Source organism: Odontesthes bonariensis, chromosome 2 (assembly GCF_027942865.1).
Source record: "Odontesthes bonariensis isolate fOdoBon6 chromosome 2, fOdoBon6.hap1, whole genome shotgun sequence".
Taxonomy (NCBI): Eukaryota; Metazoa; Chordata; class Actinopteri; order Atheriniformes; family Atherinopsidae; genus Odontesthes; species Odontesthes bonariensis.
Window position 1 is genome coordinate 25,561,479 of NC_134507.1, and position 72,089 is coordinate 25,633,567.

The window sequence follows — 72,089 nt, forward strand, 5'->3', positions numbered from 1 at the left end:
TTCAGATATTTTTTCTTTCTTTTTTAAATGTTTTTTTTATTATTACTATTATTATAACAAATATCCAGAAATGAAGATGGCTGGTTTAAGGAGTTTTAAACAACATCCTCCTCAGTACTATGCATTTTTCCAGATAAATTCATTAGACCGAGCCAGCCCTCTGGCAAAAAAAACTGAAATATTTCCACATGATGCAGCTGAAAGAGCTGTGATGTGATGTCATTGTTACGGAAACCTGAAGAAAAACCTGTTAAATTACAGACTCTTGGATGATACAATTTAATTTGATGCACTTTAGTAGAAAAAAAGCTTCTTCTGAGTTTTAAAGGCATTCTACCAACAGGATGATATCTACTGTAAACTGCCTCCCATGTTTGTTCTGTCATATCTGTGGAATGAGGCTATGAGTCAAAGAAGAAAGACTAAATCAAATGCTATAGCTGATCATTTAGAATTCAGATTAGTAAAATATTCCTTATGTGTCTGACACAGACTGCAGAAAGCTTTGTAGGGTCTGCTTTTAGGAGTGTTGCATCAGAAGATGGTCGTTCTCTGAGGCAAAGTTATTGTTTGGTGTTTCATTCAACAGAGGAGAGGGTAAGTGTAAAAACTGTTCATTTTTATTGATTCCAGCACCAAAGCAGCATGTAAAATGTAAATGCAAACATTTTTTTAAACACATCATTTACGAATAATGTCTTTAAAGAACAACACTGTCCCACTGGTTGTCTTTCAGTCCCAATTGTCTGCGTCTTGTCTGGACTGTGTTATTTCTGCAGGTGTAGGTGAGCAGATCTTCTTCTCTGTGTGTCTGTGAGGAGCTTCACACACGGAGACGGCTTCATCTGTACGGCTCGGTGTGGGATGCTTTTCATCGTGTCAGCTGGGGCCGATCAACAGTCCGGTGTCTGGGAGCAGATTTGGTGCTGGAGTGTGTTCAGGGGACGGCTGTGCTGCTGGAGCTTCCTGGGACTGGTCCATGTCCACTGTGAGGTGCTACAAGGAAGACCGAAAGAAAGTCCTGATTTAAGCTTAAGCATAACTTTGTGACATTTTGTCATCTTTTGTTTTTAAAATAGCAGCTTGTTTCTTTACTTTTTTCTATAATATCAGCTAATATCCTCTAACTGCAGTATATAATGTGCCTTTTAACTAATCACGACTTTGTGACACTAAAAAGGACCTACCCCAAGTCCTCCTTTATTTCTTTTTTTTTTAACATCAGCTTCTCTCATCCGGCTGGGAGCTCCTCGTCGTCACGGAAACCCTGGGTGCATAACGGCAATGTCGGGTCCACAGTCTCTCTCCTTCGGACCTGCGCTGGAGTCTTCTCTCATCCATGATCACCTCGGTAAAACACAGCAGGAAAAGGAAGGAAAAACTGCACAAGTACTCAACATGTGTGAGCTAGCACACAGTGATTTCTGTAGATTTCGTTCATTAGTCAGACGGAATCATGCACTCACCTGTTTTGCACAATATGTTACCTGCGGTAGCTCAGGTGTTCCAGTTTGTCCTCCGTTGGTGTCAGAGTTGTTGTTTCTTTGTCACCCGCTGGTCCTTCCATCAGCAGGAAGCCCACAGAGGCTCAGGCCAGCGTGACATGTGTTCACACAAAAGAGGAACATCAGAGGTGGACGCTTTATTAATCCTGCGAGGGGAAATCCTTTAACTTCCCCTCGCAGGATTAATAAAGTACTTTGATTTGAATCAGGCCTGGATCAGAAGGAGGGACCCCCTCCTGAAACTTAGCCTGTGAAGACAGTTCCAGCTTCCTGTACTTATATGACTGTGACATGACACAGGTAGCAGTGAAGAGAATGCTTACGATTATATCTAGTTTGCAAATGAATTACAAAGCCATGTCCTGCAGATAAACCGGTTTGTAACACTCCACAACACACTCGCTCACAGTGCTATCTTTGGCCTGAAAAAATTCCAAAGGTGAGTTCAGTGCGTCCCCCTCTTTCTCTCTGACATGCAGCAACCACTCAGTCAAAGCGATAACTACCAGGTGACCACGACACCGTTACGTATTATGATGATTCCACCTTATAACAGAACACAAGTTTTATAAACCATACGTAATCTTTTACATCCCTCAATATTTCCACTCGTCCCCTGACGCGTTGTCTGACTCTAACCCAACATCAACACCAGAGTTTGGGTGCCTTGCCCAAGGACACTTCAACATCTGAACTTGAGGATGTGGGGATCAAACTACCAACCCTTTGATTAGTGGATGACCCGCTGTTTCTCCTGACACAGTGCCACCCCGTCTCTCACTCTCTCGCAAGCTGTCAACGTAACATTTGATAACCGATCCACGGGTCAAATAAATCTAAAGCTATCAGTAAATGGTCAATATGTATCAGAAATTCTACATTTTTGAATAAATACACATTAGGTTAGCCCCTGAATAACAACCTACACATGATATTTCTTATCAGTTTTGGGTCTTCTTCTTTTGTCTTCACCTGTCCTTTTGTGCTTTGCTACTCTGTCCATTCATCTTCCTGCCATGTTACTTATTTGGAATGCCACTCTTTGACTCTCTCCTGTGGTTTTTATATATTCCTGTTCTTCATTAGCTCAGACCAGTTATAGTTAAAGCTCACTTTGTTTGCCATGCCTGCCTTCTGTGCCCTGCATTTGAGTCCTCTTCCTACTACACACACGACATTCTCATAACATTTAGTATTACAGCATTACATCGGCCTGGTGCAAGACGCTACCGCAGGCTGTGCCAGCCCTGCCCAATGTAAAACACCGCTCTAAAATATTGTCTTCCAAAATCTAGCGACCGGATAAAGAAAGACCCTGGTGCAAGACGCTACCTAAGGCATTACCAGTCCAGCTAGACTCCAGTTACCTCCTAAAGTTTAAAAGAACAAAATCTAGCGACCGGATAAAGAAAGACCCTGGTGCAATACGCTACCTAAGGCATTACCAGTCCAGCTAGACTCAAATGTTACCTACTAAAGTTTAAGAAAACAAAATTTAGCAAGCGGTAAAGAAAGGCGCTGGATGACAACTTTAGTCTGAGTCGCTGCTCTCATCCCATCTGGCCCTCTTAACATCCCAGCCTAGACTCTGTGGGAAGCTGAGGCCAGAGGTTGAGGGAGGTGGCTTTGGAGAGAACTGCTCCTCTCCAAAGCTCTCCTCACAACTCTTCCTCGGCCTCTTAGTATCGGGCTGCGATTCTTGGCTTTCCTCCCTGCTCCTCTTTCTGGAGGTGCCAGGGCGAGAAGCGGAACAATCGGAGTCCTCTGCATCGCTTTCCTCAGGATCAGACCAATAAAATTTTCCCTCAGAGGACGAGTACACCGATTCCTCACTGGTACAGCTATCTGTATCCTCTACATCGCTTTCCTCTAGATCAAACCAAGCTTCTCCCTCAGAGTACAAGTACAGTGTGCCCTCACTGGTACAGCTATCTGTATCAGAGTCCTCTACATCATCAACATCATCAACATAATCCCAAACCTGATAATACTCGGCATAATAATCGGCATAATAATCCAACCAAAAAGGGAAGTCAGTGACGTCATCATCATCAGAAACTAAACCAATAACACCTCTCGCCAGCACAGTCTCATCATCATTATAAATTACACCAACAGGACCTCTCAGCACACTCTCATCATCTGAGGACACATGGCTAGCGATACTGTTACCGTCATCTTCATCGATGATGCGGGGCAGCTCGGGGTATTCCTCAGCTGCAGGACGCTCTCCGATGTAGCCACGACCTGCGAAAAAGAAAGTTGAATTGCAAACATTTTAGTACTTCTCTTTAAAGGATGTGCTGACACAACACATGTAAATAGTGGTTTATCAGAAGTGTGTGTGTGCGTATGTTTATGTGGTTGAAGCAGATTAAATTGAGAACTGCATCTCTCTAGGATATACGCTTAAAAAAACCCACCAACAACGCAGATTCTTAGGATTTGAAACGTTTTTCTAGCACAACCACGAAACATGGAGAACAGCGAAGAAAAAAAACACACACATAAACAAGTACACCAGCCAGTGACCTTCACATTCTGACAGGCAACAACTCATGCAGGAAGCTCACATAAGACTCGACTTTGCAACCGGTTTGATACACACACACACACACACACACACACACGCCCACACGCCCACGCACACACACACACACACGCACACACACACACACACACACAGACGAGAACGCCAGTACCAGACATGCAGCATGCACCATCACCTCAGAGTTAAAACACTTAAATTTGCCTTACCTTAGAAATGAAACGTATTTGGTTCAACACAAACAGAATACATGGTGCATAGGTATAGGGGACTTCATTTTGAACAACCCAAAGGATTTTTTTTTTTGGAGGGAAAAACAACATAATGCCCAGATGAAACAAGTTTTAAGGAAGGCAGAAGTTAAAAAAAAACAAAAAACACGGCAACCGGGTGAATGTAAAAAAAATATAATGACTTTCATCAGTACAAAAATGAGTAGAGGAGGCACAAAAAGCTGTTTGCTCACTTATAACAGATCCAATTATTGTGTATTTTGATAAAAACAGACCACAAAGTGAAATTTAATGTATCACATAAACTCAGCTGGTTGACACCGGGACGTTCTGAAGTCTGTTCAGAAAGCTTATTTTAATAGTTCCACAGTTTCCATAGTGACCAACAACAACAAAAAAATGCATTCAGAGCATTTTATGAAAAAACTCTAAGTCGCCATTTTGTTTTCTAAAATTGCAAGACAAAATTGGACAAAACAGATGCTTTCGACCAAAAAATAACATTCTTTTTAAATCACTAAACCGCCATTAGGCTATAACATTCTTCACTTTTCCCGGGAATTCAAATAAAGGCGGACCAACTTTATGCTACATCCAGAAACTTTACAGTGTAAACCAATGATGTTGCCAAACTCTGGGGAATTTACGACCTTTATATCCACAAAAGTGATGGCTCCTTTAAGTGCCATAACAGACAATATTCCTATTTTTGGGTAATTAGTTATTTCTAATGAAATAAATCATTGATATGAAGGAAAAACATTAATTTAATTTTACTCACCGGTTGGACGTGGCAGTCTTGCGACCAGGTCTTCCTCTCCCGGTGCTTGCATCATTTCAGGTTGAGGTTTTTCTTCTTCCTTCGGTGATTCACCAACTTTTTCAGCAATAAAAGGCCGACCAGTTTTTTTTTTACCAAAGCTTTGTGGATGTTCAGTCCAAGTTCAGGTAAAAAGGAAGGAAGTAAAGAACGCAGCGGCCTTTTATAGGAGATCGAACGCGATCCGTTCTGTTTCCATGACTTTTCCATACGCAGGCACGCAAGTGTGCGTGAGACAGATTTTCATGATAACTTGCCAATTTATTTGCGCTTAAAAAGTGATATCGAAATCGTTCAGGAGATATTAACCTGCAGCAGCTGATGTGTCCACACATATAGAGACACCATGACATGACAGGCCACATCATGTTGAGCCAAAGAACAGCCGATATAAAGCCATGGTATCATAATTATAAACCATAACCTGATAACAGCCGATATAAAGCCATGGTATCATAATTATAAACCATAACCTGATCAACTAACAAGCTCTCGATGTTTCAATGGTCTAAAAGCCTGACATCTGGCAGCAAACAGCGCACATCTCTCTGATAGGCCTATTCATAGATACCAAAAATGGTCAGCTGTCAACTGTCCAGGTTACCGTTAGTCACATAATAATTTAGCCAGCAGATAATAAAACAGAGTGTATTGTGAAGGAAGACGGTGACAAATGTAGCCAAAAAGTAGGCGGAAAAAATACGACCAACCTTAAGCGACACTTTAAGGCTCGCCACAAGGATATTTTTTCGAAGGTAAGTTACAAATGCTGTTAACAAAATCGATCAATTTCATAGTAAGCTAATACATTAGTACGTTTTCCACATACTCCTGGCGCAAATGGGCTGCTAACTTCAGGCTAAAGTTAGCTTTTGTTACGCTAACGTCAATTCATTATGTGTGTGTTACTTTAGCAGCATGTTTAGCCATGTTTACATTCAGTGACGGTGTGGTTATCTCTTTGTGTGTACGTTCTGTCAGCACGTAACTTGATATGTTAAACAGGTCGAGTTACTGTTATACGTAGAGTCTGCTAGCTTTTGCCTAAAAGCCACAAGTGACGTTGTGCAGCCCTAACCAGGACCTGTGCGTTTAGTGCGCTTACAGTAAAGTTGGGACATACGCACAGTACAGAATGAAAAATCAGAAAGCTTTAGTACAGGGTCAGTTAATAAGCTATGTATTTTTGTTCTGCTTGTTTGATAGTTAAGACCATACTATTTTCTTAACACGGTAGTATTTTGAGTATTTTTATGGTATACATTTGATTGTTTTGTATTCACCTGTAAATCTTTACAGGAGGTGTACGTTGTATACAGAGATAGAGTAATTGTATCCCTTCTTTGTTTTTTCCTCAACCAGATCCCAGAGACCAAAACTATTAAAGAGAAACCTGGTGGTCCAAATAACAACAGCGCACAGTCATCTATCCCAGCATATTTACATCTATCCTCATATTTTGGGCATGTGTATGTTCATTGTACTTTAACAAATTCTGAGAAATAAAGCCACAATTGCTGAAGTAGAATGTTTTTGTTTTTTGGCTTTTTTGGAGTAATGAACATTGATTCCACTGTTACCACTTTATCTGTGTGTAATACACAATCCTTAGATCAGAAATTTGCTGTTGGGTGGAAACCTTATATGTCTAAAACCATTCCTTTATTATTGTTATTATTTGTGAAAATAGTAGATCTGCAAGCTTACAACGTGTTGAACTTATAGATCTGCTGCTATTTTCACAACTTATGTGTGACACTGCCCAACAGCAATCTCCAATACTTATTGACCTACATTAATTTGTTAAAAGACTATACTTATTTTTTCTTTTTTTTTACTAAAACTAGACTAAAACCTTTTTGACTTTTCGAGGAGAAATTCATCAGGGATAAAGAGTAGACCTCTTGTGATATGAAATGGTTGTGCAAAAGATGCAATTTTTGGTCATCAAAACGTTTAGACGTTTTAGAGAAGCAATATTTTGAACATCTTGGGACTGATTGTGACTACAGTACGAATATATATTCCTGACCCTCTCTCAAAAGTTGTTTTGAGCATGTTTGTGTGTGTTAAATGTTCTTGAATATCTAAGTATTATATTTCTGTAATGAATGTTGAAACTCTGTTTCAGAGGGTTTTCACTGCATTTTTGAAAAGCACTATTCCAGATCTGTACTACAAAGTATTGGGACACCTGCACAATCTAATGCAATTATTTCCAGTCCACAGCTCTGCCAGCTTCTGCTTTTGTTAAGCTTCTACATGCTCAGTTTTTATTTACATTGTCAGAAAGGTGATAATTTAACTTTATGTTTATTACTGAAGTTGTGGTGGATGGTGCTGGTCTAATAAACAGTTTAATTGCATCATAATTTAGTTGTGTGATATGTGATACATATATATATTAAATGCATAGAGTATTGGTTAAATATATTTGGTAAATTCATCAAAAGAATAATGGCAATGATTACCTAATTTTAGTGAGTAATGTAACGTATGCAACCAAGTAAATTAAAATGTCAAGCACAAGAAAATAATTCAAATCTACTAAATTAGAGGTCTTCAACAGGGGGTCCGCGGAGGTACTGCAGGGGGGTCACATTATCTTTGGTTGATTAGACGATTTTTAACATTCAAACAGTGTTTTCTCACAAATTGTGTTCAAACGTGTGCCATCCACAGATGGTTTGAGGATTCATTGTCCCATCTACATGCATGTTTAAAGTTAAAATCTGAGGATTATTTGAATAGCTCAGTGTTGTATGCAAGATGTTTGTTTATAAATGGCAGTGGCACGGCCACCCTGCACCTTGCACATGTTTAAAATAAAAACATGAATATATTAACCTGTGTATTATTTGAATAGCTTAGTATTGAATGTACAATAACAGAGTAGCTATGTTTATACACGGCACTAGGCCCCGTTAAATATAAAACACAATTGTATGCCATATAAATAGTGGGGTCCCTGCTCCAACTCTCCATCAGTTTGGGGGTCCCTGGCCTGAAAAACGCTGAAGACCCCTGTACTAAATTACTTCATAACAGAAAATACTACAGATATATAAAATTTACTTAAAATTTGGAGTAAAATGATGTTCCTGCCTATGAAAAACAAGTAGACTTTACTTAATTTGTTTATATAAATATTACTTAAAACTTAGATGTAATTAAGTAAATGTTACTTAACACCTTCACAACTGTAATGTTTTATGGTAAGTAAAATTTACTTGATACTGGCAAGTGAGTGTTACTTGATATTGCAGCATTAAATATTACTTAAGCCACTTGAGTGCAAATACTTACAATGGGTTTTCTAAGTAAATCTTATGAGTTGTTTTTTTCAGTGTGTGTGTGTGTGTGTGTCTGCGCGTTTCTGTCACAGAGATCATTCAGTCTTTATTTTCAACTAATGCTATTAGTAGATTTACTTTATTTGAAGGTGTAAAAGTGACATGCGCCTGTCATTAGCATTACAGTACTTAAACCATCATTAATGCAAGGCTATAACGTATCTAGTGCCCTTCGATTTTGTAGGCTTATGTAAAGTTGACTGGTGTGCAGATATTGCAAATACCCAATGACATCAGTCATAGATATCAAGTGTGTCATTAATGTTTATGACACTCTCATGTAGACACCAAAGTGTTCAGTGTTGTTTTAGCTTGTTATAACTATATTGTTTGCAGGTGTTACAGGTTACAGTTGCCCATGTAATATTAGTGAAACATTGCTTTGCTGAAATGGATTGGTAGATAACCGGAGAAATACGAAATTCATATTCCTGCCTCTGTCAATTTTTGGTCATTTTCAACCCTCCGCTACATCAAACACAGACTGAGGAGTTGCCTTTCTGCCAGCAAACTGGAAGTCTTTATGTTGATGGCCACCGAGAAAGATGTTCTTGTGTCCCTTGATACTGACACAATGATTGACAGAGTGGCAGAGAAGAGCGATTTAATGAAAAAACTGCTTTAGTAAGGTGAGGAGATTTATTTAAATGAATACATTTGTGTTAGGATTTAATTGCATTTTTCACAGAAAGTGATGAGATTACTTGTGTGATCGTATAAATATTCATGGTGGGCCGCCATGGCCATTTTTTGGTCCCAGTCCAGCCCTGACAAGACAGGTGTGAGCAAAAGAAAATGAGCAGGAAAAAGACAAAGACAGGAAGTAAATATGGAACAGAACACAAGAAGACAACCACTACAAAAATAAAGCAGGAACTAAATAACAGAACCAAGACAGGAAATAACAGAAGCATGATCACAGATAACACAGCTATTGAACAGAACTGGAAACTGGAAAACAAAATAAAATACCACTTAACACATAACTGGAGCACAAATTGCTTTTCAATATTTACATCCCTTGCAGATGACCACTAAATGTTTGTGCTCCTTGCACACAGGCGCACTGGGAACACCAGCTGACTAAAATAGAATATATCAACAGCTAGTTAATAATAATTACTTGTAACTTTCTGACAAGTAATGTACTCACTCTCAAGGTAACCTAAACCTAATCATCATAGTAATGTAATGTTATCTTTCACTACTGTCATCAAATAATCTCTAAAGTAATATTAGAACAATTGAAAAACAATACTTACTGTACTTAGATGTGTGATGGGAGCTGAACTGAGCTGTGAAATGGTAAATGCATGTGGGTCCTGTCTGACCCATGTGTGTAAACTAGATGTAGAAATACAAAAGCTGTGCTTCTTCATAAAGTGAGGAAAATAAAAATAAAGATTTGTGCTGAATAAAAACAAGATATTTACTGAATACTTGGAATAGAAAATGATTAATGATTGATTTATTTCAGAGATATATCGTAGAAACACTCAGCCACACATGAAGTAACATAGAAAATGAATGCAGGTCATTTTTTAACCATGTTGTGCATTAGAGGGGAAGTGATACCAAAAGGGGTTTTATTCAAAAAGTAAGAAAGGAAAAAATAAAATAAGCATGCATGATGATGCATGATAAAAACAAGTTAATTGAGGAATACCTTGAATATTGAATGATTAAGTTAATTTATTGCAAAGATATGGAAAATTAAAACTCACTTTTGACCCATGTTGCGCATCAAAGAGTTAAGCAAATTCGACGACCAAAGTATCATTGAAAAACTGTTTTGACTGGAACTCACAGTTGGAACAGGTATTTCCACATCAAACTTTGTTTGACTTTTGGCCGCACCTATGTTCAAAAACAACTACGCCTAAAATACTTTGATCATAAGAGAATTTAATCATGACTCAGTGTTTGATCACTAATTCATTGTGTCACTGTGTGTTTGATTTGAGTAAAAACTGGAATATTACAAACAGTAGTAGATTTGACTTGACAGAAATTAGTATTCGCTGTGGTTCCCAATTTTGGTTGTTCCACTAACCTTTACATTAAAATGAAATCTTTGTAATGCAGTATTACAACATCACAGGTTGGTTCTTTGAATGCTAAAGGGATAGTTCGCCTCTTTTGACATGAAGCTGTATGACATCCCATATTAGCAATATTATTTATGAACATTTTCTTACCCCCCACTCCGTCCTTTGAGCAGAGTTCCAGCCTCGTTTTGGCGTTGAGGAAGTTAGTTAGTTGGCTGGGGCCACAAAAATAAAGCGTTTTGCTTCTCAAAATAATATGCGTTCAAAAGAGTAATACATTTGCATCACAGAATCGTTCATCCAGAAAAAGTCAGACCTCACATTCGCTTGGCACTATTTTCTCTCCCTTCGTATCACTGCCTGCTGCCACCTGCCGACAGCCGCACCTGTTACGGTGTTTACTGCTCGGCAGCAGGGGACTGCTCGGTCTGCACTTCGGTCTGCATGGTCTACACAGCCCGTAGTGATAAAAAAGGGAGAGAAAATAGCGCCAAGCGATTGTGAGGTCTGACTTTTTCCTGTAGAACGATTTTGTGATGCAAATGTATTACTCTTTTGAACGCATATTGTTTTGAAGGGTAAAACGCTTTATTTTTTTAAGCCCCAGCCATCTAGCCGGACTAATAAATGATATTGCTAATATGGGATGTCATACAGCTTCATGTCAAAAGAGGCGAACTATCCCTTTAAGAGCATTTTATAGCATTTATCCACAAGGCGACATTGTTTCTTGACGTCTAATTAAATGACGAAGACATACTTTGGTCAAAATAACACTGAGATACAGCAGCTCCTTTTTATGCCATCAATTTACACCTCCTTTGAGGTGGATCCTTTTTAGGCTCGAGTCACAGTAACTACATGTCAGTGTCACGCCATTGTAAGAGGGGCCAAGCTGGTAGGCCAGGATTTCCGCCGTGCATGCCGCCACAGGAGAGGAGTTCCAGAAGACTTGCTGCTGCCAGAGAGGTGCGTTCCTGCACGTGGACACACGGCTTTTGATGGACTGTGAGTATGGTGGTTATCTCCAGAAATCCTGTTATCTCCTATCTAACTTTGTCAGACTTTTTGGAATACAAATGAAAATCCTGTTTCGCAGCTTCATTATATCTTACTGATGTAGCTGTACTGTGAAAATGAATTTAATATACTTCAAAGACAGCAGCAAAACCAAAGAGTTTTAACGTTTAGCATACGAGGACGATCACAAACCTTCCTGATATTTGCTTACACTGTTAAATTGAGTGGAATAAAGTAAAATAGCCTCAAGGGCTCATAAGCAGCCCACATAACTATTGGTGTCCATTCATCATTCACCATTTGACTCTTAAAACTATTCATATCCTTTCTAAGAACAGAAGTCTAAGTCCTAAGTCCTAAATCTAAGTAAGGTTGTTGAACCCAAAAAAATTTACATTTACTACTTTAAATTTCCTCTTGAGGATTTCCCAAATCAATTAGGCTTTACTCCACGAGCGTTTTAGTGCTTTGTTTCCAGCAAGAGTCCATCATTTATATCCTCCATTTATTTGTAGGCAACATCATACTCATTTTGCTCCTTTGTGCTCTCCAGATTGCTCTTTTTGAAATTATGATTACATTAACTTGTAATTTAAATTCATGAATTGTGATTTAATGTCTCTCTCTATATACTTTTAAAGGCTATGTACACGTCATCATACACAGCTCTTGAGACCAGGTATTGTAGGATGACTTTAATGATTCACAGTGTTCTTATTCATTTTTACGGTGTACATGATACACTTTGGTTGCATCAGATCAATTCATAATCATAACTGTTTCCCAATTCATCAATAAGTTTAACAAACTGCTGCGAAATGGCAAAAAAAATAAAAACAAGGGTAAGTAACGTTTAACTACAAATTCTAACAGAGAGGAACAGAAAAAAACTACACCGCAAAGGCCTATGGGAAACAGCATTCCCTTTGCTACGTTTCTTTACGCCGCGCCAAACTCTCGTCTGGTTGGCCGTTAGACCATGGTTAAGACATCCGTTCAGGTGTGCGAGTTCGAGCGAGCTTTCTGCCTTATTTCTGCGCCCTTTTGACTGAAAGAACGAAGAACAGAAACGCCGCATAATGTACGTATTATTAGACAAGAATCTGAAAATACTCTTTAAGATGACTAACTATAAGGTAGCGCGCCTGCTAGTGATGATTGCACGAGGCTGTTACATTAGCTAGCTTGGTAAATCAGATAACATACTTTCTTGTTATGATTTCATTTTGCTCCCATTAAAGGTATTAAACAATAATTTTGTGCCTGTCTCTGTAATGGCTATCTAACGGCACTGTAGTTTACTAGCAGCGGTGTTAAATTGTCCTTGTTTTAATGAAAAAAGGTAACGTCAGCCCGAACTCCATTACGTTAGCTGGTTGTGTTGAATTGTATCACTGCTGTTGGAATAACACTATTCAAAGGGAAAGCATCCTACTTATCGAGAAGCATCTCTTCGTTATAAATGAAGCGTTTGTACTCGGGGACTACCGTGACCTTTTCCATCTTGGCATACAAAGAAAATGTTGTTGCAAAGAGCACAGACCTCAAATGATTCACGCGAATAGAAACAGAAAGTTGTATCGTCAGACTTTCTGACTGTAAGTTTTCTAAACATGAAAAGATCCTACTGTGCGTTAAAGCTGCGCACGGTGTGTTCTGCTGTCTCCTTTTCTACCGTTGTGGTTATGAACAGACTCCTAATAAAATATACTGTACTGGACTTTTCTCTCTGGGTTTACTGCTGGGATGACAGCAGTGATATCACTTGTGAACTTAGGTCCTTGATGCCACCGCAACATCATATCCAGAGAGCTGTTGCACTGCAAGAATGCAGAAAATGAAGTCTTGATAAGCAGCAAAGATTTCTTATTCAATACGAACTACATCAGAAATAATCTTAGCAAAAATCCTAGCATATTTTTCAACACTGTGGAGCCTCATTTGAGCTGTATTTAGTATATAAGAAGCTATAGCAGAAGGTTGCACAAGTTAATCCACATCAACAACCGTAACCATTGTGTGTGATTCTGTAGGCAGCCTTATAAATCCTGTGACGATGTGAGCAAGTAAAAAGCGTTGGCAGGGTTAACTGTGCTGTTTACCATCAGCTGCATGCATGAGTTAAGAGTAGTGTGTGCCTGAAGCCTGTTGTTCACCTTTCTGTTTCACAGTGAACCCAAGAAATCAAAGAGGAGGATAACGTAGCATACAGATATGGGGGCGTTGTTTTCCAGATGGAAGGTGAGTGAATTATAGAAGATGTGACGAAACAAATGGTTAGATATAAGACTGTAAAACGGGGGAAATCTCAGGGATTCCAGTGTGTTTATAACTAGAACCAAATCATTCATTGTCAAGCATATCTTCTGCAGGGCATACATACAACCCAATTCTGACAGACAAGAATCAATGAGGTTGATTGTCTGCTTGGCCTCAGATTTTTGTTATCTTTTAGTGTTTTCTCCGTTTCATACGTTCATATGAATATATAAGGAGGCATATTTTCCTGCAGTGACTTTATTTCTATGCATTATTATTATTATTATTATCATCTTATTATTTTTGCCTACTTGGTTATTTCACCTCACAAGTCGGTAGATTTTTGTCTCGTTCCTCTTCTGTGAGACAGTCGGGGTCTGAAAGCTACGAACACACTGACCTGTACACTCCAGCTCGATGAAATTCGGGGTACTATTTTTAGACATACCTCATATATGTCAGAGGGGCAGCGCGTGACATTTAGCAACACTTCAACTTTGATTTCCTATTTTCAGAATTGTGAAGTTAAATATCGTGTTTACTTCTGTGTACATCTGGCCAAGATATTCAGTGAGGCAGGAACTGACCTATCGATAAGTCAATCAATCAGTCAAATCAATCATTTCAGTCGATTATAAATCTGTTTGCTGTGATTTGGACAGAGAAGCCCAGCGGGGGTAATGCTGATTAAGATGGTGGTGATTTTCTCATTTTTATCCTCAATGCAGACAAAGCCAACAACAGTTGAGCAGCTGGAGAACCTGGATAAGGTACTGACTTATTTTATGATCTGACAAAAGAAAACGTTTGCCTATCAGTCCATATTGGCTTTTCACATCAGGGAATACAGTCAGCAGGGTCCTGTTTTCAGAACAGGATTATTGAATTAGAGATTGACCAGAACTGAACACGAGGTAGAAATTCCCATTTCCACTCAGCATAGTTATCCAGCTAATTTAATAAATCCTGCATCATGGGAAAGGTCACTAGTTTATTCAAATATAAAATATAACTCATACCCTGCTGAATGTCAATCCAAGGAATTCAGAAACGGTGAATTTATCTTTTTATCTGTTTTGTTTGCCGTTTGACCTGTTTTTAACTTTTAATCTGCACTTTTCCCTCGTAGGAGATTAAAGAGTTGGAGGAGTTCAGAGCCAAAAACCAGCGTCTGCAAAAGGTAAAGTCAGGAAAACGCATGCACAGCATCCCTCCGCTGTGTTCCTTATCCTCATCGTCCTGTTTGTGTCCGTCTGCAGCTGTGGGTCGGCCGGTTGCTTCTCTACTCATCCGTCCTTTACCTGTTGACCTGTCTGACCGTCTACTGTCTCTACCTACCTGAGGAATGGCTGCAGAGACTAGCCATGGCCCTGCCTTTCTTTATATACCCTGTGCTGTGAGTGTTGTTTTCCCTGGTCATTCACAAGTTGTTGCTAAATATAGATGTCACTTTATATTCTATATATTTGATATTGCTAAATATATTTTCCATTCCTGAATTCCTCTTTGTTGGGTGTTTTTAGCATTTATTTGATTTAATTTTTTTAAATATTTAATAAGGTTTACGTTGACCAAGGTTTGAACCTGGAGTTAATGATGAAGCCCACTTACTTCTGTCTGTCTTTGTGCCTTTTCTTCAGTGTGTGGTTCATCAGGAAGCTGTTGATTTTCCTCTTTTCCAAACGCACTGAGCGAAACAGTAAGTTTTCAGTCAGTCTTCCTCCACCTGTCCATTAAGCTGAACCCTCACATGTTCAGGATTATGTTGGTGACATGAATTAAGGAAAAGCACAGTTCTTGGAAAAAAATGCTACCTGATAATTAAACATATGACCTATTAACCTATGAAAATACAGTATTTTATCATAACCTGCTCAACTATAAACATGAATGTAATTTAATGATCTTAATACAAACTCTTTATCTTCATGATGTTTCATGTGCAGCATTGTTAAACAAATGTCCAACATGGTGGATTTTTTTGGATTATTTATTGTTGTTTATATTTCTTTTTTTAGGTGATAAACTTGAAGATTTAAAAGCTGCCAAGAAAAAGACTGTAAGTCTGCAGTCTTTCACAGTAATTCATTAAAGCATGCTGAACCATATATATGTGTGTAGATTAGATGATATTAGGTTTCTTTCTTTTTTGGTACCTTTCAGAAACTTTGTTGGTCTACATTATACCTCCATTCTTTTGCCTATGTAATTTATTTTCTCACAAACTCTGTCGACTCTGCATGATATAATTGAAGCGTTTCCTGCTTTTTGTTTCCAGCTGGAGGAGGTGATGGAAACGGAGACGTACAAAAATGCCAAACTCATCCTCGAACGCTTCGATCCTGAATCTAAGAGGAAAGCTGTGAGTGTTGTTGTCTTGACTTTTATTTCGTCCGTTTATATAGTTTAATCGTTTTTCTAATCTTTGTTTTTATGCGTTGTCTGTTGCTTCGTAGGAGCTGGAGTCGACGCCAGTGCGCTCTCAGATAACTCCCAGGCCAGGTCAAGGTACTGAGCGTTAGCCTAAAGCTGCAGCTGAGGATAACTCTGTGAAAAAGAACAGGAGAAAGTATGTAATGAATTCCTCTTTCCTTTCCAGAGATTCGCCAGAGAGGGGTAGCAATGAGACCCATGCCGATGGGCACCCCAGCTCTAATGGTAATGACTCCTCCCCCGGGAGTGCGGCCCCTGCTGGGACCAGGGGGTACACCTGTGGGTAAGGGGACAAACCGAGATACTGATGATTAACTACAATGTCGAGTCCAGTTTCTCTCGCTTTTAAAATCTCCATCTTTGTTGGTGAGTCTCCAGGTGACGGACAAAGTACAAAGTACAAAGAAACTGGAATGAACAGCAAGCTCTGTTGCTTGGATTATTTTTTTTTTTTGGTTTTTAGACAGTAGGCTGTGTTTTTACCTGATGTTACTCTTCCGACAGAACATGTTCCTCTCTCAGCTCCAGGAGGACCACCAGAGAAATCTACCTCTTCTGCCTCATTCCTCCAGGGAGCTGTACCAAGGACCCCCTGCTCCCCGATACCAGGTGTTGGTAGGTTTTAATGCCTTTAAGGGCTTCTATTTGCATAAATGCTTGTATTTTTGCTATTTATCCTTGAGAGTAATTACACTAATGTAGGTAGCGCCTGTTTCTATTGTCTTGAGAATGGCAGACTAAAGATTTAGTCTTAGAGTTTTAGGTTTTTCTGTGTGGACGTTTTTGCAGGTATGCATCCCCCAGGTCCTCCATTAGCAAGACCTATTCTGCCCAAAGACAGGGGAGCCATGGACAGAGTCATCGAGTACCTGGTTGGAGATGGACCACAGAACAGGTGAAGACCCTTTGTTGTCTCGTGATTAAAGCCAGCACTCACTCATTTAGCTGTCTCCCACAGCGCTGTGCTCTGCAGCCATTTTGCCAAACTGTACTACCTAAAGTAAAGGCCATTACTGCTGCAAACATTTAGCGATGAACACGTTTACTGGTTGCAAATGAAACGGGAACATTTCTCTCCAAGTTCCACAGTTGTATGTGAATATTCTGTGCAGTACTCAGACCCAGCTAATGTATACTTAACTGGAATATATACACATGAAATTTCAAAATAACTGAAATGGCAAAGATTACCCAGCCGAGCTAGTATTTGGGCTGTAGCGATACACTAATCTCACGATACGATACACAATATTCAGCCAACGATACGATTCGATACACTTACATAATTTTCTGGGGGGAAAAAAAGGACAGTGTGATTTGACATGAATCGTCACTGATTGGACCGGTGGTCCGACCTTTGAACCGGAAGGACAACACCGCCAGACAAACAGAAACGAACGAACATGTCACAAATGTGAGAGCTATGCACTTTATACAACATTTTTATGAACTCATTTATCACTGTTTTGTATAATGTGACCCCCTGGTATTTTATTGTATTATATTAATGTTCTGTGTTTTCACTAATTGTCTGACTTTTCAATAAAATTTGCTTTAAAAAAAAAAAAATAATAAATCGATAGTCGTGGCTGAAAAATCGATACTTTATCGGGAAACGAAATATCGATATATATCGCAGTATGGATAAAATTGCTCAACCTTAGCTAGTATGGTATCACACACTGAAGTCACTGAATGTGACTTGCATCAGGCACTTCTGGTCACTGTGGAGCTGCCCCAGAAAAACTGCCTGAACATCTCAGCTCCTGTAGCAGCTCTTCTCTGGTGTTAGGGTCAGTAGTACCCCATTAAATCAATATAACCAGTAATTCATTGTTCAGGAGATTGTTTTTTCAGGTGAAAATTCATGTTTGAGTAGTGGTGGATGTTTATTAATTCTATGGTGCACATTTTATTGTATGATTTTTCATTTTTGTATGCTAAAAGTTTCTCATTTCTCATGCTTTAAGTGAATGTGAATTGCTTTAGCTTAAGTTCTACTGGGTTTGATGTCATTCAACACCAACAGTTAAATTCTAAAATCCTTTCGTATGCGAGTGTGTTTTGGTGAGATCTGGTCTCAATCTAGATTTATTCATTGATTATAGGAAAAATGGCTTTTCCCATTTTACCTCTTGTGAACGATCACAAGCGGGTCTTTGCTTTGTTTATGACTTTGTTATGTCGGTTGGATTTATATAATGTCTTCTGGGAAACGTGAAACAGAAACTAGAATAGAATAGAGGAATAAAGCCTGGAATGCACCGAGCAGCGCCGTATTATTGCATCAAATGATCTCTCTGTCTCCTCATGCATTTGTCCCTCTTTGTTTGAACTAGATACGCACTGATCTGCCAGCAGTGTTTTTCCCACAACGGCATGGCTTTGAAAGAAGAGTTTGAATACGTCGGTAAGATCAGAGACACACTGTTGTACTTGCTACACTTGCTTGTTGTAGCTCCTCCTTTGTCAATCAACATAGAATAGCAGGATATTTGTGTACATATAGATGTATTTACTATGCTTGTGTCACACTCTTTAATTCCCACTTGATGTTTTTTCTTCCGTTGCCCCCTTTCTGTCTGTCTCCCTTCAGCATTTCGTTGTGCATATTGCTACTTTCTGAACCCGGCCAGGAAGACACGGCCTCAGGCACCCAGGCTTCCAGAGTTCAGCTATGAGCGGAGGCTCAGAGCAGAATCACATTCCCCTGGACCGTCACCGCGTTCTGGAGCAGACACAGACGAGAGTGCACCACCCTCTGGAGGTACTGCGAAACACAGATGCATAAACACACAATCCAAACATTCGGGGGTCTCCTCAGGCATAAATGTGACAGTGAAAGAGTTCGTTTTACTGAGCAAAAGCACCTAAATTTAACAATTAAGTCTGAGTTTCAGACAAAAAACTCTTCTCCTCATGTTTGTTACTTACTCCATGTCCTACCTACCTGCACTCGGTGCCTCTTTGTACATTGCTTTTGATTCTTCTCTCAGCTTTAGCTGTGCCGATTTATTTACTCGGTATCTTCTTTCACACCAAATGTAGCTAGTTGTTTCATGTAGCAGATAAGAGTCTGCCTAGATGCACTGAACTTTCCTGCTTCTTGGCATGTTGGTTCCAAACAGCAGTCAAATTCATCATAGAAAAAATGCTAACACATTTTTCAGCTTGCTCTCCTTTGAACTGTTGCAGGGTGGCTTCACTTCAGTATCCTCAGAGTGAAGTAGACGAGAGAAAAATTACCCTAAATTCCAGACTATAGAGCACACTTGAATATTAGCCGCACCCTCTAATTTTACAAAGAAAATCCATTTTGTACTTGTATGGGCCGCACCGGATTATAAGCCGCGGGTTTCCACATTGTAATATGAGATATTTACACAGAAAGATGTTACACGTGAGGATTTTTAAACTCTTAATGAAATACGTATGGTAACATAAACAAATGCTGCAAGTGCTCAAAGTCTGGGGAAAAAAGTAGCGGCTTATAGTCCAGAATTTATGGTAAGCATGTTTTTTGGTTCCCAAAATAGCCTGCCTCCATAGCTGTCAGCATTAGAGCAAGTTCCACTGCACGTTTCCAGCGGAGTGTCAGTGACCAGTGGCTTTAACAGTGTGATCTTGCCTCTAGCCGAAGCTCCAGCTCCGCGGAATTTGGTCCACAGTCTCTCCAGTTTCAGGATCAAGCAGAGTCCAAAGAATCGTGAGAGCCGACCCCTTCAGTCCAGGTCCCCCCACCCCCCGCCCCCTTTTCTCCTGCACTGTCCAATCTGGCACAACTTCATTTGATTGTGATTCATTTGATTTCTTCCAACTTTAGAGCTGATAACATTGTAGAATCCAGCCTATCGAAACTACTACATCTAATCACGCTGAATCAACCCATGATGTTGGCAAATACTGAATATCACGAGACCAGACCTGGGTCAAATGGTGATAACAAATACTTCTTTTGATTCAGCCTATAAAGTAGAGACTATAACTGAGGAACATTTCTTGGGGAAAGTCATTATCAGATGATCTAAAATTGTCGGATTTGAATTGAAATGAGCTGAAGAACATTAGAATTTGAATGACACCACTTTGACTCAGATTCGGTCTTCGCTGTGTTCACTGGCACAGTATTTATACCATCTTCCAGTCAATATATGTCCGTTTTCTCAGAAACATAATATTTTCCTAAACTAACTTCGCTTTTCTCCTAAATCAAGTCCAAATGCCTTGTCTGATCACTTCATGTGCCGAATCCCAGCTTTAAATCTGACCATCTTGCCATTTCACCTCTGTTTGGGTAGGATTTTGTTTTGGGGGATCTTTAACATCAGAGTGCTGATAATTGATTTGAGCAGATTTTACCCAATGACCCACCTGTTACCCAATGTTATTCATTGCATGATTCAAATTGAATCTGTGCAGCCATCTTGCACTGTAAAGAAGAAATATTCAGCAGATGAGGGGGCTGCGATTACCTCCCACCTGCCTCTGAAATATCAATCTAAACGAGGATCAAGCCTTCCTTTAATGTGCCGTCTGGACCTGCAAACATTTTCTGTGTGCTGGAGTTAATTTAAATTGACTGTGATGTGGATCAAGCCAATCATATTAATCCTTTTTACACACAGTATACTATTATCTTGATCCTCGAAATATACTCTTATTGTGTTAATCTTTTTACTAGAAAGTTGTTTGATCATGAAATGTTTGCCTTTGTTGCACTAAAGGCATACTTTTGGTAACTTGTAATTATCTTCCTTAAATTTGGTGAGAAGGGAAAGTTTAGAGTATGTCTGCAAAGGTTTTTACGTTGCATGCTCTTTACTTTATGTCAGCTAGAACAAAGGGAATGCTGCTAATTTTCTCATTATCACAGATTTAGACCTCCCAATAATCAGTCACCTGCTGTAATGCAACACTCTGTTATTTTAGATTGTTGCACGTTAACTTTCACTCATTCCTACTGCTGTATGTCTTTGCTTTGTGTTAGAAACAAGCCTCACTTGCACCTTTTTTTTTTTGCCCCCCCCTCAGATGAGAAGGAGATGGGAGAAGATGAAGGACACACCAAAGAAGTAGAAAGCGAGAATCAATCGGAGGAGCAGCAGCACCAAGAGGGAGAGGAGGATGAGCAGCTGGTGCAGGAAGAGGAATTGGAGCGGAGTCCTGACGAGCCCTGTGAGACAGAATCTCAGCCCTTGTAGTTTTAAAATGGGCCACGATGGATGGATGTTCGTCTCAAAGCCATTTTGATGGACAAGTAGTGTCATCCACAATAGTTGTCCATCAGTGTTCCCTAAAATGATGCCAGCTCATCCTGGTGTTAACAGCTTGATTGTTTGTATGCGAGGGTGTCAGATAGATGATTGTAGTTTTAATCTAAAGGCTGCGTTTTGATGCTGTTGATGATATTCTATAATTTAAACAGTAAGGTCCTTTTAGGCTCAGGGTATTTAGATGCCACGTGATTTGTTCATGAAAAGTTTTATGTTTTAGACGGAACGGCTGGTTCACAAATGGTTTGGCCTCGACTGCAAAAACATCTGTAAATCTAAATGTTGGATGGGGGGGGGGGGCCAGGGCACCGTCCGACCATCTGACCGTGCACATTACACAGAGTGAATTTTAAGGTAAACCTGTTGAGAACCAGAACATCACCAGTTGTGTTGACAGTATTTAGGTTTCAGACTGCTGCTGCCGCTTTTACATCTTGCCTTTTTCATAACCCCCTCGAGGCAAGATTTTAGCCTGAAACATGTCGCTCCTGGGATAACTTTGTTATATATTTTACACCAATGCATGTGCACATTTTATCCGGCTGAATTTAGTTGTTATGTTTGAGCAGCTCATCCCAGACTTGCTTCATGAAATATAAGCCGCTATCCAGGAAACTGCAGTTATAACGCTTTGAGTATTGAAACTTGCTCATGATTCCCAGAGAAGGAAAACCAGGAGTCCACCTGCTGAAAGTCGCTTCGTTGAAACAAAGATAATTGGATGGACTTAAATTTAATACTACTATTACCCAGAGTGCTTTATTCTCCTCACAATTAGTGATATTAGACCTTGTCAACGGAGGTCTGTTCCTTTGTAGCTACTTTTCCCCGTGCTTCATACAGACTTTCTTTTCAGTGACCTAAAGCTGCGTTTGTGAGTGAATCAAAGCCACAAAGCGTATAAACAGAAATGTTTGTTTGGCTCTGGACAAGGCCTCTGATCAGCTAAAAATGTATTGAGCAGCCTTTTCTAAAAGGCCCTTTATTCTGTGGGCCGGACTGCCACACAAGCAGATGAAGGTACCCTCTGAATCCTCTGAACACCAGATACAGAAACTCTGATGTAATCTGGGCAGAGTTGTCTGAATTCGTGGCCTTTTCTGGAAACAGAATGTGGATCCGCCACCTCTAGAAAATTATTATTTTATTTTTCCCCAGCAGCTTTTCTCACATTTCTGGAAAGGTAAAGCTGAAGTTTAGTTTAAGTTGTTATTAAAATCTATAAAATGAGATTTAGCTTATTAGTGTTAGGATAACGTTTGTGTTGATGAGGTGAGGAAACGACGTGGATGTTGCTGAACCTCGGCATGTTTGGCAGCCTGAAGAAAACAACTAAATGAAGCTTAAACTGCCAGTTTAGCTTCGTCCGGTTATTGTCAGCCATTTTGCGCTGAGTGTTATTTATTTATTTATTTGGCCGTATTTTGGTTTTGACGTCGACTTGGGCTGCTGCTGCACTGATTTTAAACATTTGGAGATATCATTGTGCTGATTACTATGGAAAGGCTTGATATTGCTGCAGAACAGCATTGGTTGGCATTTTCTTTTCTTTTTAACTGCTCATCGTCCGTACGTAGTGCCATCATAATGTGTGCCTTGTTTACTGCTGGTATATTCGTTCGTTTACAGTGAAGCCTTCGTTTAGCTTCTTTAGGAAAGGTGATTCATGGCTCATCCAGCCAGCACAATAGTGAGTGTCTATGCAACATGTAAATACTTTGTACTCTTTTGTCTGGTCCAAGAAACATATCCAGGCTGTTGTGGTAGACGGGACGACTTTAATTTCCATTAGTTTGTATAGTTTTTTTAATTTTGGTAATATTGGTTGTTGACCTGTTACATAAACTAAATCAAAAGGTTTTGACACAACAGTGCCCGAATACAAATTGGTTCCCAGGCAAACATGGGAAGAGACCACTGCATGAATTGAAGGCCTCCTGTTTCCACACCTCGACAGCGGCTTCACATTTTGATATTTGTCTCATTTCCCTTCTGCCGAATTTAGTTTCCCTGAATGTTTCAGCATGCTACCCACACCTGCTGACCGATGGGTGGTTCCCCGACTGCTGTTAGTGTAAGATTTGAATTGCTAAGATTGAATTCGAATTGAGAAGCTATTCTCTGTACATTGTCTCATAAACATGTGTAATAACGCCTGTTTACTTTGTAGTTTTATTTTGCTTTGCTAGATTTATCAGGTGCATCTCTGCCAGTGTTGTTTGTCATTAACTGTGTGCACGGCACGCCAAATAAAGTTTTTCAGCAACAGGACGGGTAATAGTTCTTCCGTGATTCTTTAATGCCTCTTAGATCAAACTGGTTCTCAACCAAATCTGATTTGGCTGAGTGGAAGACTGATTTACACTTGGTCGTCAGAGGCTTAGGAAAAAGAAAATGACTGAAAGATAAAATATGCTCGACACAAAGGTATGTTGAAATGACTTTAATCTTTTCATCCGTTCCACATCTGCGACTTCAAATAAAACAAAGTGATTGATGCAGAAATACTCCAAACTAAATGTGTAGTCATGTAAATGGATCACGGCCGCAAAATAAATCAAGTTGCGTCGAGCTTGTTGAAACACAAGCAGCAACACAGCGGCTGTGATACTTCAATCCCAAATTGAATGGAGCTGTTTCTGTCCATGTCAGCCAAACAATCTTTTATTCAGATTACTGTTCCACCCACAGTAACTCTGGTAACTGGTGAAAAATCCTTGCACTAGACATCACATTCAGAGTTTGTCAGAGGTTTTCTGACAAACCAGATATCGGTTGTATTGTTTTGGCATTAAAACATAAATGTTAAAGACACGGTCTTCCTTTCAAACATCCGCAAACCTCAGAATGCTTCCGCGAATACTGAAGTAGAAATTACGTGAACTAACTTAAACTTCAATGTCAAATAAGTGTCAGGCAAGACCAATCAATAAAGCTTCCATGTGGGGAAATATCTTGCCTGCACTTACAAAAAGCAGACCAAACCATTCATCACGCTGCTAAAAAAAGAAGGAAAGGCACAATTCTTGTTCTGGCCTTTACATAAGAGTAATATACGCTCAGAGTGCCCACAACAGTGACGGCAGCAATCAGAAACTGTAGAAAAAACACTTTAAAAAAACGTGTTCGTGACAAGAGTAGCTTCAAGTATGACCCATTTAGATCAAGAGACTCGTCAGTCTGGAGTTACCGTGAACAAAGTCTCCTCAATTTTAGTAAATACACAAACTCACACAGTTAAACGTGACAGGAGAGTAAAGGGCACAGCAGGACAAATACAAGCCGAACAGTCCACAGATGCACACTCTGCCGATGCTTCTCCGAGTCAGATGGCTAATCTGATCACACGCATTCTCCTCTGAGGGGTCAGGGCCTTTACAGCATGTTGAGCTCGATGAGTCTCCCAGCAAAGACCGCGAGCGTCCCGACGATACACACGGCCATGAACACACACAGCAGGATGTGGTCCAGAACCATGGCAACGAACTTCCACTCCTCTGCCGCCTGGAATGAGATGAGGGAGATCTTTGACTTTCAACACCCATAAATTGGGCATTTATTGATTTGTTAGAGACACTGGAAGGAGAGAGGCTTCTCAAATTAATATAAAATGTCCCAAGTGTAAACGCAACAAAAAATAAAGTAGCAATGTTGACCGGATAGTCGCTTCCTGCGTCTGACTGGTTATGAGGAAGAATTATTCACAAAGAAAGCATTTCCAGGTAGCAGTTTCCTCAGTTCGTAACGTAATAAAGTTAATAGGCAGTTAAAATTTAGATCTGAAAAAAACAAGAAAGCCTTTGGAGGAAACTTCTTGAATAAAGGACTGAAAGATGGATAAAAACTTTTGAATCTCTGCAGCTTTAGCAGATTGTACAATGTTGCTGTATGCTGTTTTTTGCAGCGACACCTGACAAACGCCATGATAAGAAAGCCTTTTCTGCATCGTCGCCGGCAAAGGTCCAGAAATAAATCAACACTTAACCCATAAGACTCATTTCTCTTAGGGAATATAAAACAGACCAAATGGATCACGGTTCGGAAAGAAAATTCCAGTCCCACTAACAAGTGTCACAGATCTGTAATGTTACATATGTTGCCCATTTTTGGTAAGATTATTTTAGTTTCAATCACTGTGCGTCCTAATAGGACAAACAAACCCTGATGCATGTAGGTAACCAGTCCTATCGACTGATGAAGAAATAAGGCCGCAGAAGTTCATGAAACCACCTGGTAAACACCAGAGTGGATCAGTCACGCTTTAAGAATCAGGAATATTTCATGGAATGAATGGATTAACCTCTTAAGGACTAATACAATGTATGCATGATTTAGCTTTCCAAAGCTGCAGTGACATTGACCTGTTTTTACCTTTAAAGCCAGGGTTAGTTTAGTTTAGTTTAATCATTCTGAAGACAAATGAACAATGTTTTAACTGACTGAAAAAAGGGCAAAGTCAGTTACAGAAGAAAGGTTTAAATTCTCAATATTTTTCTGTTTCGTGAGTCTATCAGCTTCAGTGGTTGAGAAATAAAAGGTTCTAGTGAACACAGCTATTCCAGAGCTGTAGGCCATTTCAAAGGAAAAAAAGGAGTAAAATTCTCATGGAAAGAACTGAAAGACTAGCAGCCGGGTATAGAAAGTTGTTACCTTACCAAAAAAGGGTGTAACAACTGTAAGTTATGAGCGTGCTGGGTTTCTGTCCATTATGTCATCTTTTCCTCACTAACAGCAACAGGAAATCTGCCCAAACTTTGACATGTCACTGAAATCCCTGATTGTTTTTCACTCAGTCGACTGTTTTCTGGTGTTACAAATAGGGCTGGGCGAGTTAACTCGTTATTATCGCGTTAACTCGTCGATTATTTAACGCTGATAAATGTTTATTGCGCATTAACGCAGTTTTTTTTTTTCTAAATATTTTTTGGGGCTCTTGTGCCTTTAATGGATAGGAAAGTTCAGAGAGAGAGAAAGCAGAGAGAGGGGGAACAACACGCAGCATCAGGGCCGTCCGGTGTGGGACTCAAACCGGGGACTGCTACAGCGAGGACTATAGCCTCTTGTACATGGGGCGCCTGCTCAACCCACTACGCCATGGACCACCCCTGTTTTATTTATTTTATTATTGTAAAAGTCTGTTGCTGTCTGCTGCGGAACCGGAAAAGAAAGTAATCGGCGGATCCACCAAACATGGAGAAGGGTACGGAACTTTTACTCGGCCATTTTCATTTTAAAGTTCTTCCAGACGGCGGAGTCGACAGAACCAAAGTCATCTGTAAACACTGCCAAGTTGAATTGTCTTCTCACTGTAGTAGTTCCAGTCTAAAATATCACTTAAAGGCAAAACACACAACTGATAGCAGCAAGTCATTCAAGGAAACAGACAGTGGAGCGAGGCTTCTACATAAAAACTACAGAAAGATGCTGATGTTAAAAGTGTGTTTGCACAACAAATGTTATGGCACTTTCATTCATATGGCAGCACATTTAAAATAAAACTGAATGCTAAAAGCTATACACTACTTTTGAATTCATTTTTGGATTTTGCGTACAAATGCGATTAATCGTGATTAATCAGGGAAATCATGTGATTAATTAGATTAAAAATTTTAATTGTTGACCAGCCCTAGTTACAACAAAACATTTATGAATTGATCTACAATATTCATTAGGCATTCAGATTTTGGCTTACGTTGTTAGATTCCTCGTCTGATTTCATGGTTTCTGCGATGTACTTCACCCCTTCAATTGCACTGCGAACATCTGGGTTTTTAATGATGGGAGACTGGTAGGTGACACTGGTGGGGGTGGGGTTACCTGTAGGGAGCAGAAGCATTGCTGTCACCGTGAGGACAATTTTAGTTTCACCTCAGTCTATTCAGCTGATAGTAACACCTACACATGACATACATATGTCTGCATTTTTAAAATATCAGACTTTTTTTTTTGCTCCTCTTGTCTCGTGTGTTTAGTGGGATGTGTCTTGCCTGAGATGTCAGAGATGTCCATGTCCGTAGGGAACAGTCTCTTCTGCCGGACTTCCTGGCTGGGGCGCTTCATTGTTGAGAAGAACATCATGTTGGGAATGGTTTCAATGAAGACCTGAGAGGCAAACAGGCTGATTGAAATCCTTTAAAAGTCACTGTATGAGTCTATTTCTTTTTTCTTTCACTAAAATTAGAATATGAACCTTGCGTATCCATGCAGGCATGGTGTGTGTGCTGGGTGAGCGGTGGTGTGTGTTGATGACGATGACGGTGATGATGATGGAAGCGATGACGAACACCATTGTGAAGAGCATGTATTTCCCTATGAGAGGAACAGCGCTCGAAGTGGAGGGGATCAGCTCCACGATAACCAGCAGGAAGACCGTCAGGGACAGCAGGACGGAGATGGAGAGAGTCATCTTTTCTCCTGATGGCAACAAGTTAAGAGCCACAAGCCACAGCATGTCAGAAAAAAACAACCTTTCAGAAAATATCTTAAAAATACAACAAGATGATATCCTCTCAAAACCAAACCTTAACATTTATCTAAAAATGGCAGAGAACACAATAATATTTCAGAAAATAAAACGTTTTCCGTGAATTTTCTCAAAAGTCTTCTACTGAAATCTTCTATTATTTAGTTTAGTGTTGTTTTTACTTTTGTTCTTAAGGACTAATGTTATTTGTCTGAACAAAGTGACTCATTTTAATTACTTAAAATAATAATAATGAAGATGATGAAGATGATTTCTGATAATCTAAACGCTCCACAACCTAAAACCCATCAGGACCAACGCACCAGAATCAGTAGGGAGGTAAAAGACTAGTCCTGTAAGGAAGGAGAACAGCATGCAGGGAATGATGACGTTGACGATGAAATAAAGAGGCAGCCGCAGCATCAGGAAGTGGTAGGTGATGTCCAGGTATGGAGTGTCAGGACAGCAGGTGTAGTAAACCCAGTGCTTCCAGCTTCTGTAGTCCTTCAACACCCATTCACCCGACTCCATGAAGTTACTGATGTCAGGTCGATCATTGTCCTGGAACAAAGAAGTCAATCCCCTGAAATGTTTTGCCATCCTTATGTCAAGCTATTTTGTGAAAGAAGTTTCCCTTACGGGGTTGATGACGACCAGCAGGCCATCGTATGTCCAGGTCCCCAGTTTCATGCTGCAGTTCTGCAGGTCGAACGGGAAGTGAAGGACGATTATCTCACAGTAACTCTTAAAGATGGCTGGAGGGGTCCATATGATCATGCCAGTGTACTCCAGCAGAACTTTCGTTTCGTGGATGATGGCAAAGTCTCCGTCAGCACTGTGGGGGAGAAGGACGACGGCAGCAGAAGAGAGCAGGTGTGACGGCGGAGAAGCGAGACATTTAAAGGAAGCTTGGTGTGCAAGTATGTTAGAGTAGAAAGCAAATAAACAGGGGAAGCGTGTTTACTTGTTGTATAACACCAAGTCTGGTTTCCACAAGTCAGTCGAAGGGACTCTGATCTTTTTTATGCCTCCGTAGTCGTCCGGGTTCCACTTCAGATTCACATCTATCCATTGCTGAGAGGCAGAATAAGAGGGTTCGATCATTAATACCCCAAAGAGGATTCACTGAGTCGTTTTATCAATGCCTAAACATGAATCAGAGCAAACCTCCAGCAACCACCGAGTCACAAATTATACCTCATTTATATTTCTAAATCTTATTTAATCACATTCTGCTTTTTGAATATCAATGTTTGAAGTAAAAGTAACAAGAATCATACATTTATTATATTTTTATCCGGCAAAGTCAATGAATTTAAATACTTCATATGTGATATACATATATATGTGTATAAAACTAGTTGGTATAACTAGCTGTAGACCAGCTATTGAAATCTAAGTGAATCTTTTAGGTTTGCATTAACAAAAACAAGTAAAAGTATTCCCCAATTTCCAATTTCAAATGTGGCACTTTTATCACGGTTATTGGAATTTCTAATTCTATTTTTCACATTTACCTGTTTGAGACGGACATTACTCGTCACAATCTGGTTAACTTCATCCTGAGAAGAAGAAGAAAGTCAGAGAAAAGTCAGACACGAACAGTTTTAGGTCTGGAAACACTTGGATATTTAGAGCTGTTTACCATAACATATTCAAGTTCCAGTTAAATGGCACATAAAGTAAAGTGCATACTCTCAACTTTAAATTGAAGTTCATATCGAAAGCAAAGGAAGGTTTTCCGAGTAAAGACTGTTTAGAATAAAGATCCCACAGTATAAAGAAGCTGCCTGTTACACAGAGGGACAATGACCTAAAATGTTGTGCGAAAGCGACCCTGAACTTTTAAAGGGTAAAGACATGGAATATTCTGGCATTTCACTTAGATTGAGCTACATTTCACTTGCTGAAAAATACAATAGAAGGGAGAAAAAAAGCCAAAAAAAACTACCAAAAACATCACAAAGCAGTTTTAGTTAGTTTATTGGCATCACGGCTGTCAACAAGATATTGAAAAATAATAAAATCCTTTTTTTGGTTGATTATCCAATTACATCTGGGTATGTCTTAAAAAGCAGTAATTACCAAAATTCTCCTCCAATTTTTTTTTTTTAAAGTACCTTTTTTTAAAATGCAAACCTTAGAATATAAAAATTGTGACTTTGATGACCATCTATCTCTCTCTTACTCTCCCTATCTATCCAGAGAGATGTAGATATATGTCGATAGATATGGATATGGGAATAGATCTGTGTTTATTTGCTTCCTTGCATGACATACACCACACATACACCCTTACCACGCTGATCAGCTGAATTAGCTGCAGGCCCACGGTGACGACTACAGCCTCACTGAAGTGGTTAACAGGACGAACCACTTTGTTGTAACCGGTGAACAGGGTTTTCACCAGCTTTGTCTCATCTTCTGAGCAGAATACCGACCCTGGAGCAAACAGACATAACACACACTTATTTTCCTCATATTTCGAACATTTAGAGTTGCGATCGGGACATATCAGATGATTTTATCCAAAGCAACTTACAAGTTAGCACTATAGAGGAGTATAGAGTACTTTCATCATTAACAGCTGATTGCGACTGAGTTCAACGCCTGTCAGTGGAGAATCAACGATGGATCTTTAGATCCATCCTTGTGCTTGATAAACTTGTTCGTGTATTCATTAGTTATGAACACAAAATGCAATCTCTGTGCACAAATGAGATATTTGGGATTAATGTTGTTAATTGTCTGCCTGAAGCAAGGAAGTGTGTCGTGTGTCTGTGCAACCACAGGTGATGATCTTCTCTGACCAATCAGCAGCAGCTCAGCTTGCCTGTAACCGTGGCTGAGGCAGTCCCAAAAAAAGTACTGGATAGTATCAGTTATGTGGTACTACCTACAATGGAAAACAAATACCGAAGGTATCCGTGTAAATGAAAAGCACGAATAGATTTTTATTCAGACTGGATGATTGAAAAGATGAGAAAAATGCACTTCATAGAGGTTTTGGAGTAGATTCGTTCAACTTGCTCTCAACAAACTGGAGCACACATTCATTCTGAATTTCAGTTTGACAAAAGTACATTATGACGCCATCGATCTGACGCCCGTGTCCTCACAGATGTTTTCACACCGGAACTGAAATCAGAGCTGAAGTGAAAAGATTATGTTTACAGTGATTCACACTCCAAACATTTCCCTGCCTTACAACCAGTAAACCTGAAACCCTTCCATGCAGCCAAGAGACCGAGAGACCCGGCGCACGGGAAAAAAGAAGGACGAGAGCAGGGGAGAATTATCTGATGACAGAGAGGCAGGGACAGATGGATACAAATGGATCAACAGCAACAGCCGTCAAGTGACTGGTATTCCGTGTTGGTGAAAAGCCTCCGCACTGAATGTACCGTGAGCTGTCTAAGCACTGCAGTCAAATCCTTCCCTGTAACTCCCACGGGAATGTAATCGCAGTGCTAAGCGGGTGTTTGGGAAAGTCAGCCCTGGCCAATCCATTTGACATGAAGTCTGGATCAGCTGGAGTTCAGTACAGTCAACCTACATTTGACACCTCCTCAGATAAAAGCTGTTTTGAGCAAAAAAAAGTCTGACAGTTGTGTTAATCCATGCTTTTCTAACCCCATAGTGTTCTGTTGAGTCGTGTAGTAAGAAAATCTAAATGGATTTACACATTCATAAAATTACACTTACACATGTCTTGTATTAGTATATGTCAGTGAACAATACACCAATCGAGCAGCTAGTCGTCCCTAAAGTTCATGGAGTCACAGTTCTTAAGCACAAATTCATTTGACTTTGTGCCTTTATCTTGTTCACAATGAGGAGAGCATTGCAGTATCTTTATAATCACAGAAAACATGCCATGAAGTTTTGTATGTGGGCCAACAGACAGTTCTGCCAGCCAAGTCACCACCTTTGCATGTTATTTCGGGAATCTGTTGGTGAGCCTCTCTCAGCCTCAACCGAGTCGCCGAGGATCTTGTTTCATTTAGCCAGCAGGAGCAAAAGAAACCACAGACACAGGCAGTTTTACTTTCCTGTTAGAGCATCCATGTGGATTTTTCTCAAAGAATAATTGGACAAATCTGTTTTTGTGTCCAGTGTTGATGTTACTTTCTATGCTTGCTGCAGCCTGATTGAACGCCGTCTGTTTTTCATGCCAGCACGCTTTGATCTAGCCACACACAAAAATAGAGGGCAAGCGGGACATGAGACACTTGGAGCTGTCAATCATTGCTCACTCTTAATTGCTGCTTCCGCTTGATGTTGAACTGCCCCTGCAAACTTAAACCGGCTCTTTCCATTGTCTGCCACTCTTTGAGAAACAAAAGTAAGCCACAGAGGCTGCTTTCCTCTAGTAGCCAAACATTAGACAGCATTAAAATGTGCATTTCACTGTTTGTAAATCATTGTTGATTTAATACTCGAATGTTAATTTACAGTTTAAATCATTTTTTTGTTTGAATTTGCATGACAAATAGAGATTGTGGAAAAAAACCAAGACAGAATCCACGATTCTTACACGAGGAGTCGTACTTTACAGTTCCATCTACAGTGTAGCTGCCGTCTGTTTTCTCTTTCTGTTAATCTAATGTTTTTAGCTGTCTGAGTCTGAGACCTAAGTTGCTAAAAAACTCCAAATATTATTCACAGATTTGAGAATCTGGCTGGCCCGCGTATTGGCTCGAACCTGATCGGCTGCTGCATGCTCTGCTGCCACAGCACGGCCTGTTCTCTCGTCTCATCTGCAGACTTTTCTGCCATTTTCGAGTGTTTTGCTTTTCTCAAAAGGACCAAAACATTGTTGTAAATGTTGTTGTGTTGAAACTGTTTCGTCTAAAGTCTAAAGTTCTAATATGGGCCTACACAGTTTTATCATGTTGTCATGAGGCAATATATTCTCCTAATGGACTGGATCCATAATCATCTCCTGTTCTTTGGAGAGGTGTCCATTGATTTTTTGTTGTTGGTATTATTGCAGTGTACTGCTAAACTCCAGTTAATCTCTGCCCTGGATTGGCATTTGGCTCTGCTGGATGTTGCTGAGAGGACGGCTGCTTTCTGATGTTAAACAGACACCCATCTGTTTGACAGATTTTGCATTGACTTTATGACATTTAGAGTTTACATTCATCTTTGGATTTATACAGATGAACTCTTGTAAGGAATATTTTATTGTACCTAGGCAAACTAACAAAATGCATTAAACTTTAAAGAGATACTACTTTTTTCTGCTGCACTGCTACTGGTTGAAGCTTTGCCTGTAGGATGGCGACCGTGTGTGCAAATGGTGAAGCTATGACTGGGAGCAAAGACGAATGTTACAGGGACTCTGGTGTAGCTTGATAATGGAGCTAAGATGTTCTTTTCCATGTAGATTTATACACATCTAATGCAAAACAACATTGTTTTCAGACATTAGCATCTGCTTCTTATCTGCTTCTGATTCCAAAAATGTCGTCAATTACCTAAAAAAATCTGAACGTACAGATATCTGCTTTTATCTGACTTTGTGAGGCACTTGGATGTGACATGACTGTGACAAGTAATTAGCTCTGTCTCCACTGTCTGAAGTGAATGTGTGACATTAATACAGCCAAGCCGCAGCTGTGAACTGCATGACACGAGAGGTGATAATATAACATAAAGAGCAGAGAAATGTTTAGATAGGCCCAGGTTCCAAGACATCACTCACTTTTGTGTACCTTGTTTAATGACCCATAAGTGCAAATAAAAGCCTAGTTGATGCATTGTCTCTCCAGCTTTGAGCCAGGCTACAGGAAACAGCTTTAGATAATCCACATATTTCTGTAAATTAAAAAAAAAAAAAATCAGACAAAATGGATAGACTTTCCACTTTAAGTGTAATTCGTGTTGCCAGTTGCCTCTCACCGATAAGGTCTGTCAGATATTATTCAAAGTTAACATGTGATAATAAAGCTCTCCAAATGATTTTCTGAGCTTAATTTGTATTACACATCTGCAGTGATGCAGATAATACCCAACTGGTGCACACAGGCTGCATCTATTCATCCTGACATGCCACCTCTTTCTGGCCATCACATCAATTTGTCATCAGTGTGTATCGCAAATCAGCCAGTACTCAGGTCACTGAACTGAAAAGGTAAATAAATGTAAGTCCTACTCACATTAATAGACAAGCAATCTCTGTGGTGCAGACACTGAATGTTTTAGAAGAGAGAACGTAGAGGAAAACACTTGACTTAGTGACTTATGTGAATGAAAAATGAAAATGACCTTAACAAAAACTATATTGTATATATATTTATCATGATGGCTTCATTCTGTCAATTTGGACTGTATGAATGAAAATTGTATAAATGAAGTTGATCCAGTAGGTTTAATTAATAATTCTAACTCTGTAGTGTGTGTATATATACATTTTATCTATCTATCTATCTATCTATCTATCTATCTATCTATCTATCTATCTATCTATCTATCTATCGATATGTAAATTTTTATTTACACCTAATCTTAAAAATTGTATGTAATCTTTGAGGTAGTACCAAAGTATAATGCACCACAACAGTGAGTCAGATAGGGTGCTCTCGGGTTTGGTAGTTTGGTAGTTGGGCAGGTTGGTGGTTAGACTGTCCAGTACTTAAAAGGTCACATTTTAAGCCCTCAAAGAGACACAGTGTGCATCAACAAGTATGTGTCCTGTCGTGGTGTCCTTGGACAAAGGAACTAATTCCATGTTTGTTTCGTGATATATAAATCACTCTTGAAGAGGGGACAGCTGCACTGAATATTATCAGTATGAATCCAGAGAAATATTCTGTACTTTACACGGAAAAAAGAGAGGGTTGAATCCCTTAAGAGAGAATATGCTCTTTCAAGTGTGTGAAATTAGGATAAACAGCTTCTATGTACACCTTCTTTTAACCCGTTTTTGTGTTCATGATCATTTTCCTACCCTGGCAGCTGACTGTGTCAGGTCATTGTGAGACAAATGTTTCCGATTTATGATAAAGTCTGATTTATAAATTTTTGTTTAGACGGGATGAAGCATTTTGATTTGCATTCAATTCAACTCACCGAAGTAAGCAAAAAACACATTCCTCTCGGGTTGTTTTATCCATAAATTGTTTTTAAAAGGTATTTAAAAAGTACTTTTGTAGTTATATGTCAACATTCGGAAATAGAATGAATAATTGTAAATTATTGGCTGAGTTTTTTTTTTTTTTTTTTAAATTGGCTCTCAGGCCATGTGTGAGGAAGCTGTCTCCTGTTCCTGACGATGGCTGCTGGACACAACTGTTCAGTCTCCTGAGAGCTCAGCACATAATTCACATGAGGCATGAGACATACTGTATAATTAACAACTCATAAAGTGCTTTACTTAGATCACAAGCACAATCCTTGTTGTGAACACGACTTTGCTTGACAATGAGGCTTTTTATGAAAAAATATGTCTGGCGGGTCGTTTTCTAAATAGATGCCTTGGTTTCCGAGCAAAGAAACAACAATTCAGTATCTTATTAAGTGTCCAAGGCCTACGCTGCTACAAGTTAAATGAATGATGTTGACATATCAAGACTCTTAAGAAGTCAAAGGTGGACTTACCAGAAAATACACAGAGAAGCCATGCCAACAAGATCTGGAGTCTTGGGAGGTTCATATCTCTCTCAGGAACAGCAGTGAGATCCAAAGCATCCGCTCTCTACCACTTAGCTGGTGGCAACATTACCTATTAACCGAGCGCAACCAGAACCAGGCTCATGCACTGAAGCTGTAGCAGTCACTTTGGAGTCGGGGTTCGTAGTGGGAAGGTGGGTCAGCCAGTATGTGAACTCTGAGCTCCTGTTTCTCATGGCAAACGTCATTCCACCTCCCCCACCCAACAGCATCCCAGCCCCTCAGCACACTTCAAGGCGGTGAGACAGCTGGGAGCATGTGCGTGTGTGCACGTGTGTTGGATGTACACAAATCAACAACATCATTATTTTCATAGTCAGAACATAGCATCTTGTTTTTAGTGAGGCAGAGTAGTGGAGAACAGTCTGGAGGAAAGACAGACGGAGGTTTTAGGACACTTTGGGGGACAGGAGAAGACAGAGGCAGAGGGGCAGACAGAAGGACAGCTGAAAGCTATCACTGATGAAATGAGAGGCATGTCCACACATGCCGCTACCGGATAACATACACACAGAAGCATGCACGCACACACACACACACACACACACACGCACTATCCCCACCACCCTGCCAGCTGGCATGGCATGGCATGACAGGAAACTCACCAGGGTGAGTGTCAGACTGAACAACTGACCAGTGATAAATCTTACAAAGACAACAGAGGTGTAAAGTTTCACTGCATCTGAAGACGGCTTTTTCTTTCAGCTAAAAGTGGCCGACGCGATCGATTTGTTCGGTCATTTTCTTTGCACTGTTGTCTCTGAGTTGTTATTTTATCAGTGGGACAATTTTATCAAAATGAAAGTCTAGAAATGAATGGGAACTTTTGGTTGAGCCTCTAAGCAATTTCAGACAACACGAGTAAACTAAGTAAAATCAGTTCAATTCAAAGTCAGTGGATGACTAAATATTTTGTTTGATTACAGAGAATATAGTATAACTGACTTTGACATCTTGGCAACTGCACCATGGTTGTTATGCTGTTCATTCACTAGATGGCAGGACACAACAGAGCATGCTCAGTGAGGAGCAGTAGCTTGTGGCATCAAGTCAGAAACTAATTGTATCAAACTTTCATTAAAACTCAAAGATGGAAGCTACCCATTGGGAGTAGCCCAAGCTTTTAAAAGGGAGTAGTAACGTGTGCCCTCTATTCTGCTATATTGTAAGTAAACTGGACATTTGGCTGTTTTTTTCTTATGAAAGTCTGTGACACAATGACCATTTAAAGGCCTCTCTTACTTTTTTTCTTTAGTCTGTTTTGCTGTGTTTTTGGCCAGGGCAGCCTGTCATCACTGATGACTCATCACTCATCATCTATCCAGAAATTGGAGGTGAGCAGTTTGTGTAAAACATTTACAATACTGAAAATTTGTCACACCACATTAAGAGGGTTTATTTACTTTCTCCACACACAGATAAGAAATGTAAGCTCACATTTTTCATTATTAGAGTTGAGCTTGAGCACAGAAGTGTCACAGACTGACACCTTAGATGTTGTTTATTTAACATATAACATATAAATATGCATTTGATGAATATACACAAACATGAATGACTCAGTTAATGTCAGTTTTAGCACATGTACAGTACTTTTTACTCAATTTTTTAGATGAATCATGATGCATTTTTTCAAGTTTGGTGATGGAAATGTACTTTTGCGGATTGAATTGACTTGATTATTAGAATTGATCCTTTTTGGATAAAGTTAATTCAGTTGCTGGTTAACAATTGGTACTTTTTAAGTGTACACTAGAGGGCAGTACAACATTAAGAAACTGCAGCACAAGGCTTATGACGGCAGTAAGTGTTTGTGTGCGTTTGTCTTAATTGGTTTGCCTCTTTTTGCTGCTGTTGAGTGCACAAAGGTATGCTCCTCTGCCAGTTAACACATTACCCACCAACTGGTTTCTTTTTTACTTTGTTTCTCTTTGTTTGTCTCTCTGTCTTTCATTCTTTCTGCCAATGTCAGTGGTGCCATAAGCCGCTGCTTCTTTGTTATTTCAGGAGATCATCACTGACCTCCATTTCTTCCCCTCTTTTCTCCTTTTAGATGATTAATGGCCAGCACCTGTCACTTTCTGACAAAGGCTTCAAACCACAGAAGGTTTTTTTTTTTGTCCAAACACCTCACTTTAGTGTTCTCAGTACTGTCCTGCTCCAGCAGTTTCTGATACCATGACAATTCATCTCTCTCTTATTTTTACTTTATACTATTTGCCATGAACAAAAAAAAAACTTATATCATTATCATATATTATTTCTGAATTGGGATAAAATCGATTCAGTAAATCAATAGCAATACCCAGCCCTACATTAGATGCAACACACTGGCACAGCTGCATGGGTCTTAATAACTGTTTGCCCAAGGAAGAGCGACGGTCTCCCCGGGACTGACTGTTGCTGTGAGAGGCTGCTGTGGGAGATGTCTGACATGGTGCGCAGGTTTCTCTGTGAGCAAGAACAACCTGTTTCCTTGTTGGCTTTTTGAGCCGTGTGCCACAGATACAGTAAGTTCTACCAGGGATATGGTGGACACAGCCTGGACATAATGCCGGTTTGTGGCCGGGCTTCTGGAGTCCCCCCCCCCCCCCCCCCACATCTGGTGGGAAAACATTAAAATAAATTGACTGATCGGTCATGCCTGTTCTGGTCTGTCTCTCAGTTAGATGGTGGGAGCATTGTCACACTTTACAATTATTTTAATTGCAAAACCAAGCTGTTGGGCTAAACCAAGCTGTTGGGTTAAACCAAGCTGTTGGGTTAAAACAAGCTGTTGGGTTAAACCAAGCTGTTGGGTTAAACCAAGCTGTTGGGCTAAACCAAGCTGTTGGGTTAAACCAAGCTGTTGGGTTAAACCAAGCTGTTGGGCTAAACCAAGCTGTTGGGTTAAACCAAGCTGTTGGGCTAAACCAAGCTGTTGGGTTAAACCAAGCTGTTGGGTTAAACCAAGCTGTTGGGCTAAACCAAGCTGTTGGGTTAAACCAAGCTGTTGGGTTAAACCAAGCTGTTGGGCTAAACCAAGCTGCTGGGCTAAACCAAGCTGTTGGGCTAAACCAAGCTGTTGGGTTAAACCAAGCTGTTGGGTTAAACCAAGCTGTTGGGCTAAACCAAGCTGTTGGGTTAAACCAAGCTGCTGGGCTAAACCAAGCTGTTGGGCTAAACCAAGCTGTTGGGTTAAACCAAGCTGTTGGGCTAAACCAAGCTGTTGGGCTAAACGAGCTGTTGGGCTAAACCAAGCTGTTGGGCTAAACCAAGCTGTTGGGTTAAACCAAGCTGTTGGGCTAAACCAAGCTGTTGGGCTAAACGAGCTGTTGGGCTAAACCAAGCTGTTGGGTTAAACCAAGCTGTTGGGTTAAACCAAGCTGTTAGGTTAAACCAAGCTGTTGGGTTAAACCGAGCTGTTGGGCTAAACCGAGCTGTTGGGCTAAACCGAGCTGTTGGGCTAAACCGAGCTGTGTGGGCCACTTTTCTCTCTAGAATATGAAGACTGCACATGTGTGTCCTTTCTGGTATTTTTATTTATTTGTTTATTTCATTTTATTTTGACAGAAACAAACAAACAAACAAAAAACTGATCAGAAAACAAATCAGAACACACATAGCTGTCATTTTAAGAAATTGTTCAATAGTGCCATACTTCTGTAAGGGAGGACTTTTTCAGACTGATCTTGTCCAGGTGAGCAAGGAATGGGCACCAGATGTTCAGGAATGCTGGGATAGAGCCAGCCTCTAAGAACCAGAGTTCTTCTACGTATGACCTACACCACGTCAGCAACCCTTCTTTGAAAAGATGGAGGAGTTGGGGACTTTTCAAATTAAATGTGAATATATTTTACAAGCTAAGATATTTTGACCTAAATTAAGTGGTCCATAAATATCTTAATTGGTAGACTTTCTAAGAAATCTAGTTCAAAAGTCAGAGAGGCTCAAAGTTGCTTTTTATCCAGTCCATTGCATATCCTGATAATTTGCTTAATGTCCGTATATTAGTGGGGAGGTGTCCCTTTTTACAAATTAAAAAAAATTTAAAATACTGTCACTCGTATCTAGGTTGATGTGTCTTTATAACTCACACACTCAGACCTCTCTGGTACTTTTGATGGGACGCTGCATTGTCTTGTGCTTGCTTCTCATGTAACTCACTCGAGCCCCACCCTGCAAGCTGATAAAATGAGTTGGTGCAGATTCCTAAATGGTCTACACTAAACTCTCAGGCAGCCTGACTTTGGCTCTCTGAGGCTCAGGGTGGTGTTCTAAAGATTTAAAGCAGAGATATTTTGCTTGTTTTATGTCCTGTAACACATTAAAAAACCCCATATGGATTCTTTAACAAGATGAAAAATGTATTTTATTTATTTATTGGGTAGACGGTGACTTAGGAAGATTAATTTACTTGCAGCAATAGGGGTTTCCAGGCTGTCGAGGAATGTCAAACGTCAGATTATATATTTGCAAATCCTATTATTGTCAAGGACATCTAAGGCAGCCACGTTGTGCAAGACACAATCAAAGTTTTCTACAGCTGTTTATTTACAGATCGTTATAGTATAAGTATAAGTATAATTAGTTCTGTTTAATTAAATATCCAATAATTTCACTGGTATCTTCTTAGTTGACCATACCTTCAAACAGCTGGGGAACATTTGAGAAGACAAAAGGCTTGAGAAGCCTCTTATTATGTTATCATTATCACTTGAGACTAGGCTCTGCAACTGGATCTTGAACTTCCTCACAAACAGATCAGAGTTATGTCAGATTGGCAGTCACAACTCTTCCTCTGTGGTGTTCAACAGTGTAATCCCCCAGGGTTGTGTGCTCGGACCCTTCCTGTTCACTTTATACCCATTACAGCAGATGCAGACGGAAAGGAGACTATTTTAGGAGGTTTGCTGTCTGTACCATCAATGGTCGACTTACAAACAATAATGAGACTTGATATCAAGAGGAAATGAACAATCTTGCAGTCCAGTGCACAGAGAACAAGCAGCTGCTCAATATCAACATAACCGAGAAGCTCTTGTTATTAAGAAAACAGGGAAAGATAGACACCTCTTTCCAGTGGGTCTGAGCTATTGTCAGGCTATATTACAGAGTGTGTGTCATTGTAAAAACACATGTCCGCTCTGATTAAGAAAACCGGGAAACAGCTGTACTTTGTACGGAAACTATCTAACTGGAAGCATCATAATCTGGCATAGTCTCAGTCCAAGACAGGAAGATTTTACAGCATGTTATTACAACTGCTCAGACCATCATGATATCCCATCTATCAAGCAGCAATGATATCAGTAAAATGTGGTGGTGAGGTGTTTAATACAAGCCCAAAGGATTCCTAAAAGATAAAAGCCATCCTCCCACAGCCTCTCCACCTTGATTGCATCTGGCAAGGGTTTGTGAAGTATTTGTTGTCATAACACTGGACTTGGGAGTAGTTTCTTTCATCAGACTGAAATGGCTTTATTCAAAACAATATTTTTTGACTTGACACTCGACAAATTCTCCTAACCTCTGTTTGGTAGATGATGGGAATCTTTATTCTTGAACTGGAGAGTTATTAAGAACTACATTCAAACTAAGTGCCTCAGTTTGAAGGTATCAGATTTCTGAGGAAAATCTGACAAAAGAAAAAAAGAAATGTCAACCTCCATGAGCCAGGTTTACTCTTTCCTAGCCGGACGATACCACATTCACCCTTAGAAAGAATAGCATAGACATAGAAATACCACAGGAACACAGATTGTATACCCCCAGGGATGAGTATCGTTAGAAATGAACTGCTTATCAACACTCTCGGTAACACAACTCCACTCATTTTATTGGAAGAAAAGGTATAAAATATTTAATTGTTACCTTTCCATTCATGGCAAGGTCTCTGTTTCCAGAGATCCCTGTGAGGCCGGAACAATGCTGCAAATGTCTGCATGAATAGTGCTTCAGTTCTGCTTCACAATCAGAGACAATCTTAATATTAGACATGAAAAAAAGAACTCTTTCACTTGAGCTCCTCAGGATAAAACAAATAAGATGACGAAGAAAAATACCTTGAAAATGTTACTGAAGACTAAAGCTACTCGTACTGCTGCCCTTGGCTTTTTAGGACTTGCTGTCTCAGGTGTCTGTTGCTTATGGCCAGTTCATGGTTTCTGGGTGATTGCATAAACTGATTGGACTTTTGTGGACTTGCATTTTACAGTTTGGCTCAGTTTTACACGACCTGGGCGTCCTTGCTCTTTGTTTTTATTTCTATTTTTATTGATAAGAATAAAGAAATGTAATAGTGTGGATGATGGTATGTCTCCTTTTATAGTCTCTCCTCAAAAACAAGGGTTTGTGTTATTCTTCTCCTGTTTTCTCGTCCTCTTTTTGACTTATTTGTGTGTGTGTTTGGTGCACCCTGTGAATGGGAGCTTGATCAAGATAAGCACTTTCAATAGGCACAGTCCAGTAGCAAACTGCATGTGTCGAACATTAAGTTAAACAGTCCTGTTGAAGATTGCGTTGTGTGGTGTTGCTGTGCAGTAACCTTTGCAAGCGTTTCCACCTAATTAACTAACGCCAAATAAAATTAAAAAACAATATTACTTACAGTAATATTACAGTAGCCAATTTTACCAAGCAGATGTTTTAATGAACTGGACTGCAGTGTCTCCAGTGAATGGCAGAGAACAAGGGGCAGCATTAGTTAGCATTAGCGTTAGCTTACAAAGTCATGAATGCGACTCAGGCTGGAAACATGAAGGCATTCTACTGCTTCTTATACAATAACGAGTAATGAAAATAGAAATGTAACTGTAAACATGAATTTGAAAATAGCCATAAAGTATCCTATGTCATAAAATTAACCCCTTCCTTCCCAACCCCTAAATGTAAAATGACATCATTGAACTTAAAAAGCACTAAAAAGAAAAAGATTTTGTGTATATTTGATATTTTTTGCCTACTTAAAAGATAGTTAGACAAATATGCTTGTCAGAGCTATTATTTTTTAAACACCTTAGTGGTGCTGTGGAAGAGAGGCCCATTCCTGTTGCTCTTTGAGTGGACCTGGCATGATCATTCCCAGTCATTTAATTCTTAATCTTTGGGACCTCTAGATTAGCTCTGCATACCTCATAGCTCCAAATGAGAGGATTTGGCTAAAGGTGTCTTCTGATTGCCGAGGGGGTGAGGGAGAGGATCATAGTGACTCGTTAACGTGCACTCCCACAGTTGCAGGTCAGGAAGGTACCAAAACTCTTAGATAAGAGAAAGCTTCCAATCCAGCTGTATATGTTCGAGCCAGAATCAGATCCAGAATACAGTGAGCAGGTAATTGGGTAAATGCAAACTCTGGTTGCTTGTGTGAGTAACTCCCTCATCCAGTTAGCCCTTTTAGCTGTCTTTTTACTCATGTAAATGAATATCGTGTCAGCCAAAACTACCCCAGTGAAAGCTTGTTTTGTACCTTTTTTTTCTTACCACAATTTAAAAGATATGCTTGGAAACATAGGCAATAACCATCTTGTTGTTTTATCTCATGTTTTAAAAGAGATATCTACATATTGGATGACATACATTCCAGGAAATATTTCTTATGGGGTTTCAGAACGGCCACTACACAGCAAATCCAACAAAAATGGTCATTGTGTCTGACATCAGTGATAAACTGACATTCATTCAGACACACTGGAAACTTGAATGGGTTTGGTGAAGATTGAGAACAAATCTGACTTTAAAAAAAAAACACAGACCCAGTAACTCAACTCTCAAAACCCCGATCACGGAGTCATGAAAGTTGACAAAAATCCAATGGAAAGAAGCTGGGGTCAAGGTTTGATTTGTTTTTACTTTGTGGGCATTTCCCTGTCCTGCTTGAATTCTGTGGTAAAGATCATTTTCACTTCTTCTTTATGTGTCAAAGAAAGTCTGATGAGAGGGAAGTTCAAATTCAATTGTTCCCTGAATAGGACTCAGGTGAAATTCAATCACTTTCTCCCTAAATTATGAGTCCTGGCATATTTTAATTAGCCTGGATTCTTGTTTGAGATCCTATATTTACTTGCATGTTGCTCTTGTATGATGAGAGCACACATGTGTTTTTAATTTGCCTACATTTATTAAGTCTTGTTCCCTGGAGTACAGGTTTGACAGGGATTGTTGAAAACCACATTTGGTTTGTTTAAAGGTTCAAATGATCTAATTAGAAAGTCAGTAGGCCATGCCCCACTGGTATCTTCTGTGTAAAGTTAGTAGATGAAGTAGCTCATGTGTTTCTCTGCAGTGAAAATACTTTAGCGTACTTTAATGATGTGATAACACCTCAACTTTATTATAATTATATTTTGTATAACACTCTGCTTTTGGACTCTGCTATTTTATAGTGTCCATTTTTTATTTACCCACAATAAAACCAGTTCTACGTACATAGCTCTGTTTCCCAATACTGCTGCTTTGAATTATTTTGGAGCTGAGTTTTGAACTGGGCTTGCACTGTTTTGTCCGTCCACCTGAACAATATTCAACCTTTTCTACATGCTAACATTTTATTAGCATGTTGAAAGACATGACTGTTGTGGAAACAAACATTCAAAGACATTTTCATACTCACTTTTTCTTCCAGCTCGAAAAACAGCAGAATAGATGACCAAATTTTATTTAACAACATTTAACAGTTTTAAATTCCTTCCATATTTACACACCCCCACAAGTTTTTGTGTTTGACCCAAACGTTTTTCACTGCCGCTCACTGAGACTCAGACCGTCTCAAAATCCATTTTGTTCATTTAGTATCTTTTGTACATGTCAGATTGCAGTACTGCTTTGACACACTGGAACTGTGGAACTGGGTGGGTTTACATCCTTTTTCAACAGGCTGTTTCTGACACTATGAGAGGAAGCACTTTCATTATTGCCACATGAAAATACATCTAATTAAAAAAAAAAAAAAAAGTGCCCATTTTTTTCTTATGTATCGTACACCGTTGGCAAATATGTCTAAAATACTTCAAAGAAAGAGCAAGCCTTTTTATAATGCACAGTTGATATACTAAGTGAGATACCTGGAATATGCACTTAGGAGAATGATGGGAGAAATGTGTTACTCAGATAAGAAAGATATGCTCTTTGAAGTTCATTTACAACCCGGAGTGTACGTTATCTGTTCCCTTTTTTTCCTCTCCTCTCCTGGCCAGGGCTTTCATTTCTTTTCACAATTGTCTCCATATGTCTTAACAAAGCTAAATAAAAAATGACCAGAACTCTTACTTGCTGTAAAAGTTTTAAGAATGAAGAGAGCTTGCACCAAGGACATGCTTAAATTTGCTTATGAGTTGAAAGCAAATTATCTAATTAAACCTTTAGCTATATATATACAGTATATATACATATATATGATATATATATATGTATAGCTACTTGTATTTACCATTGAATGGGACTTTCTCTATATTATTAAATCATTGTCTCTGTAGCAACAAAAATGTTCTTTTAGTGGTAAAAAAAATTTAAACGCTGCTTTGATATGTGACGCCTGCAGGAGTGAAGGAAAAAATGAAATTACAGATATATTTTAATGAAGAAAAATGTTCATGAAAGAGTTTTACTGAACAGTCATTATCGTTTAATATGTAGATTTTTTTGATTTATGAGTTGTACTTAAATGCAAAGTCTCACTGGCTCTGAAGATTTCCAAATTTACGAGGTGTACCTCAAACATACCACGAAGTCCCTTATTTTTTAAAGTTTTTTGGCACTTTAAAGTAATTTAGGTTTAGTGTTTTTGTGGCGTCTGTGGGAGAAGGATGTCATGACATGTTCATGACTTCTGGCCTAGTTACATCCTGGGCCTTGTTGACTGGTTCAGAATATTGTTGATAGTTAGAATGAGCGTGTTTATGATAAACTGCGAAAGCTAGGCGCCTCCAGAGAGGGCCACGTACACTTGTTATGATAAAACGGTATAAAAGGGTGTCACCAGATGGGCTCGTCGGACATTTTGTACATTCTGTATGCACATTTGCTGTGACGGTTTGTTCAATAAACTCCCCAATGGACGGCTGACCAACGCGGGATTCGACTCTAATTTCTCCACAACATAATGGTGACCCCGAATTCGTGAGAGTTTGCATCTGGATCCCGGCGGAGCGTGTCCTCTGTGCCCCGACAACCGACATCAGCTGTTACAAGCCGGCAGGTGGGATTTTGTTCCTACCATTACGCAGTTGATCTCGGTTAGTGGAGCACAGCTGACGGCTTCTTCCGGCTTCCCCAAATTTAAAAGGACACAGGAGAGAGACGGATCCTGCACACGGTAAGCCCTTCCATTGTTTACTTCTGCGCAGAGGGGCTGCTGAAATTGTTTGGGAAACTGTGGGCCAAGAGGTGCCGTATGTGTGAATTTGGATAAAATTGGGTGAACAGCAGCTTATGTGAGTTGTAAAGCAGACAGCTGTGAGCAGTTGGTCGGGCTATGGTGTCGTTGGATTTTTGTGGTAATTAAGAAGGACTAGTCGCTGCGCTCCGGCCAATTGTGAATCGGATGAATTCAAACTGGATTAATTAATAGCTGTAAAGTGGCGGGCAGGTTATTGAGTAATCGCCAATAGTACCTCTTGCATTCTATCAGCCATCCTTCTATGCATGGGGGGGAGGAACACTGACGGGAGTACGGGGTACACTAGACTCATTAAATATACGTGAAAATTATTTTCACTAGTCAAGGAGTAAAACGAATACTGATAATTGATTGACTGGCGAACATTAAAGTTCAACGATTGAATCAATCAGGCTTTCAAAAAAAAACTCTGAAATGAAAAAATCCAGTTCTATGAGGAGCACATTTTAAGTATATATGTTCATATCATTTTATATATCTGCCTAGAACTCTTTGGAGTTATCCGAGACCTCAGTATAAAGACATTTAGGAGAAAATTCAAATTCGTTTATGAAATTGGCCACAGGAGATTTTTATTAAGAGGTCACAGCGAAGCTGGCAAAGTACACGTCAGCATCTGTTGCTTTGGTCAGAAACCATATCACAAGGCTTGTAGGGAAAACACATTTTGTATTCCATATATTGCCGACACCAACATCTCCTGAAAAATTAAAAGTCTAAATGAAAGAAATTGATAATTTAAAAATGTGAAGATTTGAACGGTGACTGACACAAAACTTTTGACCGACTGACTTGAGTGTGTGGGACCGGTCTCTGTTGTCTGTCAATGTGTGTGTGAAATCTGATGTTTGTGTGAATCAAGAAAGAGAAGAAAAGAGAAAAGGTTCTGACTCATATCATCCCTTGACTTTTGAGTATTCGTAGTATTTTAAGTTAAACTCAGTTTTGCTTCATTGTTATAATTTGCTTCATTGTTATAATTTGCTTAATTGTTATAATTGCCGCATTGATAGTTTGTTGAAATAAGGGATTGTTACAGTGAAGAGCTGTGATTTTTAAACGCTGAGTGTTCATTTCTTTAAGATTCTGTATTTTCGTTGAGTGCATCTTGTTATTATTGAATACTGCTGTGATTGGTGTTAAGTTTCTAAAGTTCTATTCTCAACAGGCAAGTGAAGGTGTTTTGGCTCTCAGGGGGACAGAGGGTGCTGCGCGCTCCCGCGGCTGGTGTGTGGGCGCGTGCTCTGGCCTTGAGAGTTTCCTGCTGCTTCAAATGTTCGTGTGTGATCACATTTTCTTTCCTTGTGTCTTCAAGGGGCACTTTATGGTTGAACTGTAATAATTATTAGTTTTCTTTAGGTAATGTGCTAATTGCAGAGTTGTTATCAGTCGAGTAATGAGGGTTTCGCGATTCCTAAGGAAGAGGTTCTGTCCGTAGGCCATTGAGTCATCACGTCGTTCGACGTGAATGTGACATTCCTGATAAAGAAAGTTTCTTGCTTAGGCATTGTTTCTGTATCTTTTGATTTGTAGTTTCCCTGTCCACAGCGTGTTAAATTGTATTTCTTTCTCTTTCTTAACAAATGCCATTTCGAGGTGAAGAATAGTGCAACTGTTATTTCTGTGTTAAATTGTATTTCTTCTCTGTCCAGCTGAAAGTTTGTATTTCCTCCTTTTCCTTAACTTGTTACAAAGTGTGACAAACGCCATTTTGAGTTGGGGTGTGGTTCAATTGTTATGTCTGGTTCAATTGTTATGCTTGGGAGGAGCTAATAACAGTCTAGGAAGTAGAGGTAATCGTGTGTTCATATTTGATTGGTTACAATTCACGTGGTTTGCTGGAGGCGGGCTTAGAGGTGTGTTCATATTTTATTGGTTAGAAGTTACGTGTCTCAGACGTGTTTCACTGGAGTTAGATTTAGAGGTGTGTTCAGATTTCATTGGTCAAAAAAAAATATTTTTATTTCATTGGTCAGAATTGACGTAGCTGTGACGTACATTGGATCATCTGGATTGGTGGAGGACATTGTGTGTGGATTGGATCGGAAGCATCCGGAGGTGAGCAAAGGTTGGGGCAACGCCTTTAGCCTGAGTCACTTCATACAGAGTAAGCATTAACTGAGCTTTTGATTAGTAATAAATTAACATTGGGTAGTATTAGCAATACAGCAAGTATTGATTAGCAATAATTAGTATTGATTAGCAATCACTAGCGGTGAATAGCATAATTAGCATTCAATTAGCATTGGTCAACAAGGAAGCTAGTATTGATTAGCAATAAGTAGCATTGATTAGCAATAGTTAGCATTGGTTAGCATTAGTAGCATTTGTTAGCATTTCATTAGCCATAATTAGCATTGATCAGAAATACAATTAGCATTGATTAGCAATAGTTAGCATTGGTTAGCATTAGTAGCATTTGTTAGCATTTCATTAGCCATAATTAGCATTGATCAGAAATACAATTAGCATTGAGTAGCATGGATTAGCATTGGTTAGCATTAGTAGCATTTGTTAGCATTTCGTTAGCCATAATTAGCATTGATCAGAAAGACAATTAGCATTGATTAGCAATAGCAATAAGGCAAATATTGGTTTCAATCTTAATTAGCAATAGGTTAGCATTTATTAGCAACAGCTAGGAAGCTAACATCAAGTGGCATTGGTTAGAAGTCAAAAAGCTAAATTAGCCTAACATTGAATTAACATCGGTTTAATTTAAAAAAAAAAAATAACCTAGAGCATAAGCTTTTGAAGCTAACATAGGCTAACCTTAACATTAGCATTGACGACATCCAATCCAATAATTAGCTGCATCTAAGCTAAATTTAGCTGAGCATTAAATTAGCATTGATTAGAGGTAAATAATTAGTTTTATTTAAATTGACTTTCAAAAAAAAAAAAAAAAAAAAAAAAAAAAGGGGGGAATACGAATAATAAATAAGGAAAATTTAGAAAATAGATAAGTAAATAAAAAGAAAAAGTCAAAAGACAATAGAAGGGAACTAACTAGTTGAAACAATGGATGTAACACCAACAATAATCATCAGCGCCAAACATCCTGAACATTCCAAAGATATTAAAAAGATATCTCTAAAATGGGAAAAACAAACAAAAAATAACGTCTCACCCTGGCCAAAAGGTGGCACTTTCAATGTAACTACCTGTAAGATTATGGAACAAAGGATTAAAGCTTACAAACCAAAGGACAAAAGCAAAAAGAGACAGGAAAAAGAGAGCTTGAATTAAAAGTTTTACATTTCTTTAAAAATGCAGAGCTATATCCAACACTGCCAGGAGCAGCAAACATACAAGGAGATTCTGAAATAAAAGATTATAAAATATCTCATGAACGTCCAGAACTACAAATAGCTACATCAAGCAGTCATGGAGCTCCTGAGCCAGACGCCATCTGTAATTCAGATCAGGCAAGGGGACAGCTCCCACAATACCAAAGATCACCAGAACTGGCATCACCAGTTCAAAAGGCATCTTCTGAAGAACATAAGAGTCCAACAGCGTCAGCACCGAGTTTGATAGAAATGACGCAGGGACAGTATGTGCCGTGGCAGACGCTCGTCCTAGGGGGGCTGGTTGCTCGATTGCCGGACATTCACACAGGTGCAAGTAGATGGATAAGAGCTTTTGAACAAGAGACTGTGCATAAACTGTTGTCTGTGGGACACATTAAGGCAGTGTGGGCACTGTGTTTTGGAACTTCTACCATGGAGGGCATTTTGAGACACAGTGAGAATGACTGGATGTTAAGCCACCGAGCTGATGGAACTGACTTTAATGCATATCGAGCTGCACTCTGGAGAGCGTTACGAGCTGAGTTTCCTGTGGGAGTGGACCTGGAAGCATTAAAGGGGGAGCCACTGTCAGGAACAGAGAGTCCAGTTGTGTACATTGCACAACAATTGAAGAAATGGAGACAAGAGTCTGAGGGAGAAATCGAGAAGAGCCCAGCTTGGGTGACATTGTTCAGAGTTTCCATCAAAGAGGCTCTGCCTGCCCCAGTTCAGGGGAGGCTGGAGGATGTGGTGGGGCTGAATTCAATGTCACATGGACAATTCCGAGACCACGTGGTGCATGCAGTGAACAAATACAGAAAAGAACTGAAACGGAAGGAGCAGGAGAAGGATATGCAAAGGGAACTTGCACGGTTGCAGTTAGAAGAACTGCAAGCGAAGCAAGAGGTACGAAATGAGGCCATGACAGCGGGGGCCGCTGAACAGCCATCACAGGGGCAAGTCCATCGTCGACCCGGTCAAAGGTCAAGAAGAGGTGCACCTGGAGGACGAAGGTCCTCGGGGGCATGTTGGGCCTGTGGCGAGAGGGGACACTTTGTTTACAGCTGTCCGAGAGCACCGAGAAACCCGAGTGTTCGGCAGGACCGTGGCCAGTCCCTGGGGGCCGGAGCAAGTGGCCCGGCAGGTCCAAGGCGTTCCTCTGGCAGAGGAATCCCAGTATTGGTTTACATTGACATATAGAGGTAAGAAGTACACTTACACCGGACGTACTCAAAAGGGTTTAAAAACCGCCCTCAGGTGTGTTATCACTACAAAACAAAACAAAGTTTTAAGGTAAATGTGTCACGATTACTAAGTTTTCAAAACGTGAATTTAAATATGTTACTATTACAAAACTATGACTAAGTTTCTAAAACTTAAATGTAAATAGGTCACTGTTACTAGGACAAAACAAAGTTTCTGAATTTAAAATTTAAATGTGCCACTATTACGAAGTTCTAAAATTTGAACGGAACAAAGTTTCTAATTTAAATTTTAGCATTGATAGTCTGAATTAGAGTATCTATTTAGCCCATAGGGAATTACTGATATCTCTCCATCCCACTTGGAGGGAGTAAGAAAAGCGCCATGTCCAAAATAAATAAATAAATAACTAATGAATAATAAGTAAAATTAAAATACAACAAGTATGATCTTCTTTTGGGAGGATTATGCAATAAAATGCGCTTCCTCTGGAAGGAATCATGGAAAATCCAAAGATCAAAGGTTGAAAGCACAACTTTGAAAATTTGAAACGAAATTAGCAAAAGTCATCCAAAACGGGCAACATTAGTCTATGAGAAGCCATTTTTCTTATATGTCTCCAATAAAAACCATAAGATTTCAGAACTAATAAATCAGAGTAGGTATGTTGTGACTCGGACAGGATGTTTGCAGGTTGTGCATCTTTTGACACGTCCAGATGTGAGAATACAGAAGTGTACTACATCGGGATCTGCAGATGTCATTCCACGTGAGTTTGAAGGAGAACCACATGAGCGTGTGGCAGAAGCTGTGAGATACATTAGACTGAGACCTGACATAGGAGCATCTCCACTTGTGCAGGCTGATGTCACTTATGTTGTGCATGGTTCATGTTGTGAGATCATTTGGGTGATCACGAGGTTTTGCAGTTGTGAAACATGAAGGTGGAGAACTTTGTGACGGTGAAAGCTGAGAAGTGTGAACAGCCATGTTCGGCAAAGTTGGCTGAACTGAAGGCACTAACGGAAGCATGTTGACTGGTGAAAGGTAAGGTTACGAATGTGTACACAGTTTCTGCATATGCTCATGATATTTTCTCTTCGTTTGGAGCAGTTGTGAAGCAGAGAGGGTTCAGGAGGTCAGACGGAAGTCCAGCGCGACAGGAGGTCCAAATGAAGGAGCGGATTGCGGTCATGAAAATTGTAAATTGGCAGTGATACAATGTCAAATAATCATAGAGGTAACAAAATGGTCGGTAAAGGTAATATCGCGGCTGATGAAGCAGCGAAAGTAGCATCAAAGTGCCAGCTTGCTGTTTTGGCACCAATGGTGGTACTGGAGCCAGAGGTCGCGCCATCACAAGGATATTGGTTATACATATTGGATAAATAGTAGTAAATTTTTTTGGTAAGGGAATGGATTCATCTGTTTGTCATTCCATCAGAGATTAGCTCAAATAATGGTTAAGTGTTTGTTTATAAAAGTGCAAGAGGCATTCTGCAGCAGCTGCGAATTAAGCAGCGCTGTGGGGCCGTGTATCATCCACAGAGTCAGGGGATGGTTGAGAGGATCAATGGAACCTGGAAAGTGAAATTGAATTGAATCTGTGCTTCAACTAAACTAACTAGATGCTTTGCCGCTTGCACTAATGAGCTTTCGTATGCAGACTCATAGAGTCACGCACTAACACCGCATAAAATGCTAACGGGTCGACCCAGGCCGCCACCTCAGTTCCCACTTGAGCAGGTGCAAACAGAGTGGACAGCTTACATGAAGCAACTAACTGCAGTCCACAGAACAATCTATCTACAGGAGGAGTTCAGAGACTTGAGTCTCAAACAGCTGGTTGAGAGGCCAGTGGTGCCGGGCGACCAGGTGCACATCGAAGTGTTCCGGAGGAAGTGGCTTGTGCCAAGACGGAAAGGACCGTACACAATGGTGCGAGCAACATCAACAGCAGTTCAAGTGGAAGGTAGCAACACATGGTACCATTTGAATCACTGCACTAAGGTTCGGACTAAAGACACAGACGGAGTCCGAGGGAAAGGATGAACGAAAGGAAGAGGTTAAGATTTCTGACACTGTGATACTGTGAGCATCCAGGTGTGGGTGGCCGACAGCATGGGCTCAGGAGAACGAAGCCTGGAGATGTTGGACGGGATCCCGCGGACAGGAGAGGCTGGAAGGGTCCCGTGATGAAGCCACCCCGCAGGGAAGTAGCCAGCCTGGGTCGGATGAGTATAATGCAACAATACACACCCACTCAGACCATGCCACGCCACAAACTTTGCCAGCAATACACACTAGAGCTAGTCGTGAAGAGGTATCTGCTAAGCTTGAATTTAAGTTCATGGAATAAACGATTTGAGGAGGGGTGGATCATGGGTCCGGTGGAGGAGACGACCAAATCACCGCCTCTGGACGCCACAACAAAGGGGCAATCTGGTAAGATCATGTCAGATTGGGTCAGAAGGAGTTGTTCACAATGGTTGTAAGAATAGAAAGATTTTTCGGGAAAGACTAGGGGGACTTGATACCATTAGCACTACAGGACAGAATAATCATGTTAATCCAAGAACAGACGGAGTGTACATGCACAGGTGGAGTCGGGAAAACAGTGTAACTGTGGAAGAAGGGTTAAGGCAGCACAGGATATGTGGTATAGATGGGCATGGTACACTACAAGAGAACTGACAGCGACGGAGTGTCTCATATGCGCAGACGCTCCGGGGGCATTGCCTGTTGTTGTTCCAGAGCCACACACCTTCAGGGACTGTGCAGTGGTCCAGCAACGGGAATGCAGAGAAGGTAGGTTCACATCGGAGGAGGATAAACGGTTATTGTTTCCTATGTGTGGTATTAAGTGCAGATTGATGTTCGGGCCAAATAAATTACATAGTTATTTTCAAAATAAGGGAGGGCCACAAATTTGAGTCTTCTTGTGCGGAATTTAATCTGAGTACATCACAGGAGGGGCCTCCCACTGATTATAGAGTAGATTACGATGGTGAGTTTGGATGCTTTTGGAACTCGCGTAGGTAGTACTAATGTTAAATGAAAACAAGATTTATTGGGATTTATTTATTTGGATCAAAATGTGAAAATATAGAAATGATCATTTTAACTCTATATCTTTTTGGGGATCAGACACACCCAGTGGCTGAGAGTTACTGGATGTGTGGAGATCATGTTTTGTTAAATGTGCTACCCAACAGGGAGATAGGTTTTTGGGCACTGGTGAGGAGGAACACATCAGTTGTGGTAGTGTATGACAAGGTAAACGAGATGCTAGGATTGGATGTGGAAGAAGGGAGAGTTAAAAGATCTAGTGATGGCTACATCAGGGATAAGCACGTTTACTTGGATGCAATAGGGCAGCCGAGAGGGATTCCTTTGAGCTCAAAGCACGCAGGGAGATTGCAGCTGGATTTGAGGCTGGTTTGCAGGGAATCATATTTAACAAAATGGGGAGTGGACTAATTACATATAATACAACCAACAGGGAATTCTTAGCTACACGAGTGAAGGGTTTGCAGGCTTTGGAGAACAACTACATGAGACGAGTATGATGGCTTGGTAGAACAGACAAGTTTTAGAAGGTATATTAGGAGGGAAAATGGTGTGTGCCAGATGGTTGGGGAAAATGTTGTACATTTATAACCGGGAACACTGCAGCTGATAGAACGGTCACAACGGCCGTGAAGGAGTTCAGAGAACGGAGAGAGGAGCTGACGTGTGATGCTGGTGGAGGTGAACGGTGGTGGACTGGTCTGGTTGGGATTTTGGGAGAAGGGGGAGCGATGACAGTTAAGGCGGGAATAGCAATATTGTTGATAGTGAGGATGGTTTCCCTATTGGTGTGTTGCATTATACCCATTCTGAGAAGGTGTTTGCTGCAAGTGATGTTCAAACAAACAGCGGAAGGAATCTGGAGGCAGATGACCATGCGAGACCAGGTCTGAGGACCAACACATGGGAGAGCGGGTCAACGAATGAAGGTTACCAACGGACAGTTCACATGATTCTTTCCTCGAGGGTGGAACCAAGGTTAGTCTAATAGGGAGAAGAGATGCTGAAGATCTCTTTGATTGGGAGTGACGTACTGGCGACCTCTCCTCCCAGAGTTAGCTTAGCAGTTCCAGACCCAGCCGGACGGATGTTCGGCCAGAAGCAGACGACACCAGAGTACGGGAGATGGGACGGGACTGGAGGAGCTGCATTACATTGCATTTTATTATTATTTGTTGTGTGTTAATCCATAATTTTATGTATTGTACTTGGTACAAAACTGTGATTAACTGATTTGAAGGTGGTGTATTCAGTCTATGTGTATTATCAATCAGAACTGATCACTGATATGTCCATTGCCAGTTGTGTCAGTCAACTGTTCGGAGTGCGACCTTGATAAAGTGGTCGGTCGCCAGTGGGGGGGGCCGTAGGTGAGTTTTCCCAAGATAAGAACATGAGTTACGAAAGTAGCAGCCGGTGGGTTTTTCGCACCTATGCACTGCGAACAGTGGACAAGTGTGATGGCAATGTAAAACTTGTAGTGTTGTTGGATTCAATATCGTTTAATTTAATTTAATCATTTAATGTGATTTGGGTACACATAGATATATTCCTTTCATTTATTCAAAATGGTCCCGTTGATTGATATTGTAGAATTATTAGAATAATTTAGTGTTGATTATGTTAATTAATTCTTAATTAACTATGTGGGATGATTTTCTTTCATTTTAGATTATTTCTTTATTAAATCACTGATAAGTGATTTCAGGGGGGACTATGTGGGAGAAGGATGTCATGACATGTTCATGACTTCTGGCCTAGTTACATCCTGGGCCTTGTTGACTGGTTCAGAATATTGTTGATAGTTAGAATGAGCGTGTTTATGATAAACTGCGAAAGCTAGGCGCCTCCAGAGAGGGCCACGTACACTTGTTATGATAAAACGGTATAAAAGGGTGTCACCAGATGGGCTCGTCGGACATTTTGTACATTCTGTATGCACATTTGCTGTGACGGTTTGTTCAATAAACTCCCCAATGGACGGCTGACCAACGCGGGATTCGACTCTAATTTCTCCACAACACGTCAACCTAACCACGTCCCTTGATGGTTTTGGCTGTTTTACATATTAAATGACAGAAGTTTAGGTTACATGTGCACCTCAGTCACATGCAGCCACCCGCGGTAGACTGATGTGTTTTTTAAAGGGACACTATGTAATAAATTAAGTCGTTTATTAGCTCAAATCAACATATTCATTCATAAGTTAGTCCTCATTGGTGTAAAATGTTCTCTGTCAAAAATCTCACTTATCCTCCTGAGTGAAGAATAACTTGTCTGTATCTACATAGAGCAGGTAAGCTCTATGGAGGCTGCCATGTCCTTCCGCTCTATGAAAAATGACGAAGTGCCGAGAGGGACATAAAGCACTTCGAATCGCGATTTCCCCACCAGGCCTATAAGCAGAAATGACGTCATTGTGACGTCATTTCCGCCAAATGGCTTATTACAGCCGCTAATGCTAAATAGATTTTATTCCTTGGCACATATGTCTTTGTGTTCATTAGCTTTCTTTTTGTAAGTGCATCATCTTCTTCTTTTTATTATTATTCCTATGCTCCCCCTGGATATCTTCTTTTTGGCGTTATGCTCACATTTGTAAACTGTTATTTTGTGGATTTACTAATAAAGTTAAAAAAAAAAAAAAAATGCTAAATAGATTTTATCTCGTAAATGATCCCACTAATAATGCATTGATTGTTACCAAACTTCTGCCGTAGTACACATAGGCTCTTAACTCACAAAACGAGGCATTAGAAAGTTTGTAAGTTTACCGGGAGTTTATTTACCGCTGCTAATGCTCCTATTGCTAACGCAGGCTAATGCTAACGCTGCGTCGACGTCACTTCCGGTAACTCCCGGATTATAACTAATTGCATTGCTTGCACACCAAAGGAGATGTTATGTTATCTGACATGTTATCTGTCATCTGTATTCATAGTGTTGTTGTATGTGTGTTATGTAATCCTTTGTACTGTGTGTCTTGATTTCTTTTTGTTTGTATGGACCTTGAGTCTGAAGCTATAGCTTCTTGAATCTTGACACATTCCGCTTGCCGTAGTTCAAGAAGTTGCAGCGCACATTTGAAAACGTGAGGCGCTAGAGAGCAAATTCATTCAACTTTGCAAAATAAAATTGCACCACTAGATGGGGGAAGAAATTACATAGTGTCCCTTTAAAGGCTGATTCTGATTATTTAAAGAACAGGGTAGTCAATGACTTATATACAGTACTCCCTCAGTTTCTGAACTTAAGTTGATATTTATTGCACACAACAATGTCTTAATTTTCTCTTTACTTAAATTGATCTAAAAATGTCTTCTACAGAGTTCTGGAGAGCACTGGGACCCCCCGCCTGAAGCATTATGTTTAGCATTGTGGTGCTTAGGATCATCTCAAGAGTCATATTTAATAATATTTAAATATGGCTTTGACATTTAAAAGATCCTGTTTTTGTTCCCATAAATTGTTTATAAAATCGCATTGGACTGTAATGACTGAGTTTTATTCTGTGGTGACAGACACATGGGGGCCAGCATTCTTTGGTATAATCAGTGTTTCATTTTCTTCATTTTCTGAGAGCACTCTTCCATCTTTTTAACACCACCTTGGTTCTATTAAAGTAAAAAAAACAACACCAGTAACAACTAGGGCTGGGTAAAAAAATCAATTAAATTGATTTTGGATCGATTTCATTTCAAATTTGCATAATCGATTTGTAGGGCATGAGATCGATTTTTTTTTTTTTTTTTTTTTTTTTTTTTTTCATGAATGATTTTTTTCATGAAGTTACTGGTTCCAATCCACACGGCTACGGTAAGAACCATGTGTTCCCCAGTCCAAGCAGTCATCAACCCACTAATTCTGGGCTCCTAGAACTAAGTTAGCTACCATAAAAGAAGTGCTCCCCCAAGTGGCTAAATCTAAAACTACACTAAAACCTACCTATAGGTGAGACTAAAATGGCTCCTACAAATGTATTTAATTAAGTAGGCTGTCACGTTGAATATAGAGTAAAATCTTGCTAATACTTCTTTCCACTGGGTGGCTTCAGGTGTTACTAATATAATGTAACAATCTGTTAACACTGTCAAGCCACAGCCCTTTGAAATATTGATGTCAAAATGCAACATTTTGAGGTTAAATCCTGGCGCCAAGAGAAGCAGATGGAACCGATTCGAATCGAATCGAATCGAATCGAATCGTGATTAATCGATTTAAAGCCCTAAGAATCGAAATCGAATCGATCCAGGAACTTGGCGGTGATACCCAGCCCTAGTAACAACTCTGTGAGGTATCTGTGGCAGTTATTTATGTTATTAAAATCTATCTTTTTTTTTTACGAGATGAAAAAAAAACAAAAAAAAAACTTTTTTCTTTTGGGGTTGTTGGAAAGCTCTATAGTTTTAATGCATGTTTGTGTCTTCTTTTATTTGGACCCAGTAAAGTTCAACCACAAGGGGTTACATGTCTACCCATCTATAGTCATTAAAATATGACCATAGACAATGTATTTTAAGAGTATTTTAAAGAAATGTTACATAGCAAAGAGTTTCAGGTTCTCCATGTGCATATGCAGATTATCAGATTTGTTAAGTTATTTGTGGAGATGGGTTGCACATGCAACTTTTTATGAATGACTTGTCTTTCAATGCACACCAGCGGAGCAGTGCGCTATATGATTATCGGCATGTGCCGCCAGCAGCACTAATAGGAGGCTTTGCAATGCGGGCCCACATCCTTCTACAGAGATTGTGTATGTTTCAATTTAATTAATTTTTTTATTAATAACTTGAAAAATGTATGTTTCGGTTATTGTTATGGAAGGTAGGAGAATAACCTTTGGAGCTGGTAGGTTAGCTTATATTTGGGTTGTTTTCTGACTACAAAAGACTAACTACTATATTACTATTCTATACCTATAGTATAGATGTATACTCTGGTATAGCCTACTTATGTCAGAGTATGGCATAGCATTTAGTTGGATTTAAGATGAACTACAGGAATAAAACACAATTACTTTTACATTACTAAAACTATTTGTATTATACAATAAACGGTTTACCAAGAAAAAAGGAGCAAAGCTCTTTCAGCCACATTTAGACATTAAGTTATAATTCTATGTGCATACACACCACTTAAACTTGGTGATTTACCATAAGAGCAATATTCCTGATGGGATTTAATGACAAGATTTTGGGATGTGTTGCTCAGATTATTTCTTTACATAAATGATAAATCTCTCCTCTTCTATTTTACAAATACATCTGATATATTACATCACTGCTTCAAAAATGAGAGAAAAACCATTAAAAAACTGCTAAAGCACTATGGAAGAATGTTTTTGAATGCCACACGTAGAAATGAAAAGCATGCTTTTTTGTTTTTCTTTCCCCCAGAAGTGGCAACGCCTGAGAATAGGACAGTGTTGAGGAGTTAGGGCGTGCCATAGAAGGTTGTTGTGAAGCCAGTCACTGCCTCTGTGGTGAGTTATTATGGAAGATAATAGAGCGTTGTTCAGCGCCGGTGTGTTTAGGCCTTAATTACTCTATGCAGTGGCACAGCAAGGGATGGATTAGGTTCTTTCACCATACTGAATGCATGGGAAAAAGTAAGTAAAACTCTTAGTAAGTGGAAAAGGTTGACTTTTTTGGATAGGCTCCAGCCCGCTACAGCCCTGAATAGAAATAAGTAGGAATGGAAAATGGGTGGATGGATATAGAAAATCGATGGACTGTGTTGAAATGAATTGAAATTAAAATAAGCGTTATCATTTAAAGCATTGGTGAAATAAACGGCCTTCTTTACGCTTTAGTACCAGGGCAAATAACATGGCTAATTAATTAGTTAACATCAGCCACATGGCAACATTTGCTCTTTCTCCCAATTAGAAATCAGGTTTAAATGATTCGCAAAAAAAAATTTTAATTCAGTTTCATTTAGATTGTACAGCTTATACAGTGTTCAATCCTCTATGTGAATGAGGTTTATAAAGTTTCAGGAAAACAGCTCTTGCACTTCAGAATACATAGAAAAGCATTTACCTGCTTTGCTCTGATAACAGCGGACGGACGTGATAAAGAAGCACAAGGTGGCAGACTGGAAGGGGCTGCAAGAAGATATGCTGAAGAGTAGTAGAGAAAAAACGAAAGTGAGAGAAATCACTTAAAGGAGTAGTTGCAGAAGTCTTCTTGATGTTTGAAATGGATGTGCTGTGATGTTCCTCGTTGTAAAACCTCACCGACACACATCTCCCTGGGACTTCAAATGTCTACTCCTCTCTGTCGGCCTGTTGATCTATTTTTGTTCAGCTGCCTGTCTACTTGCTTGTGTGTTTTTGTGTCTGGAAGGTGAGACGCAGAGATTCAAAAACATCAGTGAGAAGTCAGCATGTGGCCGGGGTATTAAAACTAAAACTATCACTAATTAATGTCTTCGGAGAAAAATTGCCATTTTCTTTTAAAACACTGCGAAAATAGATTATTGGGCTCTTTCAGCTTTCATCTTTCTTTGGTTATTGTCAGAAAAATCAACTTATTATTTTATAAATACTTTTTTAAGGTTTGCCTATTCTGGGGTACATACTTAAAGAAAACTTGTTATTGACGTGTGTAGATTGCAACATGCTCTAAAAGAAGGCTGTGCAGCTCCATAATCGACATCATGTTTGGTATGTTTGTCGGAATGTGGCTCAATCTTCAGAATAAAACCTCTTAATGTCTGAGGCGGTGAGGTGTGGAGTGCTGGGCGCTGGCCAACAATCTGTCATCTTAAATCTTTCCTGAGAGCACTGGAGGCCACTGTAGTCCAACAACCATAATGCTTGACCTCATGCACACGTCCCATGGTTTGTCTGTGTTTTCCGTGAGACTGTCAGTTTGGCCAAACATCCTTTGTCAACAGCTGGATGCTGTAGGCCTAAATACTGAGTAACCTTCAGGAATTTGATACCAGTGTTATGTATATCTCCACCCCCGCAGTGAGCATAATTTAACTGATTCCCGTGGAGCATATTAGCAATGCGTGGTGGGTCAGTGCGTTTGACCCAAACCGTCAGACTAACAGCATGTGGCAAAGAATCAGAGGAAAAAACTCATATCAGGGAGGGTAAAAAATGGCAGACAAGAGTTATCTTTTCATCTTTACACAGAGAAAGGAAGGCACAAGGGAGAATTCAGAGATAAACCAGGGAACGTTGATAAAAAAAACTTACTAAAAGACAGGGAGGCAAAAAGAGACGAGATGAAAGATCTCCTTTTTTGTTGGCAAAAGAAAGACAAAAATATGAACAACATTGACAACAAGAGAGAGACTGTCAAAGTTTCTGTTCAAATTACAGGCAAATGACATTTGTTTCTCAAATCAGATTTTTAGGATTGACTGTCCATGCAGTTTATTGCAAGTTGTCACCCTGGATTTATGTGTGAATGGATCTGCATGGAGGTGCATAATCTAGTTGTGAGGACAGAGACGGGTCTGTAGAAATTTGATTTGAGTTTGCATTTCAAACTCCAAATGTGGTTTCCAGAAATCTCATTTAATGCGAATTTTTGCTGTCTAGACTTACAAAGTCGAGCTGGATGTTGTCTGTTTGTGCCAAAAGAAAACCTAAATGGGTCATTAAAACAACAATCGCTGTCAACAATCGCTGTCAGAGGGAATACTTTGAGCCAAGACAACATTTAAATACATGCTCCATGTACTGAAGGGGTTGTCTTCTCTTTTGTTGCTACACTGAAGGCTACACAGCAAATCCAGTTTAACCAGAGGATGATTGTCAGTCTGAGTATTATTATGTTTGCCCCCAAATTTGAAAATAACATCTTGTGCAAGGAGGATTTCTTCTGAGAACAACCATATTTGATTTCTTTATAAGATGTACCGCTGCCTCTGGCTGTCATTTCCTCGGCTGCAGGAAAGAAAGCAATCAAGCCCCAATCATGGTTACAACACACCTACACCAGTCAACCCTTGTAGGGAGACTTGCTGTAATACATGTTCCATCTGTTGCTGTCTAAATGATGGCCCAGCAGTAATGGTGTTCACCCTCTGAGGCTCGCCAAAGCAATCCCTGCAAAAGCCTCCATTTGTTATAGAGTGTTTGGGAAATACCTCAAAGTAGCTAGAAGGGACACCATCGCCCTATTATGAGAACTGACATCAAAGTCAGTCCACCTCAAGGTCCAAATGAATTACAGAATCATTGCCATGCTTCACTGTAAGTCACAGCCGATAGCATGACAACTTGGAAAGAAAGAGTTCGTCTTGGCACACCCATATTCGCTTTTGCTACTATATGTTGCAATGTTTTCATTTCATCTCGTGGTGTAAGAGTTGTCTAAAGTCTGAGCTGAGTGAGGAAGTAGAAGTTGACCACTCGAAGACAAATTCTCCCAACGGTCACCTTTCCATCCAGACAATTTGATTATATCAAACTTATAATAGACGGTTAATTGCCTTTGCCTGTCATGGTGGAATAAAACTATGCCTGGCGTTTAGCTTTTTATCAAAGCCTCTTATAAACGGTGTCCTGAAGAAGTGGATCATTTGGGCAGAAAGAACGTGAGCTGCAGTATGTCTGTGAGTAAAACTTCCCATCATTTCATATTTCTTATCTTATTTCTTATTCTTATTACTTATATACGTGATATTTCTTATCGCAGATGTTAAAACCTTGCCTGTTTTTCTGCTGCACAGCTCCCGTCAGTAATCTCTATCGGCGTGACAAGCGTCGTCCTGTCTTCCCTTTTCTCTTCACCCAAGTGTAACCAAATAACATATTAGGGAGATCATTTTATTTGGACTTATATGGAAAATGGTTAAGGATTATAAATCTGATGAGAACCAACTTGTTTCATTTTGCTGGGTGAAAAGTTTTCTGAACACTTCCTGTCTTTGGGGGAGGGGCACTGCCACACATGTTGATATTGAAACTTTTGCTCCAGGTCTGCATCACTTCCTATTATCTCCTTTTTGTTCCTCCTTTGTACATTTCTTATCTAATCTCATCCCCTTTATCTCTCCTCCACCGTTGCTGTGTTCGTTCCCTGCATTTCATTTTACATTCTCTGTTTGCATCCCCTTCTATGTCTGTCTCCTGTCCTCCCTCAGTCTGTGCTCTAATCTAGCTGTCAGTCATCTTGTCATCGTGTTTCCAAATTCTCATTTTCTGGGCAGGAATCCATTAGCAAAGGGCTGCTCTGCTATTACCTGCCAAATTACCAGGCTGTCCCTGACAATTAGTTTGGAGTCAGGGGACACCAGGCTTTGGTTGACACAGCCATCCTGACAACTGGGAACCCATCCAAAAGCTCACACATAGGGGCCCATAAGGTAGGGCTTTTCCATGAGCATGTATCCCCAAAAATCTCTCGTGAATTTGACATGATTGCGAGCTTTTGACTTAAGTTAATCGTATATCTTTTACATAGCATGCCACTGCTTGTAGAAAGGAAAACAGGGGGTAACCTTTGACAGGACCTGTGGATATGCCACCTTGTTCAGATAGATTCATACTATTGCAAAGATGATTCTGCACAAAAAGTTGAAAACTAATTTCTACATGCCTTAGTTTATCCGTAAAACAATCTAAACCCTTTTTGGGACAGATTGTGTGTATGACATAGAATGAAACTCCTGTTCTCATACAGCTATGTGTTGATTGCTTGCTTTCAGATGTGAGACTGCTGTGAGGTGGCATAGTTTGTCTTTTACGTCATCTGTAGAAACAAGTTTATCTCCTTGTTTTGCCATCATGTTATAAGAGGTAATTTTTGATGGCAATCTTGCTTAATATGGTTATAGTAGAATAGAATAGAATAGAAAAATACTTTATTCATCCCCCAATGGGGGAAATTCAAATTAGTCAAGTAGCTCAAAAAATATTATTAATGTTTACAATGATTGTATATTAACAACAACAATAATATCAATTCTACTAAAAATACTACTACTAACTAATAATAATAATAATAATTATAAATCACTAAATAAATCAAAAAATCAAAAAATCAATCAATCAATTTGAGAAGAACTCAGCAGTCACTGTTAAAAAGCCTTATGGCTGTGGGAACAAAGGACCTTCTGAACCTCTCAGTCCTGCAGCGCAGAGAGATGAGCCTTTCACTGTAGTAATACAGTAACAGATTTTTGTGGCTTTCCATCATTTCCATCCAAACACAAGAGAAAGTTGGATGTGAATATGGCTTGGCAGGACCAACAAAGGCCCAGTTTGTTCATGATACACAACTGATCCGAAACAGGAGGTCATACGCTTCAAGATCGTTCTTTACACCTGATCCTCGGCTTGTCAGACTGATCTTCATCAAGTTGTCCCAGCTGTCATGCACACAGGTCTCTCTCTTGCCATTGACGTTATAATCAGGTACAAGTAGCTCCTGGTGAGCCAATCTGCTTTCCTCACCTGCTTGTTGAGGAAAACTAATAGTTTCTCTCCATGCCTTCTCTTGATTATGTAATAATTTGGCACCCTGCAAATATAAAAGAACCATGGGTGTTCTTGCTAAGTTCAGCTAAACTGTGCTCAGTTTCTTGAATCTAAACAGAGCGTGTCTTATACACTGTAATCTTTTTTGTATTCCTCATCTGAGTTTCCCCCCGTTGCATCTTCTCACTCTGTCTGTTGCACTTTCATTGACTAACTCGCTGACACCTCACTCATCTTGATATTGGGATGCTTAAGGTAGCATCACAGTCAGTTTCTGCTAGCTGTTACTTTTTAATAATAATAATTTTATCATATTATTATTATTATCATTATAAATAATCATTAAAATAAATCCAAATTTCATATGATGAAAGTCATCGACGCAGTTTTACCAGAACAGATTTACACAAATAACATTTAACTTGCAGATCAGATCGAAAACCAGACTTAAAAAAAAGAGTTCTCTCGCTTAATTTCTAGCGTTAGCGTCCTTTAATATCTGATTAACATTCTAACCCACTCTTGTTCCGTCAACATGTGACTGTTTGAAGACGGATCAGACAAAGAGAACAGGCTGGAGACCAGACCTTTGATCAGATTGTCCTGTGTGTGCATGAATATGTGTGTTTGTAACACTGAGTGTATGTTATCTTTTTTGGCTATTCCACATGAAAGAGACACACTTGAGAGGAAAAGGACAGGTTGAAAATGGCCTTTTGATCCTAACCTTGGATAAGGAGAAAGATAGGGAGAGTGTCTGTGGTAGGGTGGGTTTTTATATATTTATATATTCATCCATCCATACGTTCTCTTTACCTGCTTAATCCAACTAAGGGTCGCCGGGGGGGCTGGAGCCTTTTCCAGCTGTCATGTTGCTACATATATCTATATATATAGATACATAGATATCTCTCTCTCTCTCTCTCTCTCTCTCTCTCTCTCTCTCTCTATATATATATATATATATATATATATATATATATATGTATATATATATAAAGAGATACATATATAGGTGTATAGCACAGAAGTGTGTATGAGGAAAAAAAGAGGGACTAGAAGGCTAACATTGTTACAGATTCTTGAGAAAAGTTAATGAGGGATGAGATAACCACATGGAAGAGGTTACATGAAAGAGACCGCCCAACCTCTCCATCTGCATCAATCGATTTATTTGTTAAAGGGTGTTTAAACTTTATCCTTTTATTAAATTTTCTTGTTTTCTTTTTGGCTGTCCATCTGTCTCATCAGTGGATTATCTCATGGAAAAACTCTGAGGCACAAAGGAGGAGGAATTCCCATTTGTTTTTATGTTGAAGGCATTGAATTGAGACAACAAATGGACAAAAATAGAAAATGTCTGACTCAGAGCAGGGGCAGAGGTCATTTTCAGTCAGCGATATCCACCTGGCATGCCCAGTCAGTTGGAATCCATTCCCTTATCATCAGCTTTGGAATACATCATACTCCAGCAGTTGCACACATGCACAAAACTATTTCTGCCGGAAACATAGTCAGTGTGCGTGCATGTGAATGAGTGTTTGTTGGGGACTTCGTTTGCACTGGTTTTATTGTCAGGAAGGTAAATAAGGATTTTCATCATGTTGTTGTCCCATTCCGTTTGAAAAAGATATCAGGACGTCATTAAAAGCCGACCCATTCTGTTCTCTTCTATTGCGTTCAATCCGCAGACATCTGAGAGATTGATGGTACAAACATTCCATCACCTCTCTCCTGAATCCAAATTACACTTCAGGTAAAGCAAAGGCAATGGGGTCAGCTTGTAATCTGCAAAAGCATAATCACTCTCATGCATAATAGAATGTCCCTGTAGTGTGATAATAACTCAAGCATGGAGATAGGCAGTTGCCTGTGCAATCAGTTATTTGCAGAAGACATTTCCATTCAACATTTCAGGTGTTTAACTGATGATTGTATCCAGAGCTACTTATAATAAGAGCTAAGGGCCAACACTGTATTGGTGTTACTTCACTAACTTCTTTCTGCTTTTTTACATCTGGATCTTTTCACATTCTGCAGCTCATGTAGTTGTCCAGAGTAACATGAGTTGATAACGACCCTCTCAGTCACAGAGAGGCAGAGAGAATAAGGCACGTCTGTTGATCTTTTATCAATGTTATGAGATATAAAGCCTTATTTTTTTGGTATTTCTGAATCCGGAAAGAACCTTTGGTCTGATCTGAGAGACACACTGTTCAGACTCTGTGGGAGAGGTGGAGAGACCAGAGTTGGGAGAAAACCTGCGACTTTAAATGACTTTAAAGGGAGACAGTAGCACACCAACGATGACAAAACAATAGAAGCAATGCTCACAAGAGGTGATCCGAAACTGTAGCCACGTATTTATTAATATTCATGCCCACCCATGTGTGCTTTAATGCCCCACCCTTACAGAGCATAAAGTTGAAAAGCGAAAAATTTGTCCTTGGACAATATTGGGCTTGAATGCGTGACAGTACACAGTGCAACGCCACCCTTCATATCCCCCCTCTCCGGTTTTATGTCATACAAAGTGGGGGCATGCTCGCTCCCCTGTAAGGGTCTATGTTTCTTCTCTGTGAGTGCCAATGAATGTGTTTATGTGCGTGTGTAATACCAAACTCAGTCGCATTTCCCCTCACAGTGCTATGAGGAACAACTGAAGCATTCAGACTGATTTACACTTACATTCTGAATTTCAACAGCTGCTGTTCAACCTCAAGGTCTTCAATATGAATAATTGAATGACAGTTAGAAAAGGGCATAAAAGAGTCAAGTTGAACTTAAATTAAAGATTGTCATATTGAATTTAAGTCTGTCTTTTCTCAGTCTTTCTATATAACAAGATTAAAATGTAAGATTAAGTCAGGGAGGGGTCAGTTGATTTGAGATGGTCAGTTCATTACTTTGGCTTTCATGGCATTTCAGTTGCATTTTGCTTTGTGTCAGTCCTTCAGACTTGATTATTTCAGTAAATCGGCGGGTTGGAAACATTGTCTGTCAGTCTCTTTTTGTGTTGCATCGCCATCAGTTGTGAATTTGTCATATCACAAAAGGAATGTCAGGTATAAGAACATGTGAAAAGTGTGAACTGAAAAGATCATCATGATTCAACAGAGACCAGCTCAGTTTGGCATTACCAAAGAATACCAATACAACATCATTGTTATTTTCTTAGATGGAGATCAGATACTGGTAATCGGGAGACTTTATTCTGCTAAACATTTTAGGCACTTTAACATAATGAAACCAAACTTAAAGCCAGTCACCAATATCTTGTGCAATATTAATAACAAAGAATCTTACAACAGATGTTCTGGTGCTCACTGAGCCCTGATCTCAGTTTCACTGAATCACTTTGGGTTCACACCAAGAAAATGGGGGCAAATGAAACACCCTAAATCCACAGAGGAGCTGCGATAAGTTTATCAAGATGCTTCCAACAGCCTGTCAGGTACATTCAAAAACTGTGATGAGGTGTTGCTCTTTTGTCAGCAGCTCTTTCTAATAAGTTCAATTATAATAATCTATATCTGGCTTTGCCTCTGGGAGCAGCTTCACTCACTGTTGGTGTCAAATACTTTTCCACATTCAGGTAACCGTTCATCACAATCAATATGGCATCATTGTAGTTGTATAGGCTAACAATTCAACATATGTCACTGGACATGCCTCTGGAAATTCTTCATTGTTTTAAAGTTTTATTTTCCCAGAACCAACTCAATAGCTCCAGTGAATAGCACCTTGTCATTTGTTCATTCTGTTGCTTTAGTGTTTGGGCATTTAAAGGGCTCATTTTCCTAGGAGTCCAATCCTGTAGTTTCAGAGCATTCAGTTCCGCTAGACTTCAGCAGCCTGTCTTTTTCTCTCTTTTAGACCATCTTTTAGACCTGCTTCAAATTTTTCATTCTGTGACAGCTACAGTGTAGCTGTGTACTGGATTAGGGTCACAGATGTCTGTGAGGGAAAGTTCAAAAATGCTTTATGGAATATCTTAAGGAATAGTTTAGATTTTTATTACATTTTCCGGATATTCAAAAGCATATGCTTCACTCAGTCAACATCCAGAATGCATCCTTGCCAAGAAGAAAATTAAATTGGCCAAAAAGAGAAAAGAAAAGAGACCCACCGATTGCATTTTTCTTAGCGGAAAAATGTCTAATTTGGATGAAATTGACCTCTTTGTAGAGGAGAACAATCAAAGCACAAGGAAAACAAAAAGCCATGTGTTTCCAAAGGACAAAGGCAGAATATTTTAAAAAGCTGTCAAACAGGCTTAAGATTCAAACTTGCACTTGGGTGCAAGTGTTATTTTAAGAAAGAAGGAATTAAAGTTTGCTGCCTTTCTTTTTTTCTCAGCTGCTGTTGTGTGGCTGATTGAGGGAGTCAAAGCTGAGTGCTGTGCTCCAAACACAGTGGCCATTGTTTTCCACAAAGACCCTCTTCGATGCTCTAATGAGCCCAGTGTGTTAGGTTATTATCATCCAAAGAGACAGCAAGTGGAAAAAAGATGTATTGAGAAATAGAGAGAAAGAGTCGGGGGTGGAAGGGGGAGCATGTTTGGAAATGTCTGGATTGAGCATTTCGACTCAATGAGCAGATGAGCAGAATGCATTTCAAACATGCAACCGTCACACACATGATTGCATCAAAGTTTAGTTCAGTTTGAACCAATTTCCATTAAAATAAATAAATAAATGACAAGTGCTTGGATTGTAGGGGTTGGAAAACCTGGTATCACCTGTGGATATCACTCGGTAATTAAGACAGGAAACATTGGGAAAAGCTTGCACCTATAGCTAAATTGAGAAGAAGAAAGAGAAATGGAAAGGTGATGTGGAAAGAAACAGAGGGAAGAAAAGATGGAGACTGCAACAACTATGTCTCCTGGGCAGCAGCCCTCAGCTCTTCGATAAAAAGCTCTGCACTTGAAAATGACTCAGTGTGGTTTCTTTTGTGATCAAGAAGAAATGGGGAGGAACCACTGGAAGGCCACCACTGTCAGCATCGCTGCTAAATGACTTCATTTTCACAGCTAAGAGCAGGGACTCACTGACCATGTGATGTGAATTGTGGTCATAGAAAAGTGCCACAAAAGTTAATTTACTTTCAAATAGATGAAAGCAAAACCTTCATGACTCTGCTGAAATAAGTATTTTTATTTTGTATTTTTTGCATTGTACAGGGAACCGAATGCTTCATTTATCCAAAAGGAAACTTTTTTTCATTTCACAGTTATTATAAGATATCATTATGCCTTGTTATTGCTGCTGCTTAGAATAACCCTCTGTGTTGCATAGTATATATGAAAGAAATGTTCTATAGTGTAACAACTTGTGGTAGTTTGCCTGTAGTTTTATGCTTGAGGTCCTCCTGCGATAGCTAGAAATTGCGGAAAATGACAGATTGACATTACAAATAATTTATCAGACACTAAATTGAGGATCACATTGAGGGGCTCAATGTGGGATTCATCATCTTGCTCCAGGATATTTCATAATGCAGTCTGGGAAGGCTGGGCCTCACACCTGGTACCTTCTGTTAGGAGGGTGACCACTTTACCTCCTTGGCTACAGCCACCCCAAGAAGAGATGCTTTTAGATGTAAAAACAGGAAGGAGCAGAAATAGCCTTTGACTTATTTTATAGACAAATTATAATATCGCAAAGAAATAAACTTAACTGTAAGTCAAGGGCATGTTATTGCAAAAGTAGTAAGTAGTTTGCCCTTTTTCTTACTCTGCAAGGTTGCAGTAATCAGGGGTATTTTTCACCAAAAAAGGAAGCGGTGTTATTTTTCCAATTGGAGCTGAAAAATGACCCACAGCGTCATGCAGATCAGAAAGAGGAGAGGGAGCAAAATAGGCTTCTCTGAATAAAAAGCTCTTATCACGTTGTTTCCGACTCTCTAAGCAATTGTTGCATCCCCAAGGTCAACAGCTAAATAAATGTCTTTATGGGGAAATTTTGCCAGCTTTGTGCAGAAATCTTGTCCAATTATGCCCTCTATCTCTGTCAAGTGATGTGCTGCCCTTATCCCCCCACGCGTACACACTTGTTCTGTTTCGTCTCAGACTCTAACAGTATCGCGAATGAATTTGAGTTTGCAGCATATTTTACTATTTGAATTTGTTTGTTTGTTGTTACTTTTTCTGTGATTCCATCAGTTCTGACATTGTAACTTGTGTAACTAAGTGTTATGATATGGGATCATGGAGATTATTGCTAACTCGGCTATCCTTGGAACGTAAATATAGAAGCTCAGTTAAACCCAAATATGACCCATTGGCACCTACATTTTCAGCCACAGAGAGCAATATGAAATGTGTCATCCCATGGTTTTAAAAAGGTAACTCGGACTAATTTGAAACCTGTATGATCACCAAAAGGAATGTGATTCAGGTAGAGTTAAAATAAAACTTATTTACAGTTAAACGTTTGTTCCATTTGGGAGAAAACAGGGCACCGTAAAGCATGCTTCAAAGAGCAGCTGGCACAGAGATGGCTCCTGAAGCATGAAGAAAGGCATCATGTGAACTTTGGATGAGGAGCGTAATTCTCAGTTTGCCTCTCTTTCTCTTTCACCCCAGAGTTGTTTTCTACAATGTCCTCATCAATCTGTCTTTACGTTATCTTTCATAATAGTCGCACATAAACACAGACAAAAAAAAAAGAAAACACTTACATGTAAAACTTTGAAAGCTTAGCCGAATCCTGCCCCGATTCCCTTAACAGAAATGCACAATAAAACACACACCTAAACCCACAGCTTTGCCTGTGTATAACTAAAACATACACACACCTCGCACACAATCTCTTCCCCTCCTGGTAATCTCTCTTTTAAGCGTCTTCTATGTCCTATTATGTGAGGATTTTCCTTCTGATGGGAATTCCAGCAGCAGCCACAATGAGAGGCCATCTAATTAGCCATAGATGGATGACTTCCAATGCAAGTGAATGAGTAAAGACCTGCCAGCAGACAAATCTTTCTCTTTCTGACACAAGAAAGAGGCCATCTAGCTGTGCTAATCACAATCACAGGGAATCCCACCCTATAAAGGCAACACATCTGTTAGAGGGTTGATTTTGGGAGGAAAAAATGTGCTTTTTTGTGTGAGTTTTTCGTCCCTTTGTGGCACTTGTTGGATGTTTTCATGGCTGTACCTACAGGTTACAAAGGCCAGGATAGGTTTAGTTTCTCCTGGCACCACAGGATGCAATGCAATCATGACGGGAAAAGTGGAGTACAACGACAATGAATGTCCTCACTTTTTGAAAACAGTGTGTCGGGGAAAGTGATTGCATTCATGAGCTCAACACAGAGGAATTCAAGACCATTTTTTCACCTACACAGATATATGTGCTGAATTAGGCAGTTTGATTTGACATGTAGGCCATCCCAGATTGGCTGTGATCAGTCGTGCTGTGATGCTATAATGGATATGTGTTATATATATACTGTATATGTATATATATATATAAATGCATTTGAATTAGCAAGATTTTACTTTTTTTTGTAAAACTGACAGACCTACTATGGACATTTTATCTGTTTTCAGTAGATAAGCTATAATAAAAGTGTAACATTTTCTATCTTCATCACTATTAATTTATAGCAGAATTTTCAAATCTGAAAGGAAAGAAGAGAGATAAAAGGAGTAGAGAGCACCTTTTAGTTTACTTCCTCTAAAGGCAGGGATGCTGTCACCATTTCATGTTGCTCACAGTTTTTGTATCACAGCTGGAACACAAATACTGTGCCCTGAACAGTCAGAATAGTCCAAGCTCACCATTGGATTTCAAATTGGAAACCAACATATAGAGTTTATTGTTAAACATGTAAAATGAACTAAAAGAATCAAACCCAATCAAGGTCTGGAAATGTGTGTATGGAGAAGTATGGAATTTGGAAATAGAAAATGTGTGGGAACCCTGAATTTACCAGTGAAATACACTCTTTTATTATAAGTAAATTCAAAGAAATTCTCACGAGCTGACAGAAAATAATCACTTATATTGTAACTGCTGATGATGGTAGAAGTCCACATTTTGAAATGTAAAACCTGTCACA

The 72,089-nt window shown here is 39.7% G+C and overlaps 2 protein-coding genes across 5 annotated transcripts; one reads left to right on the forward strand and one right to left on the reverse strand.

Annotated features, from left to right (window-relative positions):
* The first annotated feature begins 12,487 nt into the window (after nucleotides 1-12,487).
* lnpk (lunapark, ER junction formation factor) lies at nucleotides 12,488-23,760 on the forward strand. 4 transcript variants are annotated; one of them, XM_075480570.1, is made up of 16 exons: nucleotides 12,488-12,608; nucleotides 13,699-13,768; nucleotides 14,515-14,556; nucleotides 14,916-14,966; nucleotides 15,046-15,182; nucleotides 15,427-15,485; nucleotides 15,805-15,845; nucleotides 16,065-16,148; nucleotides 16,243-16,294; nucleotides 16,386-16,502; nucleotides 16,724-16,834; nucleotides 17,009-17,114; nucleotides 18,559-18,629; nucleotides 18,816-18,986; nucleotides 19,854-19,925; nucleotides 21,251-23,760. In XM_075480570.1, the coding sequence occupies exons 2-16, from the start codon at nucleotides 13,742-13,744 to the stop codon at nucleotides 21,418-21,420; spliced, it is 1,311 nt and encodes a 436-aa protein (XP_075336685.1). In that variant the 5' UTR covers nucleotides 12,488-12,608; nucleotides 13,699-13,741; the 3' UTR covers nucleotides 21,421-23,760. The 4 variants fall into 4 exon arrangements, with proteins under 4 accessions (XP_075336685.1, XP_075336693.1, XP_075336707.1 ...); XM_075480578.1 differs by having other exon boundaries at nucleotides 16,742-16,834; XM_075480592.1 differs by having other exon boundaries at nucleotides 19,854-19,950; nucleotides 21,251-21,338.
* Nucleotides 23,761-23,920: 160 nt separating this feature from the next.
* Nucleotides 23,921-35,792, reverse strand: chrna1 (cholinergic receptor, nicotinic, alpha 1 (muscle)). Its single transcript, XM_075480602.1, has 10 exons — nucleotides 35,561-35,792; nucleotides 30,255-30,397; nucleotides 29,473-29,517; nucleotides 28,920-29,029; nucleotides 28,595-28,790; nucleotides 28,279-28,516; nucleotides 27,683-27,906; nucleotides 27,480-27,594; nucleotides 27,185-27,309; nucleotides 23,921-24,996 (listed from the first exon to the last, which is right to left on the reverse strand). The coding sequence occupies exons 1-10, from the start codon at nucleotides 35,613-35,615 to the stop codon at nucleotides 24,868-24,870; spliced, it is 1,380 nt and encodes a 459-aa protein (XP_075336717.1). The 5' UTR covers nucleotides 35,616-35,792; the 3' UTR covers nucleotides 23,921-24,867.
* Between the last annotated feature and the right edge of the window lie 36,297 nt (nucleotides 35,793-72,089).

Excerpts from the sequence above, each read along its gene's own strand:
- lnpk (XM_075480570.1), top strand. The coding sequence starts at position 13,742 with ATGGGGGCGTTGTTTTCCAGATGGAAG. Across the intron at positions 16,503-16,723 it reads ACCAGGGGGTACACCTGTGG|AACATGTTCCTCTCTCAGCT; the intron begins GTAAGGGGACAA and ends CTCTTCCGACAG. Across the intron at positions 17,115-18,558 it reads GGAGATGGACCACAGAACAG|ATACGCACTGATCTGCCAGC; the intron begins GTGAAGACCCTT and ends TGTTTGAACTAG.
- chrna1 (XM_075480602.1), bottom strand. The coding sequence starts at position 35,615 with ATGAACCTCCCAAGACTCCAGATCTTGTTGGCATGGCTTCTCTGTGTA. Across the intron at positions 30,398-35,560 it reads GCTTCTCTGTGTATTTTCTG|GGTCGGTATTCTGCTCAGAA; the intron begins GTAAGTCCACCT and ends TGTTTGCTCCAG. Across the intron at positions 28,517-28,594 it reads TGCTGGTCGTCATCAACCCC|GACAATGATCGACCTGACAT; the intron begins GTAAGGGAAACT and ends TCTTTGTTCCAG.